Source organism: Salmo salar, chromosome 11, assembly GCF_965601325.2.
Source record: "Salmo salar chromosome 11, fSalSal1, whole genome shotgun sequence".
Lineage (NCBI taxonomy): Eukaryota > Metazoa > Chordata > Actinopteri > Salmoniformes > Salmonidae > Salmo > Salmo salar.
The window spans coordinates 77,121,947-77,194,035 of NC_138301.1; the positions used below are offsets into that span (position 1 = coordinate 77,121,947).

A 72,089-nucleotide genomic window follows, 5' to 3' on the forward strand; every position below is an offset into this window, starting at 1 on the left:
ATTTGTAGGCATCCATGCTTGCACACGCTTTTTCAGTTCTGCCCACAAATGTTCTATAGGATTGAGGTCTGGGCTTTGTGATGGCCACTCCAATACCTTGACTTTGTTGTCCTTAAGCCATGTTGCCACAACTTTGGAAGTACTCTTGGGGTCATTGTCCATTTGGAAGACCCAAGCTTTAACTTCCTGACGGATGTCTTGAGATGTTGCTTCAATATATCCACATAATTTTCATACCTCATGATGCCATCTATTTTGTGAAGTGTACCAGTCCCTCCTGCAGCAAAGCACCCCCACAACATGATGCTGCCACCCCGTGCTTCACAGTTGGGATGGTGTTCTTTAGCTTGCAAGCGTCCCCCTTTTTCCTCCAAACATAACAATGGTCATTATGGCTAAACAGTTCTATTTTTGTTTCATCAGAGGACATTTCTCCAAAAATTATGATCTTTGTCCCCATGTGCAGTTGCAAACCGTAGTCTGGCTTTTTTTATGGTGGTTTTGGAGCAGTGGCTTAGATACTGTTGTACCCGCTTCCTCCAGCATCTTCACAAGGTCATTTGCTGTTGTTATGGGATTGATTTGCACTTTTCGCACCAAACTACGTTAATCTCTAGGAGACAGAATGCGTCACCTTCCTGAGCAGTATGACCGCTGCGTGGTCCCATGGTGTTTATACTTGCGTACTATTGTTTGTACAGATGAACGTGGTACCTTCAGGCATTTGGAAGGTAGGCTTTGAAATACATCCACAGGTACAGCTCCAATTGACTCAAATTATGTCAATTAGCCTATCAGAAGCTTCTAAGGCCATGACATAATTTTCTGGAATTTTCCAAGCTGTTTAAAGGCACAGTCAATTTAGTGTATGTAAACTTCGAACCCACTGGAATTGTAATACAGTGAGTTAGTTATAAGTGAAATAATCTGTCTGTAAACAATTGTTGGAAAAATTACTTGTGTCATGCACAAAGTAGATGTCCTAACCAACTTGCCAAAACTGTAGTTTGTTAACAAGAAATTTGTGGAGTGGTTGAAAAACAAGTTTTAATGATTTCAACCTAAGTGTATGTAAACTTCAGACTTCAACTGTATATCATTCAGTTAATAAAGCTGCATATACACATGGTCTCCATTTTCCTTTTTAATCCTTGTCATATGAAGAGAAATTATAGATTAAACGTATCGGTGCTCATCGGCCATTGGATATAAAGATTACACAACAATTTGGAATTTGCAAATTCAACAATGAGTTGTTTGGAAGGAATCAATGGCTAACTGCAAGAGTTGCAAAGCAACCACTAACGTTAGCCTGCTATTCAATGGAGTGGCTGTGTGTTTTTCGACCCCCCGAGTTCCCACCATAAATCCAGGGAATGCCAGACTTTGATGACAAAGTTTGATGACAAAATTTGCCCTCAAAGGACTGCTGTGCCACCTTTACAAGGTGAGTCCAAAAATGTCTTCTATGCTGCTGCATAAATTATGTAATATGCCAGTGAGATATGTATACTGTAGCTAAGAAAGTAATACTAAGTGTATGTATGTAGTAAGCTGTTAGTAGCCCATGTGCCTCATAATAATTTGGTCTATTTTCACCAACGCGGTATTGTAAACACATGGTTTGTGGCCCAGTGTGTGCTTGTTTGACAACTTTTTTTGTACAGCTCTGACAGTGCTGATTGTAGTGGTGGCGCTTGGCTTGCATGTGCAAATTCAGCACACACAACATTCTATAATAGAATTGTGTTATTTGACGTGTCAAATTAAAACCTTATTTAACACGTGAAATAGTGTTATATGAAGTGTATCTTTTTTGACATGCAAAGACCCAAACGGCCTTCAATAATTTAGCCCAAACAACTACCTCTTCCCCTACTATATTTATTTATTTATTTTGCTCCTTTGCACCCCATTATTTCTATTTCTACTTTGCACTTTCTTCCACTGAAAATCTACCATTCCAGTGTTTTACTTGCTATATTGTATTTACTTTGCCACCATGGCCTTTTTTGCCTTTACCTCCCTTATCTCACCTCATTTGCTCACATTGTATATAGACTTATTTTTCTACTATGTTATTGACTGTATGTTTGTTTTACTCCATGTGTAACTCTGTGTTGTTGTATGTGTCAAACTGCTTGCTTTATCTTGGGCAGGTCGCAATTGTAAATGAGAACTTGTTCTCAACTTGCCTACCTGGTTAAATAAAGGTGAAATAAAAAATAAATAAAAAAATGTGCCTCACCCTAATAATTTGGTCTATTTTCACCTCTTAATTGTGCCTACTGTTTAACTTGGTGGTGTACATGTAGCCTATAACCTGTTTTAGAGAAATGTAATCATCGAATATTGTAAGAGCTTTCATTGTCTGTTTATATGCCCCCTTTATTTATCCTACGGTTCTGACTTGTTGTAGAGGGAGTACACTGTAAGAATGGCCCATGTTCTGAATTTTGTCGCTGTAGATTTCAAAAGTGCTGAACAAATAGTTATATTGACTACGTCCGTCGTCACTCGCTCATTAATGTCTTAATCGAAATGACTGATTGCCTCTTATCCGCTGTCGTCCGCTTATGCCATAGTTTGTACATCTCAATTGTCATTAGAAACCACATTTGTTTTAACAAAGTCAGCCATATCAGCTATGTTTTTTTTTAAAGGCAGTAAATGAGGCTGAATAAACTGTTTCTCTGCCAGTCAAGGCTCCTCTGAAAGCCAGGTGTAGCAGTGGTAAGGTGTTGGGACTCTGCTGTTGGGACAGCTTTATGTAGGCCCTAACAGTTTGTGGGCACTGTTTGTCACCGTTAAAGTGCAATTAATATATTGTTTAGTGTTGTGTTATGTAGTGGCTTTGCTGGCATGCATCCCACATTTTTTATTTTTTTTGCCCCACCAAGATTTCTATGCTAAAATCGCCACTGGTTAGGAAATGTCTAAAATAGCATGGGCTACACATGCAAAGGTCGCAGGTCTGTGGAGATCTTCACAATTGCTATAATAATTTGTGCAGAATCTCAAAACAGCATTGATCATTTGCACTATACTATTAAAGTCATCTCAACTTCAATCTAGGTCATGTGGTTGTGCTATTCGAAAAAGCACAGTGACAAGTCATTTAGTTGATGTATAAGTACAAACAATCAGACATTATATTCCCACTTGAACTTTGTTGTGCTTTTATTTGGTTGAAAGTGCAGTGATAACACATTGGGAATTCAACAAACTTCTGTTATTTTGAATGGGTGAAAATAGGTTGAAATCTCATTGATCAACATCTCAACCACATATTACTCATATTTCCATGTTGAAATGATGTGGTGTGCCCAGTGGGAAGATATTAGATGTTGCTTAGTGATTTCAAGTGGCTGGCCGGTCAGTGTTTATGAAAGAGAGGAGACAAGGAAAGGAAGTTATTTAATGGAAGTATTTGCATGTGGACTTTACATCCATCAAACTACCCTCAATATACTGTACCCTCTCTGTGCTCTTATTTACTGTAGACAGTCATGGTTGTAAGAAACTCAAGCTAGATAGTGCCAAGACATTCCACCTTTGGTCTCCAAGGTTACATGTTCCGACCAATGTCATTCACCAGCCGGTACATGTTTCCCAGGACCCTCCAAGTGCCAAACCGTCGAGGCAACACATGTTCCGAGTAACGACAACAGTGTGTGTGACAGCTGTCTCCCCCCCACCCCCATTTGACAAAAGGATCAGCCTGTATCTTATCCCCATCCCTCCCAATTACTGGGGGTAACTCGTGTAAACAGAGCAGTCCCCCCTTCTCTTCCTCACCCCCCAGGCTCAGCTGTCACGCTCCTTTGATCAGGGCCCCTGGCTCATTAATGCCCTTATCTTTAGCCTTAATTAGCTCCAAGGGTCACTGTGGCCTCTGGAAACTGACCTGGGATCTGCTGCGTGGGGCGGTCACCCATCCGTTAGACAGGGGTTCCCCCAAAATATTTTCTTCGTGACCCACCAATTGAGGTGCCTTTTGTGTCGTGACCCACCATAAGGGTTGAGAGGTGAAAAAACATACACAGACCAAAGAATAAGTTAAAATATCATCCTGCAATTCTATGCATTTTGACATGGCTAATGTTGTGTTATTATGCTCAAACATAAAATCAATTGAGGCCTGATTTTCTAGTTTTTATTTTGTTGATTATACGATTTCAAAGATTATAAGCTATTATTAAAACATATTTAGGTCCATTATCATTTCTATATACTTTCTATTTGGTTTAAGTCGTTTAATTTCACACTGAAAGCATTTTTCCATCCCAAAAATGTTTTTTTTTTTTTTTTTTTCAACAACCCACGTGAGCCCCGACCCACTGTTTGGGAACCACTGCATTAGACTGTTAGACTCTCATCGCAGCAGGAGGGGGCACTGACCTGAGGTCAGCGTGGTAGTGTGTGCTGTGGTAACGGCATCTGCTGTGCCAACACATGCTAGCCCTTCAACGTGGGTGGGTGTCCTTTTGGCAATGATGATGATGATGATGATACGGTGGCTAACTGAGAAACGAGAGTGAGACTTGAACTTTGTTGGACTGGCTGTAAAAGGTCTTGCTTTAAAGGCCCAGTGCAGTCAAAACATTTTTCCCTCTCTGTTTTGTATCATATTTACACTGAAAGTGTTTTCTTTATCAGTGTTATTTCCCAACAGTTGCTGGTTGAAAAGACAATCTACATAGGACCTTCTAATCAGCAGGTTTTGCAAGGGTGGAATTTTTGCTTGCCTGGTGAGAATGTATAAGTTAATAGACCAATAACAAAGTGAATTCCAAACCTCTCTGCCAATAACAGCACATTTTCAGGTTACATATTATTCCCATTACTTCTGTGATTGTTTCTGGGAAGGATGGATGGATGGGATGGACATCCATCAATTTCTTGCACTAGAGGAATAACACTGCCAGACTCAGATCAGGCACTGAAACCCCAGCATGGCTCCAATAGGCAACTGGCTCTGCTGTAATTGCAGGTCAATCCTAACACGTTAGCATCTACGGTGGAAATCTCTTCAGTTTTCTAATTAATCAGTGGTCCTGAAATAAAAGAAACCAGGAAGGAAATGTTTGTTGTTTTAATGTACCTAACCTATTCCTACGACAAGTACGCAGAAGAAAAACATTGCCATATTGACTAGCCTGACACGACCAACAGAGAAATGTCGATACTCAAACCCATTTTTTTCCACGCCTTCTATTTTGCAATGTCACCAGTATACAGAGACCCAAGTGAAGATCCAATTAATTTAATATGCAAATGACTCCCTTGTCAGTCCATGTGATTTTTTTGTTAATTAGTTTCCCAGATCCCCAGATTGAGATGGAAAGGGAGGATAGAGAGCAGAAGGTTGGTTCCCCGGGGGGAGATTAGAGAGAAGAGACAAGTGTCAGAAACGACACGTCAGGTCTAAATGGTGTGAGTATGTCCAAATATTCCACAGTGGCTACCTCTCCTTATCTTTTCTCCTTCATGTGTACCTCATTTGAGGTCACAGGATAGGGAGAGCAATTTGCTGAATGTCTACAAGGAATGATGCTTCCGCCTGTCTCGTTTTCCATACCCATGCAGATGAAGGAAAGGAGACGAGAGGAACCCACTATTGAGATGCACCTGTAGAAAAAAGGTGATAGCATTAGCTAGTGATAAAGAAAGGTCTTTGCTCTCCTAAAACAACGTAGGAATTCCAAGGGGAGGACAGACTGATTCTCAATAGACACATCCGTACCCCCGAACCATTTATCATACTCTCCAGTGAGTGTGCAGTCTTGCATCCTAGCATTTTTAGGATGCATTAGTAACTGCTAAAGCCCTCTGAAAGTGTATCAATAATGATTACATTTCATTAACAGCAAATGTGTTTGGATGGAAAAGTGTATGTGTGTGTGTGCATGTGTGTGTGAGAGAGAGAGAGAGAAAAAGAGTGAAAGCGAGAGAACGAGTGTGTGTGTGTATATGGAGTTATTTGGTAATAGTAAACGGTGTGGGAGGTGGGGTATAAAAATCAAGCGGGGAACCACAATGTTGCTAATTCATTTACAGATTTAATTAGATGGTTGGAACCCTTGCCGTTATTAAAATGGGGGAAAGAATGTTGCCAGCACTACAGCACTTAATTATGACTCCACAGCCCCATGTGCTGATGTCTGGGGAACCAGTTCATTAAAATCGTTATTATTGTACTTTTAATTAGTTCCTCCTCTTTTGTTTCGTTGCGCCATATGGCCATGTTCTGTGGTCAAATCAACTTCATTTAGCTAATGAAGTTGATCAGTTTAATTATTGAAAGCGCTCGGATTGGATGGAATTGCTAACCCATACTCCCTCTAAACCTATCCCAACCACACCCACCCCCTATCCATAAAGTTGACGGTGGAATCTCGGCCGCCGATAGCTGGCACATCTTATTGCCGCAGCGCATTCACATATGGAAATGGACACTTAATAACTTTGGTCATATCTATAGAGTGCAAACAAAGCCCCTTTAGCCAAGAGGTCCCATTATTATATGGAAGTTTTAGCCCACCATCTACAAATCGAAAGGCAGTGGGCCCCATAAGATTTGTCCTTATCACTGACCCAAAACAGTGCTGACATGATACTCTTTATTGATCCTTCGCCGATGTTATTAGCTTAGCGCTACCCTGTCTTGCTGCCTGATGACTGAGGACCCGCTAGGCTAGCTGCATTCGTTAGGGAAAGGGGGATACATAGTCAGTGCAATGCATTCAACTGAAATGTGTCTTCCGCATTTAACACAACCCCTCTGAATCGGAGCGGTGCGGGGGGCTGCCATAATCAACATTAAGCTACAATACAAGATCAGTCTCTCCTCTGGCTAGGCTAATGACTCACGTTAATGAGGGCTGATTCATCCCATTCTGTTGCCAACAACACCTAACAACTGTCCTCTCTCAGACAGTCCTTGTCACTGTTCCACTTTATCGATAGTGAACAAAAATATAAACGCAACATGCAACAATTTCAAAGATTTTACTAAGTTACAGTTCATATAATGAAATCAGTCAATTTAAATAAATTCATTAGGCCGTAATCTATGGATTTCATATGACTGGTTCTACTTCCGGTGCCGACAGAGATGGCCGCCTCGCTTCGCGTTCCTAGGAAACTATGCAGTATTTTGTTTTTTTATGTGTTATTTCTTACATTGTTACCCCAGGTAATCTTAGGTTTTATTACATACAGTCGGGAGGAACTATTGGATATAAGAGCAATGTCAACTCACCAACATTACGACCAGAAATATGACTTTCCCGAAGCGGATCCTCCGTTTCGCCAACCACCCAGGACAATGGATCGGATCCCAGCCGGCGACCCAAAACAACAACACCGTAGAAGAAGGGGCAGACGGAGTGGTCTTCTGGTCAGGCTCCGTAGACGGGCACATCGCGCACCGCTCCCGAGCATACTACTCGCCAATGTCCAGTCTCTTGACAACAAGGTAGATGAAATCCGAGCAAGGGTAGCATTCCAGAGAGACATTCGAGACTGTAACGTTCTTTGTTTCACGGAAACATGGCTCACTCGAGACACGCTATCTGAGTCAGTACAGCCACCTGGTTTCTTCACGCATCGTGCCGACAGAAACAAGCCTCTCTCTGGTAAGAAGAAGGGCAGGGGTGTATGCCTTATGATTAACGAGACATGGTGTGATCATAACATTATACAGGAACTCAAGTCCTTTTGTTCACCTGACTTAGAATTCCTCACTATCAAATGCCGACCGCATTATCTACCAAGAGAATTCTCTTCGATCATAATCACAGTCGTGTATATCCCCCCAAGCAGACACATCGACGGCCCTGAAAGAACTTCATTGGACTCTATGTAAACTGGAAACCACATATCCTGAGGCTGCATTTATTGTAGCCGGGGATTTTAACAAGGCTAATCTGAAAACAAGGCTCCCCAAATTCCATCAGCATATCGATTGTGCTACCAGGGGTAGCAAAACCCTAGACCACTGTTATTCTAACTTCCGTGACGCATATAAAGCCCTCCCCCGCCCTCCCTTCGGAAAAGCTGACCACGACTCCATTTTGTTGCTTCCAGCCTATAGACAGAAACTAAAACGGGAAGCTCCCACCCTCAGGTCTGTTCAACGCTGGTCCGACCAATCGGATTCCACGCTTCAAGATTGCTTCGATCATGTGGACTGGGATATGTTCTGCATTGTGGCGAACAACAACATTGACGAATACGCTGATTCGGTGTGCGAGTTCATTAACAAGTGCATCGGTGATGTTGTACCCACAGCGTCTATTAAAACATGCCCCAACCAGAAACCGTGGATTGATGGCAGCATTCACGCGAAACTGAATACGTGAACCACTGCTTTTAATCAGGGCAAGGTGACCAGAAACATGACAGAATACAAACAGTGTAGCTATTCCGTCCGCAAGGCAATCAAACAAGCTAAGCATCAGTACAGAGACAAAGTGGAGTCACAATTCAACGGCTCAGACACGAGAGGTATGTGGCAGGGTCTACAGTCAATCACGGACTACAAAGAAAAACCAGCCCCGTCACGGATCACGATGCCTTGCTCCCAGACAGACTAAACTACTTTTTTGCTCGCTTTGAGGACAATACAGTGCCACTGACACGGCCCGCTACCAAAACCTGCAGGCTCTCCTTCACTGTAGCCAACGTGAGTAAAACATTAAAACGTGTTAACCCTCGCAAGGCTGCAGGCCCAGACGGCATCCCCGGCCGCGTCCTCAGAGCATGCACAGACCAGCTGGCTGGTGTGTTTACAGACATATTCAATCAATCCTTATCCCAGTCTGCTGTCCCCTCATGCTTCAAGAGGGCCACCATTGTTCCTGTTCCCAAGAAAGCTAAGGTAACTGAGCTAAATGACTACCGCCCTGTAGCACTCACTTCCGTCATCATGAAGTGCTTTGAGAGACTAGTCAAGGACCATATCACCTCCACCCTACCTGACACCCTAGATCCAGTCCAATTTGCTTACCGCCACAATAGGTCCACAGATGACGCAATCGCCATCACACTGCACACTGCCCTAACCCATCTGGACAAGAAGAATACCTATGTAAGAATGCTGTTCATCGATTACAGCTCCGCATTTAACACCATAGTACCCTCCAAACTCGTCATTAAGCTCGAGACCCTGGGTCTCGACCCCGCCCTGTGCAACTGGGTCCTGGACTTCCTGACGGGCCGTCCCCAGGTGGTGAGGGTAGGTAACAACATCTCCACCCCGCTGATCCTCAACACTGGGTCCCCACAAGGGTGCGTTCTCAGCCCTCTACTGTACTCCCTGTTCACCCATGACTGTGTGGCCATGCACGCCTCCAACTCAGTCATCAAGTTGGCAGACGACACTACAGTGGTAGGCTTGATTACCAGCAACGATGAGACGGCCTACAGGGAGGAGGTGAGGGCCCTCGGAGTGTGGTGTCAGGAAAATAACCTCACACTCAATGTCAACAAAACAAAGGAGATGATCGTGGACTTCAGGAAACAGCAGAGGGAGCAGCCCCCTATCTACATTGACGGGACAGTAGTGGAGAGGGTGGAGAGTTTTAAGTTCCTCGGCGTACACATCACGGACAAACTGAAATGGTCCACCCACACAGACAGCGTGGTGAAGAAGGCGCAGAAGCGCCTCTTCAACCTCAGGAGGCTGAAGAAATTTGGCTTGTCACCAAAAACACTCACAAACTTTTACAGATGCACAATCGAGAGCATCCTGTCGGGCTGTATCTCCGCCTGGTACAGCAGCTGCTCCGCTCATAACCGGAAGGCTCTCCAGAGGGTAGTGACGAATAATGGGCTTTTAGAGGACACGACGAGAGGGAAAGTTCCGCTAACAAGTTCAGACTTGTTTACGCTGCTGTGCGTTTTGTTGCCGATCTTACTTTGCTACCTGACGGTTTTTACTTTTTCATTACCGTATATTTTTACTTTTTCTCTCAACTTTTTTCATTCAACTTTTTCACCCCGGAGGTTTTATCTGGACATGGTTCGTCAGGACTTCAAACAGCCGAAGCTAAGTAACATTAACATGATGCCTTCTAATTGCAGTCGTTGATCGTTGTACTTATAATATACAGGAGAACGATCGCCTTACGGCAAGGATAGCTGTGCTGCAAGCCCAGCTTCAGACGCAATCGTTAGGCAAGGGCAATTTCAGTGTAGGAAAGGATGAGACAGCGTCTGTGCCACCAGTAAGTACAGATAGTAACGTTAGTATAAACCCCCTCGCACGGTCCCCGCAGCCGGACAACTTTCTCATGGCTTCTGGAGGGAAACGCTGTAGGAATGCTCAACCGGTGTCGCTTATTCAGCGGACAGAAACTTTCAACCGGTTCTCCCCATTAAGCGAGTCGGAGTCGGAGGCCGAGATTTCTCTGGTCTCTACTCCTCCCGTTGTGGGGTCTGAGACGCCGAAGCCTCCCATCATTAGCTCTGACAAATTGAAAACCCTAGTCATTGGCGACTCCATTACCCGCAGTATTAGACTTAAAACTAATCATCCAGCGATCATACACTGTTTACCAGGGGGCAGGGCTACCGACGTTAAGGCTAATCTAAAGACGGTGCTGGCTAAAGCTAAAACTGGCGAGTGTAGAGAGTATAGAGATATTGTTATCCACGTCGGCACCAACGATGTTAGGATGAAACAGTCAGAGGTCACCAAGCGCAACATAGCTTCAGCGTGTAAATCAGCTAGAAAGATGTGTCGGCATCGAGTAATTGTCTCTGGCCCCCTCCCAGTTAGGGGGAGTGATGAGCTCTACAGCAGAGTCTCACAACTCAATCGCTGGTTGAAAACTGTTTTCTGCCCCTGCCAAAAGATAACATTTGTAGATAATTGGCCCTCTTTCTGGGACTCACCCACAAACAGGACCAAGCCTGGCCTGTTGAGGAGTGACGGACTCCATCCTAGCTGGAGGGGTGCTCTCATCTTATCTACGAACATAGACAGGGCTCTAACTCCTCAAGCTCCACAATGAAATAGGGTGCAGGCCAGGCAGCAGGCTGTTAGCCAGCCTGCCAGCTTAGTGGAGTCTGCCACTAGCACAGTCAGCGTAGTCAGCTCAGCTTTCCCCATTGAGACCGTGTCTGTGCCTCGATCTAGGTTGGGCAAAATTAAAAATGGCGGTGTTCGCTTTAGCAATCTCACTAGTATAAAGACCTCCTCCATTCCTGCCATTATTGAAAGAGATTGTGATACCTCACATTTCAAAATTGGGTTACTTAATGTTAGATCCCTCACTTCCAAGGCAGTTATAGTCAATGAACTAATCACCGATCATAATCTTGATGTGATTGGCCTGACTGAAACATGGCTTAAGCCTGATGAATTTACTGTGTTAAATGAGGCCTCACCCCCTGGTTACACTAGTGACCATACCCCCCGTGCATCCGGCAAAGGCGGAGGTGTTGCTAACATTTACGATAGCAAATTTCAATTTACAAAAAAAAAACAATGATGTTTTCGTCTTTTGAGCTTCTAGTCATGAAATCTATGCAGCCTACTCACTCACTTTTTATAGCTACTGTTTACAGGCCTCCTGGGCCATATGCAGTGTTCCTCACTGAGTTCCCTGAATTCCTATCGGATCTTGTAGTCATAGCAGATAATATTCTAATTTTTGGTGACTTTAACATTCACATGGAAAAGTCCACAGACCCACTCCAAAAGGCTTTTGGAGCCATCATCGACTCAGTGGGTTTGTCCAACATGTCTCTGGACCTACTCACTGCCACAGTCATACTCTGGACCTAGTTTTGTCCCATGGAATAAATGTTGTGGATCTTAATGTTTTCCTCATAATCCTGGATTATCGGACCACCATTTTATTGCGTTTGCAATCGCAACAAATAATCTGCTCAGACCCCAACCAAGGAGCATTAAAAGTCGTGCTATAAATTCTCAGACAACCCAAAGATTCCTTGATGCCCTTCCAGACTCCCTCTGCCTACCCAAGGACGTCAGAGGACAAAAATCAGTTAACCACCTAACCGAGGAACTCAATTTAACCTTGCGCAATACCCTAGATGCAGTTGCACCCCTAAAAATTAAAAACATCTCTCATAAGAAACTAGCTCCCTGGTATACAGAAAATACACGAGCTCTGAAGCAAGCTTCCAGAAAATTGGAACGGAAATGGCGCCACACCAAACTGGAAGTCTTCCGACTAGCTTGGAAAGACAGTACCGTGCAGTATCGAAGAGCCCTCACTGCTGCTCGATCATCCTATTTTTCCAACTTAATTGAGGAAAATAAGAACAATCCGAAATTTCTTTTTGATACTGTCGCAAAGCTAACTAAAAAGCAGCCTTCGCAAATGGAGGATGGCTTTCACTTCAGCAGTAATAAATGTATGAACTTCTTTGAGGAAAAGATCATGATCATTAGAAAGCAAATTACGGACTCCTCTTTAAATCTGGGTATTCCTCCAAAGCTCCATTGTCCTGAGTCTACACAACTCTGCCAGGACCTAGGATCAAGGGAGATACTAAAGTGTTTTAGTACTATATCTCTTGACACAATGATGAAAATAATCATGGCCTCCAAACCCTCAAGCTGCATACTGGACCCTATTCCAACTAAACTACTGAAAGAGCTGCTTCCTGTGCTTGGCCCTCCTATGTTGAACATAATAAACGGCTCTCTATCCACCGGATGTGTACCAAGCTCACTAAAAGTGGCAGTAATAAAGCCTCTCTTGAAAAAGCCGAATCTTGACCCAGAAATTATAAAAAACTATCGGCCTATATCGAATCTTCCATTCCTCTCAAAAATTTTAGAAAAAGCTGTTGCACAGCAACTCACTGCCTTCCTGAAGACAAACAATGTATACGAAACGCTTCAGTCTGGTTTTAGACCCCATCATAGCACTGAGACTGCACTTGTGAAGGTGGTAAATGACCTTTTAATGACGTCAGACCGAGGCTCTGCATCTGTCCTCGTGCTCCTAGATCTTAGTGCCGCTTTTGATACCATCGATCACCACATTCTTTTGGAGAGATTGGAAACCCAAATTGGTCTACATGGACAAATTCTGGCCTGGTTTAGATCTTATCTGTCGGAAAGATATCAGTTTGTCTCTGTGAATGGTTTGTCCTCTGACAAATCAATTGTACATTTCGGTGTTCCTCAAGGTTCCGTTTTAGGACCACTATTGTTTTCACTATATATTTTACCTCTTGGGGATGTCATTCGAAAACATAATGTTAAATTTCACTGCTATGCGGACGACACACAGCTGTACATTTCAATGAAACATGGTGAAGCTCCAAAATTGCCCTCGCTAGAAGCCTGTGTTTCAGACATAAAGAAGTGGATGGCTGCAAACTTTCTACTTTTAAACTCGGACAAAACAGAGATGCTTGTTCTAGGTCCCAAGAAACAAAGGGATCTTCTGCTGAATCTGACAATTAATCTGGATGGTTGTACAGTCGTCTCAAATAAAACTGTGAAGGACCTCGGCGTTACTCTGGACCCTGATCTCTCTTTTGAAGAACATATCAAGACTGTTTCAAGGACAGCTTTTTTCCATCTACGTAACATTGCAAAAATCAGAAACTTTCTGTCCAAATATGACGCAGAAAAATTAATCCATGCTTTTGTTACTTCTAGGCTGGACTACTGCAATGCTCTACTTTCCGGCTACCCGGATAAAGCACTAAACAAACTTCAGTTAGTGCTAAATACGGCTGCTAGAATCCTGACTAGAACCAAAACATTTGATCATATTACTCCAGCGCTAGCCTCCCTACACTGGCTTCCTGTTAATGCAAGGGCTGATTTCAAGGTTTTACTGCTAACCTACAAAGCATTACATGGGCTTGCTCCTACCTATCTTTCCGATTTGGTCCTGCCGTACATACCTACACGTACGCTACAGTCACAAGACGCAGGCCTCCTAATTGTCCCTAGAATTTCTAAGCAAACGGCTGGAGGTAGGGCTTTCTCCTATAGAGCTCCATTTTTATGGAATGGTCTGCCTACCAATGTGAGAGACGCAGACTCAGTCTCAACCTTTAAGTCTCTACTGAAGACTTATCTCTTCAGTAGGTCCTATGATTAAGTATAGTCTGGCCCAGGAGTGTGAAGGTGAACGGAAAGGCTGGAGCAACGAACCGCCCTTGCTGTCTCTGCCTTGCCGGTTCCCCTCTTTCCACTGGGATTCTCTGCCTCTAACCCTATTACAGGGGCTGAGTCACTGGCTTACTGGTGTTCTTCCATGCCATCCATGGGAGGGGTGCGTCACTTGAGTGGGTTGAGTCACTGACGTGGTCCTCCTGTCTGGGTTGGCGCCCCCCCCCCCTTGGGTTGTGCCATGGCGGATATCGTTGTGGGCTATACTCGGCCTTGTCTTAGGACGGTAAGTTGGTGGTTGGAGACGTCCCTCTAGTGGTGTGGGGGCTGTGCTTTGGCAAAGTGGGTGGGGTTATATCCTGCCTGTTTGGCCCTGTCCGGGGGTATCATCGGATGGGGCCACAGTGTCTTCTGATCCCTCCTGTCTCAGCCTCCAGTATTTATGCTGCAGTAGTTTATGTGTCGGGGGGCTAGGGTCAGTCTGTTACATCTGGAGTATTTCTCTTGTCTTATCCGGTGTCCTGTGTGAATTTAAATATGCTCTCTCGAATTCTCTCTATCTTTCTTTCTCTCGGAGGACCTGAGCCCTAGGACCATGCCTCAGGACTACCTGGCATGATGACTCCTTGCTGTCCCCAGTCCACCTGGCCGTGCTGCTGCTCCAGTTTCAACTGTTCTGCCTGCGGCTATGGAACCCTGACCTGTTCACCGGACGTGCTTGTTGCACCCTCGACAACTACTATGATTATTATTATTATTTGACCATGCTGGTCATTTATGAACATTTTAACATCTTGACCATGTTCTGTTATAATATCCACCCTGCACAGCCAGAAGAGGACTGGCCACCCCTCATAGCCTGGTTCCTCTCTAGGTTTCTTCCTAGGTTTTTGGCCTTTCTAGGGAGTTTTTCCTAGGCAGTTTTTCCTAGCCACCGTGCTTCTTTCACACGCATTGCTTGCTGTTTGGGGTTTTAGGCTGGGTTTCTGTACAGCACTTTGAGATATCAGCTGATGTACGAAGGGCTATATAAATAAATTTGATTTGATTTTGATTTAGTGAGGTCTGCACAACGCAGCACCGGGTGCAAACTACCTGCCCTCCAGGACACCTACACCACCCAATGTTACAGGAAGGCCAAAAAGATCATCAAGGACAACAACCACCCGAGCCACTGCCTGTTCACCACGCTATCATCCAGAAGGCGAGGTCAGTACAGGTGCATCAAAGCAGGGACCGAGAGACTGAAAAACAGCTTCTATCTCAAGGCCATCAGACTGTTAAACAGCCATCACTAACATTGAGTGGCTGCTACCAACATACTGACTCAACTCCACCCACTTTAATAATGGAAAAATTGATGTAATCAATTCATCACTAGCCACTTTATATTATATAATGTTTACTTACCCTACTTCTGCGTAATGTTTACTTTACCCTACATTACTCATCTCTTATGTATATACTGTACGCTATACCATCTACTGCATCTTGCCATCTGATGTAATTAAATGTATCACTAGCCACTTTAAACAATGCCACTTTATATAATGTTCTCATACCCTACATTGCTCATCTCATATGTATATACTGTACTCTATACCATCTACTGCATCTTGCCTATGCCGTTCGGCCATCACTCATTTATATATTTTTATGTATATATTCGTATTCATTCCTTTACACTAACCATGTGTATGTGAAAAATACATTTGATTTGAACACATATGCATCTGTTGGTCACATATACCTTAAAAAAATATAGTTTTTCTTTTTTGAGGGTGTGGATCAGAAAACCAGCAGGTATCTGGTGTGACCACCAATTTGCATCATGCAGCATCTCCTTCACATAGAGTTGATCATGTTGTTGTGGCCTGTGGAATGTTGTCCCAGTCCTCTTCAATGGCTGTGCAAAGTTCCTGGATCTTAGGGGGAGAACAGGAACACGCTATCATACACATCAATCCAGAGCATCTCAAACGTGCTCAATGGGTGACATGTCTGGTGAGTATGCAGGCCAAGGAGGAACTGGGACATTTTCAGCTTCCAGGAATTGTGTACAGATCCTTGCGATATGGGGCCGTGCGTTATCATGCTGAAACATGAGGTGATGGCAGAGGATGAATGGCACGACAATGGGCTTCAGGACCTTGTCACGTTCTCCGTGCATTCAAATTGCCATCTATAAAATGCAATTGTGTCCGTAGTTTATGCCTGCCCATACCATAACCCCACCACCACCCTGGGGCACTCTGTTCACAACGTTGACATCAGCAAACCGCTCGCCCACACAACGTCATACACGTGGTCTGTCTGCGGTTGTGAGGCCGGTTGGACATAATGCAAATGATCTAAAATGACGTTGGTAGCGGCTTATGGTAGATAACCAGAGCAGATAATTGAATGTTAACAGCTCTGGTGGACCTTTCTGCAGTCAGCATGCCAACTGCACTCTCTCTCATAACATGAGACATCTGTGGCATTGTGTTGTGTGACAAAACTGCATTTTTTTGTGGCCTTATTGTCCCCAGCACAAGGTGCACCTGTGTAATGATCAGGTTGTTCAATCATTTTCTTGATATGCCACCACACCTGTCAGATGGATGGATTATCTTGGCAAAGGAGAAATGCTCACTAACAGGGATGTAAAGAACTGTGTGCACATTTTAGAGAAATACCCTCTCTTTACCAGGATTGAGTGGGGGGGAGACTGTTACTACTGAACTTGTCCAATAAGAACATAAGATTGTTTTCCATTGTGAAAAGTTTTTTCCCCACAGTGTGCCCTACTGAACATGACCCATGCTTTGTCTCGCATTGGTCCAAACAGAGAGTAAACGTCACGACTCCAGCATCTTGCAAGGGGATATGTCATAAAGTAGGATGAATGATTTAACCATCTAGCTTCCTAAATATTCTGAAATAACTTCATATTTCAGAGTTCATAAAGAGACTTGAAATGGGCATGGTGTAACGCACTCAACACTCCCATGATAATGAGTGGTGCTGCTCTGTGATGCAGTCCTCTGCTAGCCTCAAATCAAGCCATTTCTCCAGAAACCTGGAGAATAGTCAAACTTTTTACAAGTGACCTGGCACTTTTTGGATAGGCACATTGCAAATGTTTTTTTTTGGTACAGATTTCATGAAAGAAAGAGCACTGTTAAGGCCTTGTAAAACTTGTTTCATACTAGGCCGCCTACAACATCCCAATGACTTTGTTTTCACAGTTGATTATCTCTTGAAAAGGTGTGTTTTCTACTGAGACTAGCAAGCGAGTTAACACATTTTTGCTGCCTTAAAAAGCAATTCAGAAGGATAATATTTTTGTCCTACTTATCTACACAACCTGCTTCACATTTTCAAATGTATAAAAAAATATACTTTTTTTCTTAATTAAAAATCTAAAACAAAGATGTCTTGATTTGCGTGGGTCTTCACACCCCAGAGTTTATACATGCAGGAAGCACCTTTGGCAGCCTTTTACAGCTGTGAATAATTTAGAATAAGATTCTATCAACTCTGCACATCTTTTAGGGCAACATACAGGTAAACTGCCAAAATAATTGAAACACTTGAGTAAATGAGAGATACAAAGTATACAGGTGTGGTTCCTGAGTTAATTAAGCTTTTAACATCCCATCATAGTTAGGGTATACAAATGCTGGGCAGGCCATTATTTTGGCTACCATGGTGGCTATGCCGCCATAGGATGACAATTCCCTCATCCACAGGGCACAAGTGGTCACTGAATGGTTTGATGAGCATGAAAACAATTCACAGATGTAATCGCTGCCAAGGGTGCTTACACCAAGTGGGGTGGAAAGACCTGTTCATTTCATTGAAAATGTCAAACAGGTTGTGTAGATAAGTAGGAAAAAAAGGTAATGTAATCCTTTTTAGATTTTTAAGGCTGCAAAATGTTAACTGTGCAAGGGGTGTGTAGACATTCACTAGGCACTGTAGTTACTCCTCGCCTCAATTTTATTTGCAGGATGGGAGAAATGATGGCTTGAAAACTACTGCTACAACTAGTCAGGGAAGTTAACGATGCTAGCTCGCTCTGTGAGTTAGCTAGCATTGCGTCCATGGTTGTTGTGTCTGCTGGAAACAGGATGAGAGAATGTTAAATACATTGTTTTTACCCCATGATATTGTTTAGCTAAGACAATACATAGCCTTGACTGTCTGCGTGTTCAGATAGGAAAGGCATAGACACTGTCAATGAGATTGCATGAGCTCAGTCATGTAGATAAAAGATGCCAGGAGCAGATATTTGGTTATGGCTTGATAAAGAAGTGACTGTGGTCTACCTCTGAATAGCTTTTGATAATTCCAAGGACACTATTCCTAATTAAGAGGACGTTGACATATGGCCTCATTTCCCAGAGTGCCATGTGAAGGCAGGGGCATTTAGTGGAAGTCTTATACTGGTCTTAGAAAACCAATTCCCAGATAAATTCAAGGGATGCCATGTGTATGTACTGTAGGGATTGTGTTACAATCTGCAGATAGGATTTGTTAGGAATGGATGTCAAGCACTTTGGAAGGGTCAGCTTTCTCAGGTATTAGGTCTCGCCTCCTTCTCAAAATACATTGGAGAAGCCACCCCTGGGACCTTATTTTCCAATGTAGTTTAAGAAAGTGACGAGGAGAGTCGACGTGAGGACTCGAGGAAGACAATTGACAACCAGCAACAGTACTCTGTGTCTGATAGTGAGCCTGCAGGCCTCATACGCTGGTGGTGGCATCACCTCTCTCGCCCAGCCCCTGCTGTGAGGGGCAGGTCTACGGCACGTCTGTCTTTCTCTCTCCAGCATCAGGAGAACATTTTTTTCCCTCCTTCACACAACATGAGGTGATGAAACAATGCAATTACACCAATTTGCATGTGTTAATTTGATTAACTAGTGAATTGAGGGGAGAAAAAAAAAGCACATCATGAAACTGTGCACCTGAGAACTTTTCCTGTGCCAGCTCAGTTGAAAAAGCAAAGCCGTGCGGCAGAGAAGCTATTTGAGAGACACGCTAATTGGTTTTTGAATATGTGGCGCTAATTTGTGGTATGCAGATGAGGCTTGATTGGTTTGAATGCAAAGTGTAACTTGCACCACAGAAGGGGTTGGAAGATTCCCTCCCCTCTTTTACTTATCAAGATATGGAGATAATTGCAATTAGGGTCATGTGCATACATTAATGAATTTGTCTGATGTATTTCCAAAAATCACAGACATGGGATAAATAATTGATACCATATCAGCACAAGGGCTGGGAATGTCAAGCTGCCACCCTGCAGAAGGGTGTGGACTGTTGAGCTACAAATAAAACCAGTCTTCACTGAAGATTGCGATTCATTATCTGTGGCAGATATTTTATCTGTGGCAGATATTTTGAGTCAAAGACTTGCAAATCAGTAAACAATGTTTAATTATGGAATTTCCTGTGAATGAGTTACCTATAATAAATAGTTTATTGATCATGTTCAGTGTCTGTCTTATAAACTTGACTGAACAGTTAAAGGGATTGCCTGAGGAGTTTTTCAATATGTTTTGATGAGATGACTATTAGTAAAGCTATTGAATAAAATCGTAATTAGGTATACAAATTGAACATTGCGTGTCACATTGGTTAGGACTGTTTGTGTGGATGTTATCAGTATGCAGTTCTCCTTCAAACATCCACACTGATGTTAAGGACTTGTTAGGTAACTGCAATGCGATAACAGGTGCTAGAAAATATGTAAAATGTTTGCTTCAGTAGGTTTGGTTGAAGAGATATTGCTTTCTCCTGTGTAGTTCTTTCAGATCAGGTTTATTCTGATTGAACCCCACTTGTCTATGGAAGTATGGGAGTCCAATTAGAAAAACTGAGGAATGCCAAAAATATCTTGACCAAAAACTTTTTTGGAAGATTTGAAACTCAGGTTTGGATTATAGGTCTGAAGAACCTGAGGAATGTGTTAATGATGCAGAATGATTTGAAATGATTACAATAGAAATGGTTAGAAATCCAGCCATTAAAAAGCTCATTGTTAGTTTGAGTGTCAACCTAATTGGCTAACCCTAAAAGAGTAACAGCTGAGGCACACCACTTATGGTAAGAGTTTTCTCATGGCATATTATTTTTAAAAGTCACAGCTAGATACTTCATTGATTTTTGTTCTCCATCCTCTTTGTAGGCCTGTTGCAAGTTTGGTTTTCATTTCTCGCCGCAGAAAAGTCACGGAACAACAATAAGTAAAAGAGGATCATGAAAGCCAACTGGCAGAGAACACCTTGTGATTTCTAGGCCAAAGATACCTACAAAAAGATGGAATTTAATTAGCTAATTAAATAAGATCTGAGGAGGGTTTGCGTGCCAAAAAACGATTGCAAAATGCCATTCAGTACTATGAGTATAGGGCCCTCTACTCCAACTACCAAGTTCAGAACTCAGCAAATAAGTGAAAATGTCATTCAGACATTGTAAAGAAAACAGAACAGTTATACAATTATGGAGTTTAGTAGAACGGTGAAGGAAAAGGTTAGCTTATTTTTTCCGTTTGTTGTTGCATTTTTGCAGTGCTGTAAAGTCAACAGCTGGACTGCTCCTCTAAGCACCCACAGGAAAGGGGTCCCTCCCTTTTTAATTAGGCCGGCACACCAGATTAGACTCCGGCCCAGGACTGCAGCAAAAGCCCGGGCCTTTAACGCATACCACTTCGATATCTTCTGTAATGGCTCCGATCAAGCCTTTGAAATCAGCCATGTTTGTCCAAGCCCTGGAGCATTACCGAAGCTACGTTTCGGTGTGAAAGGGATATGTCATACCTCGCTACACACATGCACGCCACTCTCCCTCATCCTGCGGCACGTAAATATTATCGAATCACTCACTCGTTAGACGTGACACAGGTGACTCGCGATAATATGAGTATAGTTATTTTGAAATGTTTTACAGCATTTGAAATGGGCCTCTGCTTGAAATAATGGCCACACAATGACAAAATTCAACCATAGAGCACACAATACAATTTTAGCACTAGAAAAAATATCTACAGTTATTACTTCTCTCCATCCCCATGCCGCTCCCCTATTCCCTCAACCTGGATCGTGTTCATTAGGTACCAAACGGAAGAAAACAGCCTGAACCAGGTAGGGACTACCTGAACTTCTCCAATAAGAAAAACTTATTTTTCTTTTCAAAAACTGCTACAGTGAGCCCTACTCAACATGACCCAGGTTAAATGTGGACCAGTTCAACTTGGACCTTCTCCTCTTCCACCACCACACATATATGAGAATACATTTAGGACATATGGAGCACTGCTGCGAAGTCATGTTGGAATTACAATTGTCACTGGAATAAAAAACATTTTAAAATGACAATTACAAAATGCATAATTTCTATGTTCCCATAAACATTAGTAAATTTCCTAACCCCAGAAGCCATTTTCAACTGAAAACAAAACTAAATATCAAAGAAAATCTACAAAAAGGCAACCACTTGTAGTACAAAAGAATCATGGGACTAAAAGGTATGATTTGATGAATATTCTACAGACTTTCTTAAATTTTGTACACAGAAAGTATTTTTTTTTTATGTAAATGAGACATCCAGGCAGGTGTATTTGATCTTTACTTGTTTGGCCCAACTCACCAGTCGAGTGAACCATAGCTACGGCAGCATAGCACTGCAACCACAGTATTTCCTGTTTCTCGCAACACATGAAAGGGTCTAGAGAGTCTGAGCTCAGAAAGTGGTGCATCTGTGAATTCGTGTGGCCTGTCTTGTTTGAATGTGCTCTTCCTGTTTCAAGAGTCAGTATACTGTAGCTTGGTTGAAGCAGCCCCTGACCAGAACCAGTTCACACGTGTTTCCGTATTAGTCCGTGTCTTCGCTCTCCCTGTAGTGTTATGTGCTGGCTAAGGAAAGTGAATGGTCCATCACTGGAAATGCCATAGTCCTCCACTCAGGGCATTACAAATCAGTCACCATTGGCCTTACCAGAAATGGACACTGGCTTGACAGTATAAATCATCCTGAACAAGTCTTTCCCTCCTCAGCATCTTCCCCTTGAAGGCTGAGAACATGATTCACAGAAGAAATATAATTTTGTTGGGAATGACGTGTTGTTAAGAAAGCCACTGGACACTGGCAGCAGTATCCGGAGTATGGATTTTGGAATATCTGAACGAAGGGATGGGTGGTGTAGGCCAAACTTAAAGATGGAGGAGGAAGAGCAGGAGGTGGGGGAAAAGGCACACGTTGCTTTGTCATCCATCCTTCAGCACACCTGAGATCAGGAGAACGAGGTGATTAATGATAAGCATTGATTACGCAAAGATCGCAAGAACAAAGATAGTAAGACAACCACAGTTCAACACCACCTTCAAAAACTATTACTAAAACAGCAAATTCATTCATTAAACCACATGGATTCTTAACACATAAGGGACAATCAACCACAAGCTGTGTAGTTCTATCAAAATATGGTCCGGAGCACATCCCCATACCTTCTGGTCAGGCATCATGCCGTTCCCCTGCAGTGGGGTCAGGTGACTGCGGAGAAGAGCGCCCCCTGGCCTGTCGTGCTCACAGAAGATGGTGCCGTTAACGTAGTGGAAGCGGTCGCCCGGCACCAGCCGGTTCCTACAGGTGGCACAGGTGAAACACTGCAGAGGGAGGGACAAAGGAAAAACGGAGGAAGGAGTTGTTTAATGAAACAGTTTAAGAATGAGCAACAGAAGCATGGGCCAAATTGCTGTCTAAGGGCCCTTAAATATTTAGCTTTTGCAGATTCTGTTGGCGTCGGGCTTTACTTTCAGGCTGATGTTAGTCTTACCTTGAGGTGGTACACATTGCCCTGTGCCCGCATCACCATCTCACTGGCAGGGATGGACTGGCCACAGGCGCTGCATGCCCCGCTGTGCCCGAACAGCCTGCGGGTCAACCCAAACAAACTGTGTCAGACAACTGCAACCACTTACCCTTCAACAGATTGGGGACATGAGGTGACTTGGTCAATGACAATGATGCTGTGGTTCAGTACCACTCTCGGCCTTCAACAGCTGATTCTGTTCAGCTTACCCTTTCCGGATCCTAACTAGAACCAACTCAAGCAATTAATGAAAAATAGTTCTCAGAGCAGTGGTTGAAGTCATGAATTAAGTAGGAGTCCAGAAGGACTGAATGGGAGGGATGCAGCATGGAATAGTGCTGGTGCTGCGACGTGACTCAGGTCTTGTGGTGCTCAGCCGGCGAATACAGATTCCAGGTGGGGGTAGAGCTGTAGATGAAGTCCATGGCAGGCTACTGGGAGAGCCCAGAAATATGTTTCAGCTGATACTGGTGAAGAACCCGGATTAAGGATTTTTCTTCACGAGTCTGTGAATATCTTTTGTAGGTGCAAGTGATAATGTCTGTTTGGTGTGAAGTGTCAGAAAACAATGTGATCCGCTATAGGACTATTTTAGCTGAACTACATATTGCCTTGCTCCTGTTAACCTGTTGGGGATAGGGGGCAGTATTTGCACGGCCGGATAAAAAAAACGTACCCAATTTAATCTGGTTATTACTACTGCCCAGACACTAGAATATGCATATAATTTGGATAGAAAATGATTTGGATAGAAAACACCCTAAAGTTTCTAAAACTGTTTGAATGGTGTCTGAGTATAACAGAACTCATATGGCAGGCAAAAACCTGATAAGATTCTGTACAGGAAGTGCCCTCTCTGACCATTTCTTGGCCTTCTACACTCTCTTTATTGAAAACAAAGGATCTCTGCTGTAACGTGACACTTTGTAAGGCTCTCAGAAGGCGCCAGAATGTTGAATGATGACTTTGCAGCCCATGGCTGAAAAACAGTAGCGCATTTGGATAGTGGTCGATCTGAGAAGTGGTCGACCCGTGATGGCGAGCCATCTACTCAGAATATTGCGAAATGTGCTTTTGCCGAAAAGCCGAAACGCCATCACGGGCTAGCTATTTTGACACCCACCAAGTTTGGCACTCACCAAACTCAGATTTACTATAACAAAAATTGGATTACCTTTGCTGTTCTTCATCAGAATGCACTCCCAGGACTTCTACTTCATCCACACATGTTGTTTTGGTTCAAAATAATCCATAGTTATGTTCAAATATCCTTTGTTTTGTTCTTGCGTTCAAGACACTATCCAAACGGTGACGCGCGGACGCGTATCGTGACAAAACAATTCTAAATATTCCATTAACGTACTTCGAAGCATGGCAAACGCTGTTTAAAATCAATTTTTATGCGATTTTTATCGTAAAAAAGCGATAATATTCCGACCGGGAAACCCTGTTTTCGTTCAAACACTCAAAGTTGAAAATGGAGTCGTCTCGTGCACGCGGGCCCCCGTCTCATTGTTCTCAGATCGACCACTTACCAAATGCGCTACTGTTTTTCAGCCATGGGCTGCAAAGTCATCATTCAACATTCTGGCGCCTTCTGAGAGCCTTACAAAGTGTCACGTTACAGCAGAGATCCTCAGTTTTCAATAAAGAGAGAGTAGAAGGCCAAGAAAGGGTCAGAGAGGGCACTTCCTGTAAGGAATCTTCTCAGGTTTTTGCCTGCCATATGAGTTTGGTTATACTCACAGACACCATTCAAACAGTTTTAGAAACGTTATGGTGTTTTCTATCCAAATCTACTAATAATATGCATATTCTAGTTTCTGGGCCCGAGTAGTTGGCAGTTTAATTTGGGTACGTTTTTCATCCAGCCGTGAAAATACTGCCCCCTACCCAAGAGAGGTTAAGGAGAAGTGTATCTATAATTCTTTAAATAACTGTTGAACATTTTATCAACGTTTGAGTATTTCTGTGAATTGATGTGCTCATACACCGGAAGTTTTGGGAGGCAAAACATTTGACCATTACACGCCAATGTAAAATGGGGTTTATGTATCTTTAAAATGGGATATAATAGTTGTATGGTTTGAGAAATTTGAATTATGAGATTTTGTTGTTTTGAATTTGCCGCCCTGCTATTTCACTGGCTGTTGAATAGTGTGTCCCACATACCCCAGAGAGGTTTAAAGGTCAGTTATGAAAACTTAGTACACTAAAGAGGCCTTTCTACTGACTCTGAAAAACACCAAAAGAAAGATGCCCAGGGTCCCAGCTCATTTGGGTGAACGTGCCTTAGGCATGCTGCAAGGACGCATGAGGACTGCAGATGTGGCCAGGGCAATAAATTGCCATGACCGTACTGTGAGACGCCTAAGACAGTGCTACAGGGAGACAGGACGGACAACTCATCGTCCTCGCAGTGGCAGAGCACGTGTAACAACACTTGCACAGGATCGGTACATCCGAATATCACACCTGCGGGACAGGCACAGGATAGCAACAACACCTGCCCGAGTTACACCAGGAACGCACAATCCCTCCATCAGTGCTCAGACTGTCCCCAATAGGCTGCGAGAGGCTGGACTGAGGGCTTGTAGGCCTGTTGTAAGGCAGGTCCTCACCAAACATCACTGGCAACAACGTCACCTATGGGCACAAACCCACCGTCGCTGGACCAGACATGACTGACAAAAAGTGCTCTTCACTGACGAGTCGCAGTTTTGTCTCACCAGGGGTGATGGTCGAACTCGCGTTTATCGTCGAAGGAATGAGCGTTACACCGAGGCCTGTACTCTAGAGCGGGATCGATTTGGAGGTGGAGGGTCCGTCATGGTCTGAGGCGGTGTGTCACAGCATCATTGGACTGCGCTTGTCATTGCAGGCAATCTCAACGCTGTGCGTTACAGGGAAGACATCCTCCTCCCTCATGTGGTACCATTCCTGCAGGCTCATCCTGACATGACCCTCCAGCATGACAATGCCACCAGCCATACTGCTCGTTCTGTGCGTGATTTCCTGCAAGACAGGAATGTCAGTGTCCTGCCATGGCCAGCGAAGAGCCCAGATCTCAATCCCATTGAGCATGTCTGGGACCTGTTGGATCGGAGGGTGAGGGCTAGGGCCATTCCCCCCACTAATATCCGGGAACTTGCAGGTGCCCTGGTTGAAGTGGGGTAACATCTCACAGCATGAACTGGCAAATCTGGTGCAGTCCATGAGGAGGAGATGCACTGCAGTACTTAATGCAGCTGGTGGCCACACCAGATACTGACTGTTACTTTTGATTTAAAAAAATAAAATGCAGTTGACAGTGAGAGGACTTTTTTTTTGGCGGAGTTTACATGCAACTTACAAGAAACCTTCACACCATATTTAGTACAGACACCCAAAGCCAATCAGACCATCTCTCAGTGCCCCTAGCATGTAAACAGTTAAACCATTCAGTCTTAATAGGAAGCCTCTTTCCTGCTCTCATTACACCCTCTTCCTTGTGATACTTACCGTACCGGTTTTGGCTGCTATACCTCTCCCTCTATACTCTCTCCCTTGCCCTATTGATCTTAATCCAAACAGTAAATGAATAAGCAAGTGCCCGAGAAGAACCCTGTTCTCCCTAATTAAAGCTCCCTCTCCCTTTATCGGACCTCATTGGCACCGGGTCACTTGGCCCACCAACTGTATTATACATATTTGATATGCTGTGAATTGCATACCGGTATGCGTTACAAATGTCTGTGAGGATGGACCTTGAGCGTGCATGGACACAAGGTCCTGTCCACGAGTGTGCACTACGTTTGACGATCGTTAAGCAACAGTGCAGAAAAACCAGATACTTTTTATATTAAATGGTGTCGATCCATATGGCTAATTAACATAGGTATTTTGGGGGCAAAAACACTTATGCAATTCCCACTCATTCTGTGATGGTTGCAATGAGGAGTTATTGGCACCGGCGTCAAGGTGAAATTGAAGCAATACGTTGTACATTACATTTCGCAACCATACATATTTTGTAGATCACATATACTGAACAAAAATAAATAAAACATGCAACAATTTAACCTCTCTGGGCTAGGCGGGACGAATTCGTCCCACCTACGCAACAGCCAGTCTAATCCAGTGGCGCGATTTTCAAATACCTTAAAAATCCTATTACTTCAATTTCTCAAACATATGACTATTTTACAGCTATTTAAAGACAAGACTCTCGTTAATCTAACCACACTGTCCGATTTCAAAAAGGCTTTACAACGAAAGCAAAACATTAGATAATGTCAGCAGAGTACCAAGCCAGAAATAATCAGACACCCATTTTTCAAGCTAGCATATAATGTCACAAAAACCCAGAAGACAGCTAAATGCAGCACTAACCTTTGATGATCTTCATCAGATGACAACCCTAGGACATTATGTTATACAATACATGCATGTTTTGTTCAATGAAGTTCATATTTATATCAAAAACCAGCTTTTTACATTAGCATGTGACGTTCAGAACTAGCATACCCCCCACAAACTTCCGGCGAATTCACTAACAATTTACTAAATTACTCACGATAAACGTTCACAAAAAGCATAACAATTATTTTAAGAATTATAGATACAGAACTCCTCTATGCACTCGATATGTCCGATTTTAAAATAGCTTTTTGGTGAAAGCACATTTTGCAATATTCTAAGTACATAGCCCAGCCATCACGGGCTAGCTATTTAGACACCCGGCAAGTTTAGCACTCACCAATATCAGATTTACTATTACAAAAGTTTGATTACCTTTTGTTGTCTTCGTCAGAATGCACTCCCAGGACTGCTACTTCAATAACAAATGTTGGTTTGGTCCAAAATAATCCATCGTTATATCCGAATAGCGGCGTTTTGTTCGTGCGTTCCAGACACTATCCGAAATGGTAAATAAGGGTCGTGCGCATGGCGCAATTCGTGACAAAAAAAATCTAAATATTCCATTACCGTACTTCGAAGCATGTCAACCGCTGTTTAAAATCCATTTTTATGCAATTTTTCTCGTAAAAAAGCGATAATATTCCGACCGGGAATATCCTTTTAGGTAAACAGACAAAGGAAGAGAAAGCTTTCGGTCGACGCGGGCACGAGCCTGAGTCTCACAGTACTGTAACCAGCCACTACCCAAACGCGCTACTTTTTTTCAGCCAGAGCCTGCAAAGCCACGATTCAGCGTTTTGCCGCCTTCTGAGAGCCTATGGCAGCCGTAGGAAGTGTCACGTTATAGCTAAGATCCTCACTCTTCAATAAACAGAGACAAGAAGAACGACACCTTGTCAGACAGGCCACTTCCTGCATGAAATCTTCTCAGGTTTTTGCCTGCCATATGAGTTCTGTTATACTCACAGACACCATTCAAACAGTTTTAGAAACTTTAGGGTGTTTTCTATCCAAAGCCAATAATTATATGCATATTCTAGTTACTGGGCAGGAGTAGTAACCAGATTAAATCGGGTACGTTTTTTATCCAGCCGTGTCAATACTGCCCCCTAGCCCTAACAGGTTAACTAAGTTACAGTTCATATAAGGAAATCAGTCAATTTAAATAAGGCCCTAATCTATGGATTTCACATGAATGGGCAGGGGCGCAGCCATGGGTGGCCCTGGATCCACCCACTGCGGCTCCAGGCCCAGCCAATCAGAAAGGCTTTATTACAGACAGAAATACTCCTCAGTTTAATCAGCTGTCCGGGTGGCTGGTCTCAGACGATCCCGCAGGTGAAGAAGCTGGATGTTGAGGTCTTAGGCTGGCGTGGTTACACATGATCTGCGGTTGTGAGGTTGATTGGACGTAGTGCTAAATTCTCTAAAATGACGTTGAGGTGGCTCATGTTAGAGAAATGAACATTCCATTCTTTGGCAACAGCTCTGGTGGAGATTCCTGCAGTCAGTATGCCAATTGCATGCTCCCTCAAAACTTGAGACATCTGTGGCATGTGGCATTATGTTGTGTGACAAAACTGCACATTTTAAAGTTGCCTTCTATTGTCCCCAGCACAAGATGCACCTGTGTAATGATCATGCTGTTTAATCAGCTTCTTGATATGCCACACCTGTCAGGTGGATGGATTATCTTGGCAAAGAAGAAATGCTCACTGATAGGAATGTCAACATATTTGTGCACAAATTACACTTTTGTGCGTATGGAAAATGTCTGGGACATTTTATTTCAGCTCATGAAAAATGGGACCAACACTTTATATGTTGCGTTTATATTTTTGTTCAGTGTAGTAGTGAAGTGTAAGCGCTTTATTAATTCTACTGGGAGTGGCTTTAAATTCTCTGAACTACCTGGACAAATGTACAAAGTGCCCCGTGCACTATCCAGGAGGCCTCCCTCCGTGCGGGCGCTTTTGGGCCGTGGGTTTTCAGACTGCTCCGGATCTCCCCCAATGTTTGCCCTGGAGAGCGCTAGAGCCTGGGCAGTGCCAACGCAGGCACCCACACAATCCCTTCTCTGTGTTAGATCAGCCAGCCTCTCTGCCCCCCCCCCCCCCCCCCCCCCCCCCCCCCACACACACACACACACACACACACACACACACACACACACACACACACACACACCACACACACCACACACACACACACACACACCAGAATTTTGACTTCGATACCAATACCAGGTTTAGTATCATGATACTCAATACCAAAATGATACCACGGCAAAAATAAATTTATTGAAAAGAACTGATTTTTCATTATCAAAATGAAATGGTTTGTATAAAAAAAATATTGGATGTTCTAAGTCCACAACAACAGTTAAACCACATGTGATGGAGTTTGCAAAACAAAATGGCCACTGGATTGATGCAAATTCTGCCAGGTAGGCATAACTACAAAGTAGCCTAACTTTTAATTGAGAAGGCATTTGTGAAAGCCTTCCATCTACAGAAAAAATTAAATAAAAAAAAAAGTATGAAATTGTATGCATTCACTACTGTAAGTCGCTCTGGATAAGAGCGTCTGCTAAATGACTAAAATGTAAATGAAATGTCTAAAGATGCTTAGCCTATCATTAGCATTGCTAACGGCTACACAAGTTGGTAGACATACACGTGCCACGCGCACACAGACGGGCATTTCTGTGCTGTTGCCTCTTCAGAAGGTTTGAGGGAATACGAATCACTGATGCATTCCGTTTATGTCTCATGATAAACTTGGGCAAATTAACTAATTAGGTGTGCACGCAAAGCAATGCCCAACTCTCGCTTTCTTACTTACTCACTCATTATTATTTTATTTCTTTGGTTAGCTCTAGCGCTTAATCAACTAAAGTGACAGTATTAACACTAAACCAACTTAAATATATGCAGACTTCCCCAACTGCTTGAGAAAATATTTGATATTATTTATACTACAAAACAATTTAAAATGAGCTCCCAATCCATTTCAATGGCAATACAAGTCCCATAGACTGGGGAGCATTTGGAAATTTGGGCATGCATCTCCTCCACCATTTAAGCTACAGTATCAACACCAAACCGACGTTGAGACTGACGCAACTTAGATTGCATTCATATTTTACATACATTTTTGATTAGAACCATTTAAACATTTGCCTAACTTAACATGGGTTTCAATTAGTAATTAAATTAATAAGATGGCGCCGGAGCAGAAGGCAGGCGCTTTACGTGCCCCCATCCGATTGTGTTTTTTTGTTCATTTTTCCTGCGTTGTTTGTAACTTATTTTTTACTATTTTTGTACATAATGTTGCCGCTACCGTCTCTTATGACCGAAAATAACTTCTAGACATCAGGACTGCGATTACTCACCATGGACTAGCAGAATCCTTTTTCTTCTTTCACGATATACGGCTCCCTCGGGAACAGGCCCCGACCCCAGTGATCTGCGTGAAGAGGAGGTGGCGAAAGAGAGACCGGAGGGCAGGCTGCCTTCTGAGGAGTAGGAGGCGATCGAATAAACCCCCACTCCCCTCAATTCTGCTCGCAAAAACATGCAATCTTTGGACAATAAAATGGACGAGCTATTGGGAAGATTAAACTAGCAACGGGACATTAAAAACTGTAACATCTTATGCTTCACAAAGTCGTGGCTGAACGACGACAATATCAACATACAGCTGGCTGGTTATAAGATGTACCGGCAGGATAGAACAGCGGCGTCTGCTAAGACAAGGGGCGGCGGTCTATGCATTTTTGTAAACAGCTGGTGCACGATATCTAAGGAAGTCTCGAGCCATTGCTCTCCTGAGGTAGAGTTTCTCATGATAAGCTGTAGACCACACTACCTACAGAGAGTTAATCTATATTCTTTGTAGCTGTTGACATACCACCACAGACTGAGGCTGGCACCAAGATGGCAATGAATGAGCTGTATTCCACCATAACCAAACTAGAAAAACGCTCACCCAGAGGCGGCGCTCCTAGTAGCTGTCGTCACTGGCTTTATCAATAAGTGCGTCGATGACTTCGTCCCCACACTGACCGTACGTACATACCCCATGGAAACCATGGATTACAGGCAGCATCCACACTGAGCTAAAGGCTAGAGCTGCCGCTTTCAAGGAGCAGGACTCTAACACAGAAGCTTATAAGAAATCCCGCTATGCCCTCTGACGAACCATCAAAAAGGAAAACGTTAATACAGGACTAAGATCGAATCGTACTACACCAGCTCTGACACTCGTCGGATGTGGCAGGGCTTGCAAACCATTACAGACTACAAAGGGAAGCATAGCCCGAGAGCTGCCCAATGACACGAGCCTACCAGATGAGCTAAACTACTTCTATGCTCGCTTCAAGGCAAATAACACTGAAACATGCATGAGATCACCAGCTGTACCAGAAGACTGTGTGATCTCGCTCTCCGCAGCCGATGTGAGTAAGACCTTTAGACAGGTCAACATTCAGAAGGCCGCAGGGCCAGATGGATTACCAGGACGTGTACTCAAAGCATGTGCTGACCAACTAGCAAGTGTCTTCACTGACATTTTCAACCGCTCCCTGTCCGAGTCTGTAATACCAACATGTTTTAAGCAGACCACCATAGTGCATGTGCCCAAGAACACTAAGGTAACCTGCCTAAATCACTACCGACCCGTTGCACTCACGTCTGCAGCCATGAAGTGATTTGAAAGGCTGGTCATGGCTCACATCAACACCCTCATCCCAGAAACCCTAGATCCACTCCAATTTGCATACCGCCCCAACAGATCCACAGATGATGCAGTCTTATTAGAGGTCGACCGATTATGATTTTTCAACGCCGATACCGATTATTGGAGGACCAAAAACCGATACCAATTAAATCGGCCGATTGTTATATATATACTGCTCAAAAAAATAAAGGGAACACTTAATCAACACATCCTAGATCTGAATGAAATAAATAATCTTATTAAATACTTTTTTCTTTACATAGTTGAATGTGCTGACAACAAAATCACAAAAATAATCAATGGAAATCCAATTTATCAACCCATGGAGGTCTGGATTTGGAGTCACACTCAAAATTAAAGTGGAAAACCACACTACAGGCTGATCCAACTTTGATGTAATGTCCTTAAAACAAGTCAAAATGAGGCTCAGTAGTGTGTGTGGCCTCCATGTGCCTGTATGACCTTCCTACAACGCCTGGGCATGCTCCTGATGAGGTGGCGGATGGTCACCTGAGGGATCTCCTCCCAGACCTGGACTAAAGCATCCGCCAACTCCTGGACAGTCTGTGGTGTAACGTGGCGTTGGTGGATGGAGCGAGACATGATGTCCCAGATGTGCTCAATTGGATTCAGGTCTGGGGAACGGGCGGGCCAGTCCATAGCATCAATGCCTTCCTCTCGCAGGAAGTGCTGACACACTCCAGCCACATGAGGTCTAGCATTGTCTTGCATTAGGAGGAACCCAGGGCCAACCGCACCAGCATATGGTCTCACAAGGGGTCTGAGGATCTCATCTCGGTACCTAATGGCAGTCAGGCTACCTCTGGCGAGCACATGGAGGGCTGTGCGGCCCCCCAAAGAAATGCCACCCCACACCATGACTGGAGGATGTTGCAGGCAGCAGAACGTTCTCCACGGCGTCTCCAGACTCTGTCACGTCTGTCACGTGCTCAGTGTGAACCTGCTTTCATCTGTGAAGACCACAGGGCGGCAGTGGCGAATTTGCCAATCTTGGTGTTCTCTTGCAAATGCCAAACGTCCTGCACGGTGTTGGGCTGTAAGCACAACCCCCACCTGTGGACGTCGGGCCCTCATACCACCCTCATGGAGTCTGTTTCTGACCGTTTGAGCAGACACATGCACATTTGTGGCCTGCTGGAGGTCATTTTGCATGGCTCTGGCAGTGCTTCTCCTGCTCCTCCTTGCACAAAGGCGGAGGTAGCGGTCCTGCTGCTGGGTTGTTGCCCTCCTACGGCCTCCTCCACGTCTCCTGATGTACTGGCCTGTCTCCTGGTAGCGCCTCCATGCTCTGGACACTACGCTGACAGACACAGCAAACCTTCTTGCCATAGCTCGCATTGATATGCCATCCTGGATGAGCTGCACTACCTGAGCCACTTGTGTGGGTTGTAGACTCCGTCTCATGCTACCACTAGAGTGAAAGCACCGCCAGCATTCAAAAGTGACCAAAACATCATCCAGGAAGCATAGGAACTGAGAAGTGGTTTGTGGTCCCCACCTGCAGAACCACTCCTTTATTGGGGGTGTCTTGCTAATTGCCTATAATTTCCACCTGTTGTCTATTCCATTTCCACAACAGCATGTGAAATTTATTGTCAATCAGTTTTGCTTCCTAAGTGGACAGTTTGATTTCACAGAAGTGTGATTGACTTGGAGTTACATTGTGTTGTTTAAGTGTTCCCTTTATTTTTTGAGCAGTGTACATACATACATACATACATACATACATACATATATACATACATACATAGCTCTGAAGTGACAACGATACTGAAGAGTCTGCTTAGGTGACAAATACTCTCAACTGTTTGAATAATAAAAATAGAGTTTAAGTTACCTGTGATGAATGATGAAAACAAAAACTGTAATTTCTATTTGCAGGAAATCCTATTTTAATAATGGGCATGGTAAGAATTGACTACCAAAGTGCGAGTCATAATTCCCATGACACCCTCTAGCAAAATCTGAAAAGCGGTTCCTTCATTTATTCCATAGGATATTTTTAGATTAACTTAAAATAAGGTCTGTGTTTGGTTTAGGCTTACACCACCTTGCCAATTTTATAACTGTGTAGATATCCATAGGATATCACTCTGATCAATATAAGCGAAGATCATTTTTTTTTGTCGAGTGGATTTATGAAAATATGTTGACAAACGTTACCTAGTGAGATTTACAAGGGTATCAAAACACCGAGGCGGTTTAAGCACAAAACACAGACCTTATTTGAAGTAGATCAAGACATTGTCTATGGAAGACATGAACGGTAAAATAACGAAGGAACCCCTTTCAAGTTCAGCCGCAAGTTATTACAGGAATTATGACGCGTCGACTATTTCTCTCTAAACCATATACCTTTGACTATTACGAGCCTGCTGCTGCCTACCACCGCTCAGTCAGACTGCTCTATCAAATATCAAATCATAGACTTAACTATAATATAATAAACTGACATTATATTATGGTCATTAATATGGTCAAATCCAGAAACTATCATCTCGAAAACATTATTCTTTCAGTGACATACGGAACCGTTCCGTATTTATCTAACGGGTGGCATCCATAAGTCTAAATATTCCTGTTACATCGCACAACCTACAATGTTATTTCATAGTTCCGTAAAATTCTGGCAAATTAGTTCGCAACGAGCCAGGTTCTGTATACCCTGATTCTGCGTGCAACGAACGCAAGAGAACTAACACAATTTCACCTGGTTAATATTGCCTGCTAACCTGGATTTCCTTTAGCTAAATATGCAGGTTTAAAAATATATACTTCTGTGTATTGATTTTAAGAAAGGCATTGATGTTTATGGTTAGGTACAGTCGTGCAACGATTGTGCTTTTTTTTCGCAAATGCGCTTTTGTTAAATCATCCCCATTTGGTGAAGTCTGATGTCTTTGTTAGGAAGAAATACTCTTCACAGTTCGCAACAAGCCAGGCGGCCCAAACTGCTGCATATACCCTGACTCTGTTTGCAAGAGAAGTGACACATTTTCCCTAGTTAAAAGAAATTCATGTTAGCAGGCAATATTAACTAAATATGCAGGTTTAAAAATATATACTTGTGTATTGATTTTAAGAAAGACATTGATGTTTATGGTTAGGTACACGTCAGAGCAAAGACAGTCCTTTTTCGCGAATGCGCACCACATCGATTATATGCAAAGCAGGACAGGCTAGATAAACTAGTAATATCATCAACCATGTGTAGTTAACTAGTGTTTATGATTGATTGATTGTTTTTTTATAAGATAAGTTTAATGCTAGCTAGCAACTTACCTTGGCAACGTAAAGCAGGTGGTTAGAGCGTTGGGCTAGTTAACGTAAGGTTGCATCCCCAAGCTGACAAGGTAAAAATCTGTCGTTCTGCCCCTGAACAAGGCAGTTAACCCACCGTTCCTAGGCCGTCATTGAAAATAGGAATGTGTTCTTTAACTGACTTGCCTAGTTAAATAAAGGTAAAAAAAAAAAAAAAAGGCAAATAGGTGGCCAAAAATACCGATTGTTATGATCCGATTAATCGGCCATTCCGATTAATCGGTCAACCTCAAGTCTCTATTGCACTCCACACTGCCCTTTCCCACCTGGACAAAAGGAACACCTACGTGAGAATGCTATTCATTGACTACAGCTCAGCGTTCAACACCATAGCGCCCTCAAAGCTCATCAATAAGCAAATGACCCTGGGACTAAACACCTCCCTCTGCAACTGGATACTGGACTTCCTGACGGGCCACCCCCAGGTGGTAAGGGTAGGTAACACATCCGCCACGCTGATCCCTGACCCCTCAAGGGTGCGTGCTCAGCCCCCTCCTGTACTCCCTGTTCACTCATGACTGCATGGCCAGGCACGACTCCAACACAATCAATAAATTTGAAGATGACAACAGTGGGAGGCCTGATCACCGACAACAAAGAGACAGCCTATAGGGAGTAGGTCAAAGACCTGGCTCTGTGGTGCCAGGACAACAACCTCTCCCTCAAAGTGATCAAGACAAAGGAGATGATTGTGGACTACAGGAAAGGACCGAGCACGCCCCCATTCTCATCGATAGGGCTGCAGTGGAGAAGGTTGAGAGCTTCAAGTTCCTTGGTGACCACATCACCAACAAACTAACATGGTCCAAGCACACCAAGACAGTCGTGAAGAGGGCACGACAAAACCTATTCCCCCTCAGAAGACTGAAAAGTTTTGGCATGGGTCCTCAGATCCTCAAAAGGTTCTACAGCTGCACCATTGAGAGCATCCTGACTGGTTGCATCACTGCCTGGTATGGCAACTGCTCGGCCTCCGACTGCAAGGCACTACAGAGGGTAATGCGAATGGCCCAGTACATCACTGGGGCCAAGATTCCTGCCATCCAGGACCTCTATACAAGGCGGTGACAGAGGAAGGCCCTGAAAATTGTCAAAGACTCCAGCCACCCTAGTCAGACTGTTCTCTCAGCTACCACACGGCAAGCGGTACCAGAGCACCAAGTCTAGGTCCAAGAGACTTCTAAACAGCTTCTACCCCCAAGCCATAAGACTCCTGAACATCCAGTCAAATGGCTACCCAGATTATTCACATTGCCCCTCCCTTCACCACTGCCACTCTCTATTGTCATCTATGCATAGTCACTTTAATTCACCCGACCTACATGTACGTACCACCTCAACTAACTGGTGCCCCCGCACATTGACTCTGTATCGGCACCCCCTGTATATATTGTTATTTTTTACTGCTCCCCTTTAATTACTTGTTACTTTAAATGTCTTATTCTTATCCGTATTTTTTTAAACTGCACTGTCGGTTAGGGGCTCGTAAGTAAGCATTTCACTGTAAGGTGAAATGTTGTACCTGTTGTATTCTGCACATGTGACTAATACAATTGGAATTGATTTGAATTAGAACCACAGTAATATAATGGTAGCTATTTAAAATAATCCTTGGCCAATTAAGCCTATATAAATTTGCATCAAAACAACTTTCACATGTTCAGGCTATCCTATCAATCAATGGATCCTTCACAAGCTAGCATGCACACCACATTTTCTTCAGGAAATGTACTATTCTAATTAGTTCAATAGATTTAGCTGATTTCCAAACGTGAGACACATTTGATAGAAGTACAAACCGTCTCATGTAGTATTGAAAAAGTACATACGTTTCAGTGTACCAGGCAACACACACACACACACACACGATTTGGCAAGAAATTAAGTCAAATCGAGTAGGAGCAATGCAGTGGTGATGGAATTGGCTAATGTCTATTCCCGGTTTCCTCTCACCTTACGCAACTCCTTAAGGTTTTGTCATCAAACGTCTAAAAAGTAGTGAGACAGTTGGTTATGTCTTGAAAGGTTAGAGAGTTGCTGTTAAAAATACATTGCTCCCCCGGCCCCACACACAACCCTGGTGTGTGCCTATACCCCTTCCGTAACACCCTCCTGTCGCTCTTATCCTGCCATACCAGTTTGCATTCACACACGAACACCTGGTGCCTTTATGTGTGCGCAGACAAATTACTCCATTCTTCCACCTGTTTCAGAGCTGTCTGTGCTTGTTTGGACAAACATTAAGACTCATCACACGTGATCAGTTGTGGAAAGTGGATTTCTGTGGAACTTTCACTATTAACTTTTAATTTCCATTTTCATTGTCCATGTCAAAAATGGTTGATGTTAGCTAAAACATCTGAGACCGTCAACCTACAAACTAAAGTCATTGCAGACTGCTGTATAACATAGTCAAATAATTTCCCCCACGTAATTCCGCTTTCCCCATATCTATGTCACCAAGGTAGGGTTGATTGTAATCAAATCTCTTTCCTTTAACTGCATGACCAAAATGGAGGCAGACACTACACCTGGCCTACCAGAGGTGAAGCTATTACCGTGTTGCATCCAATCCCCACCCCAGTCCTTTCTGATTTGAATGCTGCATCCCCTGATGCTCACCTGATGTAGTCGTTCTTGCAGAGGATCATGCCCCCTTTGCTGTAGCAGGTGGTGCCGATCTCACCCAGCTGGGCGTGGCAGCAGGAGCACTTGAGGCAGCGTGTGTGCCAGTAGCGCTCCATGGAGAAGAGCAGGAAGCGGTCGGCGATGCGCCTGCCGCAGCCCGCGCAGGACCTGCCTGACGAGCCGCCGCATGTCACTGCCACGGCTGATGTCTCCACCCGGCTGTTCACCATGGCTGGCCTGGAGAGAAGGGAGGGGGCGATATAAGATTGGTAAAAACAAGGGTGGGTGAATGGAGAAGTGTCTATTCTGCACCACAATTGAGCTTAATATGGACAGACGTTTAAGGACCCGCGAAATAAAGCCTACAACACACCTGTCATTAATAGTCAAGGCAATAATACGACCACTAACATAAACCCATCGTGAATCTTTACTTCAACTATGAGTATTTGGTTGATGCTTCTACCATGTGAAGGAGACTCTATTCCATAAACCACCAGAACATTCAAAAAATGTAGCTTCCTTGGGAGCGTTCACAAGAGCTGCTTCTCAATCATCCCTGTTATCAGGGTCTTCCTAAATAAATCCTTGCCATACATTACACACACCTGGAACGTGTGTGGCTAGGAGAGAGAAGCCTCAAAGACAGGAGAGGCCTCTGATTCCCAAATGTGAGTCTTGGCACCGTAACCAATCGGTTGGCTCAGGGTCTCCCTGGCAAAGAGCTTAGCCCTATTTATTTAAGGAATATGGGGGGGGGGGGGGGGGGGCAGTTCCCTGAAAAAACATGCGCCTTTGAATTGACTGGCATCCTAGAAAGCAGTTGTCCCACGACAACCTCCACACAAACCTCTTCATTGACACTTCAAAATAAGTCCCAGAGGAGAAGTCTTTGATGTTGCAGAGTGCTGATTACTGAATGTTGTTGGGTGTTTGTTGGGTTGCATTGCAGAGTGGAGCTGTGTAGACTACAGTCGACAAAGGGGTTGGTTTTTCAAAAAGGTTTTCACTAGGGTTACAATGTAGAAAATAGTAAAAATTCCTCTGTCCAGTGTCTGTGTTCTTTTGCCCATCTTAATATTACATTTTTATTGGCCAGTCTGAGATATGGCTATTTCTTGGCAACTCTGCGTAGAAGGCCAGCATCCCGGTGTCGCCTGTTCACTGTTGACGTTGAGACTGGTGTTTTGCAGGTACTATGTTATGAAGCTACCAGTTGAGAACTTGAGGCGTCTGTTCCTCAAACTAGACACTAATGCACTTCTAGACACCTCCCACTCCTCTTTCTGTTCTGGTCAGAGACAGTTTGCGCTGTTCTGTGAAGGGAGTAGTACGCAGCGTTGTACGAGATCTTCAGTTTCTTGGCAATTTCTCGCATGGAATAGGCATCATGTCTCAGAAAAAGAATAGACTGACGAGTTTCAGAAGAAAGTAATTTACAACATTAACAATGTCTACCCTGTATTTCTGATCAATTTTATTTTAAAATGGACAAATAATGTGCTTTTCTTTAAAAAACAAGAACATTTAACTGACCCCAAACTTTTGAACAGTAGTGTATAGAGTTGAAGTCGGCAGTTTACATACACCTTAGCCAAATACATTTAAACTCAGTTTTTCACAATTCCTGACATTTAATCCTAGTAAGAATTCCCTGTCTTAGGTCAGGTAGGATCACCACTATTTTAAGAATGTGAAATGTCAGAATAATAGTAGAGAATTATTTATTTCAACTTTTATTTTCCATCACATTCCCAGTGGGTCAGAAGTTTACATACACTCAATTAGTCTTTGGTAGCATTGCCTTTAAATTGTTTAACTTGGGTCAAACGTTTCAAGTAGCCTTCCACAAGCTCCCCACAATAAGTTGGGTGAATTTTGGCCCATTCCTCCTGACAGAGCTGGTGTAACTGAGTCAGGTTTGTAGGCCTCCATGCTCGCACACGCTTTTTCAGTTCTGCCCACAAATGTTCTATAGGACTGAGCTCAGGGCATTGTGATGGCCACTCCAACACCTTGACTTTGTTGTCCTTAAGCAATTTTGACACAACTTTGGAAGTATGCTTGGGGTCATTGTCCATTTGAAAGAACCATTTGCGACCAAGCTTTAGCTTCCTGACTGATGTCTTGAGATGTTGCTTCAATATATCCACATAATTTTACTACCTCATGATGCCATCTATTTTGTGAAGTGCACCAGTCTCTCCTGCAGCAAAGCACCCCCACAACATAATGCTGCCACCCCCGAGCTTCGCGGTTGAGATGGTGTTCTTCGGCTTGCAAGCCTCCCCCTTTTTCCTCCAAATATAACGATGGTCAATATCGCCAAACAGTTCTATTTTTGTTTCATCAGACCAGAGGACATTTCTCCAAAAAGTACAATCTTTGTCCCCATGTGCAGTTGCAAACCGTAGTCTGGCTTTTTTATGGCGGTTTTGGAGCATTGGCTTCTTCCTTGCTGAGCGGCCTTTCAGGTTATGTCGATATAGGTCTCGTTTTACTGTGGATATAGATACTTGGAACCCATTTCCTCCAGCATCTTCACAAGGTCCTTTGATGTTGTTCTGGGATTGATTTGCATTTTTCGCACCAAAGTACGTTCATCTCTAGGAGACAGAACACGTCTCCTTCCTAAGCGGTATGACGGCTGTGTGGTCCCATGGTGTTTATACTTGCGTACTATTTTTTCTACAGATGAACGTGGTACCTTCAGGCATTTGGAAATTGCTCCCAAGGATGAACCAGACTTGTGGAGGTCTACATTTTTTTTAATTTTCCCATGATGTCAAGCAAAGGGGCACTGAGTTTGAAGGTAGGCCTTGAAATACATCCACAGGTACACCTCCAACTGACTCAAATTATGTCAATTAGCCTATGAGAAGCTTTTAAAGCCATGACATCATTTTCTGGAATTTTCCAAGCTGTTGAAAGGCACAGTCAACTTAGTGTATGTAAACTTCTGACCCACCGGAATTGTGATACAGTGAGTTAAGTGAAATAAAATATCTAAACAATTGTTGGAAAAATTACTTGTGTCATGCACAAAGTAGACATCCTAACAGACTTGCCAAAACTATAGTTTTAAAGACGCCAACCTAAGTGTACGTAAACTTCTAACTTCAACTGTATATAACGTAGGTACTTGACGTAATGATGCAACACAGCATTCCTAACCTAGCCCACCATGTCTGCTGTGTGGTTCGAGCAGTCATTTGAAAGAGCAAGAACATTTCAGAGAGACAACTGAAATGGTGAAACCCATTAAAAACGCCAAGATAATGGGATTCATTGTCCTTGACAATCAACCATTTTCTGACGTGGGTGATGTTGGCTTTCGCCGACTGGTCGAGCACCGGTACACGTTGCCCTATCGGAGTTACACAATAATAGCGTCACAACATACTATGGAACGCTGTTTGGGTCTTTGCGTGTCAAAGAAAATGTAGGTCAAATACCACTATTTGACGAGTCCAATTACACCATTTTACACGTTAAATAAGCTTTTAATTTGACATGTAAAATAAGTTATATTATAGAACCGTGTGTGTTCTGAATTTGCACGTGCAAGCTAAGCGCCACCACTATCAGTAGCACTGTCAAAGCTGTACAAAATAAGTCTGCAAACACCGGCCACGAACTATGCGTTTACACTACCATGTTGAACAAATGCTTTATTACCGACCGCAACTTCTGTTGTACCTAGCTAGCACCAATACAACCAGACTGAAAACAATAACCAGTAGAAACTGCATTTTCGTTATTCTTAGCAATGATTTAGGAATCCTTGTGAGTAAGTTTTAGCTAGGTAGCCACTTGTTGTTCACCTATTGAAATTGAACTTCAGTTCATGAAAATAAATAGCTAGCCACCTACTTAACCCTGTTGCCCAAAGCTAACGTTATAAGCAGACAGCTAGTGAGGCTCGACCGGACCGGGTTGTGTGTGAAGCCAGCCACAATAGTAGAATTTGCGGTTTGCCTTCAAAATAAAAGTACCTATTTGAAAGTGATGCAGAAGGTTACAATTGGTGGAATCATGCCGTATTTCGACTAGATCATGTTAAACAAGGTTGGAATGTGAATCAATAAAATGGGGTTTCAGTCTACGGTGACACCCACAGAACACAACTGTGAAGAGCTTATTGTGTGTATTGACATTCATATTGCACTGTACAGCTTTACCTAAGGATTGAGGATCAATGAAATGGGCTATCAGTCTACTCAATACCCAATACATTTTTTCCCCAACGTCCTCCTCAGTTATCAGACTCGTAAACATCCATACAGTATTGTTTTTCCTCGAGAATAGTGTTCAATACACATAGGTTGACAATCAATGTGACTCAATTCACAGTTGTTTCAGAGTCCCGCAATAAGAGCTACGATGCTAATGTTCTCTGGGTGTCACTGAGTAGACTGATACCCCATGTCATTGATCCACAATCAATAGGTAAGGCTGTACAGTGAAATAAGTATGCCCTCAATGCAATTGATGGTGCGAGCTGTCCAAGCCTCCTGGCCACCTCCAATCAAAACATCACATATTTTTAGGCGGATAAAACCATGATTTGGTCAAACAGTAAAGTGCATTATTCCTGTAATGATAGTGTCCTCTCTTCCGCAGTTTCATAGTGTATTGACATATCAATAAGGTTTTGCGAGTGCACTAGGCCTCATTGGGTCATATTGAACTAGGTAGGAAGTCAATTAAATGTATTGAAATCAATAGAAAATTAATTAAATTTGCCCAAGTTTATAATGAAGACATGAACAGAATACATCAAGTAAAATTGTGTCACAGGCGCCGAAAACAAAAGGTTACCTTACCGTGAAATGCTTACTTATAAGCCCTTAACCAACAATGCAGTTCAAGAAATATTTAAGAAAATATTTAAGAAGAAAAAAATAACGGTGCTATATACAGGGGGTACCGGTACCAAGTCAATGTGCGGGGGTATAGGTAAGTCGAGGTAATTTCTACATGTAGGTAGGGGTAAAGTAACTATACATAGATAATAAACAGCGAGTAGCAGCAGTGTAAAAAAAAAAGGGTGGGGGGTGTAAATAGTCTGGGTGGCCATTTCATTAATTGTTCAGCAGTCTTATGGCTTGTGGGTAGAAGCTGTTAAGGAGCCATTTAGACCTAGACTTGGCACTCTGGTACCGTTTGCAGTGCGGTAGCAGAGAGAACAGTCTATGACTTGGGTGACTGGAGTCTTTGACAATTTTTTGAGCCTTCCTCTGACACCGCCTAGTATATAGGTCCTGGATGGCAGGAAGCTTGGCCCCAGTGACGTACTGGGGCCATATGCACTACCCTCTGTTAGAGGTCGACCGATTATGATTTTTCAACGCCTATACCGATTATCGGGGACCAAAAAAAGCCGATACCGATTAAAGCGGCCAATTTTTATTTATTTATAATAATGACAATTACAACAATACTGAATTAACACTTATTTTAACTTAATATAATACATCAATACAATCAATTTAGCCTCAAATAAATAATGAAACATGTTCAATTTGGTTTAAATAATGCAAAAACAAAGTGTTGGAGAAGAAAGTAAAAGTGCAATATGTGCCATGTAAGAAAGCTAACGTTTAAGTGCCTTGCTCAGAACATGGGAACATATGAAAGCTGGTGGTTCCTTTTAACATGAGTCTTCAATATTCCCAGGTAAGATGTTTTAGGTTGTAGTTATTATAGGAATTATAGGGCTATTTCTCTCTATACGATTTGTATTTCATATGCCTTTGACGATTGGATGTTCTTATAGGCACTTTAGTATTGCCAGTGTAACAGTATAGCTTCCGTCCCTCTCCTCGCTCCTACCTGGGCTCAAACCAGGAACACATCGACAACAGCCACCCTCAAAGCAGCATTACCCACGCAGAGCAAGGGGAACAACTACTCCAAGTCTCAGAGCGAGTGACGTTTGAAACGCTATTAGCGCGCACCCGCTAACTAGCTAGCCATTTCACATCGGTTACACCAGCCTAATTTTGGGAGTTGATAGGCTTGAAGTCATAAACAGCGCAATGAAGAGCTGCTGGCAAAACGCACGAAAGTTCTGTTTGAATGAATGCTTACGAGCCTGCTGGTGCCTACCACCGCTCAATCAAATCATAGACTTATTTCTGTGTGTTTATTATAATTACGAGCCTTAGGTCATTAATATTGTCGAATCCGGAAACTATCATCTCAAAAACAAAACGTTTTTTTCTTTCAGTGAAATACGGAACCGTTCCGTGTTTTATCTAACGGGTGGCATCCCTAAGTCTAAATATTACTGTTACATTGCACAACCTTCAATGTTATGTCATAATTATGTAAAATTCTGGCAAATTAGTTCGCACGAGCCAGGCGGCCCAAACTGTTGCATATACCCTGACACTGCGTGCAATGAACGCTTGAGATGTGACACAATTTCATGTCAGCAGGCAATATTAACTAAATATGCAGGTTTAAAAATATATACTTGTGTATTGCTTTTAAAGAAAGGCATTGATGTTTATGTACAATGGTGCAACGACAGTGCTTTTTTCGCAAATGCGCTTGTTAACCTGTTATGGCTAGGGGGCAGTATTTTCACGGCTGGATAAAAAAAACATACCCGATTTAATCTGGTTACTACTCCTGCCCAGTAACTGGAATATGCATATAATTATTGGCTTTGGATAGAAAACACCCTAAAGTTTCTAAAACTGTTTGAATGGTGTCTGTGAGTATAACAGAACTCATATGGCAGGCAGAAACCTGAGAAGATTTCATGCAGGAAGTGGCCTGTCTGACAAGGTGTCGTTCTTCTTGTCTCTGTTTATTGAAGAGTGAGGATCTTAGCTGTCCCGTGACACTTCCTACGGCTGCCATAGGCTCTCAGAAGGCGGCAAACCGCTGAATCATGGCTTTGCAGGCTCTGGCTGAAACAAAGTAGCGCGTTTGGGTAGTGGCTGGTTACAGTACTGTGAGACTCAGGCGCGTGCCCGCGTCGACCGAAAGCTTTGTTTTCTTTCCTCTGTTTAGCTAAATGGACATTCCCGGTCGGAATATTATCGCTTTTTTACGAGAAAAATGGCATAAAAATTGATTTTAAACAGCGGTTGACATGCTTCGAAGTACGGTAATGGAATATTTAGATTTTTTTTGTCACGAATTGCGCCATGCGCGCGACCCTGATTTACCATTTCGGATAGTGTCTGGGACGCACGAACAAAACGCCGCTATTCGGATATAACGATGGATTATTTTGGACCAAACCAACATTTGTTATTGAAGTAGCAGTCCTGGGAGTGCATTCTGACGAAGACAACAAAAGGTAATCAAACTTTTGTAATAGTAAATCTGATATTGGTGAGTGCTAAACTTGCCGGGTGTCTAAATAGCTAGTCCGTGATGGCTGGGCTATGTACTTAGAATATTGCAAAATGTGCTTTCACCAAAAAGCTATTTTAAAATCGGACATCGAGTGCATAGAGGAGTTCTGTATCTATAATTCTTAAAATAATTGTTATGCTTTTTGTGAACGTTTATCGTGAGTAATTTAGTAAATTGTTAGCAAATTCCCCGGAAGTTTGTGGGGGGTATGCTAGTTCTGAACATCACATGCTAATGTAAAAAGCTGTTTTTTGATATAAATATGAACTTGATTGAACAAAACATGCATGTATTGTATAACATAATGTCCTAGGTGTGTCATCTGATGAAGATCATCAAAGGTTAGTGCTGCATTTAGCTGTCTTCTGGGTTAACCTCTTGCATCTAGATGTTCCGCTAGCGGAACGCCTCGCCAATATCCAATGATAGGGCGTGGCGCGAATTACAAATTCCTCAAAAATACAACAACTTCAATTTTTCAAACATATGACTATTTTACACCATTTTAAAAGACAAGACTCTCCATTATCTAACCACATTGTCCGATTTCAAAAAGGCTTTACAACGAAAGCAAAACATTAGATTATGTCAGTAGAGTACTCAGCCAGAAATAATCCCACACCCATTTTTCAAGCTAGCATATAATGTCACAAAAACCAAAACCACAGCTAAATGCAGCACTAACCTTTGATGATCTTCATCAGATGAGACTCCTAGGACATTATGTTATACAATACATGCATGTTTTGTTCAATCAAGTTCATATTTATATCAAAAACCAGCTTTTTACATTAGCATGTGACGTTCAGAACTAGCATACCCACCGAAAACTTCCGGTGAATTTACTAAATTACTCACAATAAACGTTCACAAAAAACATAAATTAATTTAAGAATTATAGATACAGAACTCCTTTATGCAATCGCGGTGTCCGATTTTAAAATAGCTTTTCGGTGAAAGCTATTTTAGCCGGCCATCACAGGCTAGCTATTTTGACACCCACCAAGTTTGGCACTCACTCAAAATATTCCATTACTGTAATTCTAAGCATGTCAAACGCTGTTTAAAATTAATTTTTATGCGATTTTTCTCGTAAAATAGCGATAATATTCTGACCGGGAGACGTTGTTTTCGTTCAAAGACTGAAAGAAGAAAATGGTGTCTTCATGTGCACGCGCGCCCAGTCTCATTGTTCTCAGATCGACCACTATCCAAATCCCCTACTGTTTTTCACCCAGGGACTGCAGAGTCATCATTCCTCGTTCTGGCGCCTTCTGAGAGCCTATGGGAGCCTTAGAAAATGTCACGTTACAGCAGAGATCCTCTGTTTTCGATAAAGAGGCTGTAGAAGGCCAAGAAATGGTCAGAGAGGGCACTTCCTGTATAGAATCTTCTCAGGTTTTGGCCTGCCATATGAGTTCTGTTATACTCACAGACACCATTCAAACAGTTTTAGAAACTTTAGGGTGTTATCTATCCAAATCAAACAATTATATGCATATTCTAGTTTCTGGGCAGGAGTAATAACCAGATTAAATCGGGTACGTTTTTTATCCGGCCGTAAATATACTGCCCCCTATCGTAAACAGGTTAACCTCTCGTGTAGGTGGGACACTACCGTCCCACCCACAGTTCACACTATTCAACAGCCAGTGAAAAATCAGAGCGCCAAATTCAAAACAACAAAATGTCATAATTCAAAGTTCTCAAACATTCGACTATTTTACACCATTTTAAAAAGGTACACTTTTCCCTAATGTAACCACATTGTCCGATTTCAAAAAGGCTTTACGGCGAAAGCATAAAGTTAGATTGTGTTAGGACAGGTACAACACAAGAAAAACCACATAGCCATTTTCCAAGCAGGAGAGGGGTCACAAATACCAGAACTTCAGCTAAAATTAAGCACTAACCTTTGACGATCTTCATCAGATGACACTCCTAAGACTCAATGTTAGACAATACATGTATGTTTTGTTCGATAAAGTTCATATTTATATCCAAAAACAGCATTTTACATTGGCACGTGATGTTCAGAAAATATTTTGCCTCCAATACTGCAGGTGAACCAGCACAACAATTTACAAAAATTCTCATCATAAACGTTGATAAAATATTAAACTGTTATTCAAAGAATTATAGATAACCATCTCCTTTATGCAACCGCTGTGACAGATTTCAAAAAAGCTTCACGGGGAAAGCACACTTTGCAATAATCTGAGTACGGCGCTCAGAAACATACACCAGGCAATACAGATACCCGCCATTTTGGAGTCATCTAAAATCATAAATAGCATTATAAATATTCACTTACCTTTGATGATCTTCATCAGAAGGCACTTCCAGGAATCCCAGGTCCACAATAAATGTTGTTTTGTTCGATAAAGTCCATAATTTATGTCCAAATACCTCCTTGTTGTTTGCGCGTTCAGTAAGCTACTCCAAATATAGGAAGTGCGCCCAAAATTTCACAATGAAAAGTCAAATAAAAGTTCTATTTACGTTTGTTGAAACATGTCAAATGTTGTATAGCATCAATCTTTAGGTCCTTTTTAACATAAAACTTCAATAATATTCCAACCGGACGATTCCAATGTCTTGAAAAATGTTTTGGAACACAGCTACCTCATCACGTGAATGCGCACCACAAAACTCATGTCATTTTCTGAGTCACCAACTTCCCGGCCTTCTTGTTCGCTCTCTGTTCACTGCAAAATCCTGAAACTAGGTTCTAAAGACTGTTGACATCTAGTGGAAGCCTAAGGAAGTGCAAAATGAACCCTAAGTCACTGTGTGTTAGATAGACAATGACTTGAAAAGACTACAAGCTCCAGATTTCCCACTTCCTGGTTGGATTTTTCTCAGGTTTTTGCCTGCTATATGACATAATATGACATCATTCAAACAGTTTTAGAAACTTCAGTGTGTTTTCTATCCAAATCTACTAATAATGTGCATATTCAAGTTCCTGAGTTGACTGTGCCTTTGGCCAATAGAACAGATGGTAAAGGCGGGTTACCCACTCGCTGACAAATTCTCACAAGGCACCCCGATCTCAGCCCCCTATATTTCTGTCTTTTCTTCATGCGAATGACTGGGATTTGTGCCTGGTCTCGGAATAGTAGTATATCCTTCGCGTCAGACTCATTAAAGAAAAAATATCTTTGTCCAGTTCGAGCTGATTAATCGCTATTCTGATATCCAGAATCTCTTTTCGGTCATAAGAGACGATAGCAGCAACATTATGTACAAAATAAGTAACAAACAATTTGAAAAAAAACACAATAGCACAGTTGGTTAGGAGACCGTAAAACAGCGGCCATCCCCTCCGGCGCCATTATCACAGATCAGTGATTCGTATTTCCTGCAACTTTCAGAAGAAGCAGCGACACGGGACAGCCCGTCTCATCGGTGTGTGTGCGATGCACTCATGTCTACCACTGTAGCCGTTCGCGATGCAAATGAGAACTGTCTTCTGATAGATGGACAATGTCTTTCGTAAAAACCATCTCATTAACTAGAAAATAGCTTGAGAGCAAACACCTGAAAAGGGGCTGGTGCCATCAAATGAAAAAGGTTAGTACAGGAAAACGTTAGTCTGCAGCACTGCAAATAAAAACATTTTAGCATTCCTTGCCGTACCTGCAACAAGTTGCGACAGCACAGCGAATGTATTTGAACAGCAAACGCAATCACACAAACTGAGACACACACCTGCAGAAATGTCCACCGTACACTAAGAGCCAAAATAACCTCGCAAAAAAGAAAACTAATCTCTTGAATGCAAATAAACATTTAATCATCTTTTGCAGCACAAGGCAAAATCTGAGACTGAGCCTGAGGGATGTTATCATCTTCAGAGGTGGAGATATTTCAATGCAGAGCAAGCCCCAACAATTACAGTTCAAGTCGCAAGTTTACATACACTTAGGTTGGAGTCATTAAACTCGTTTTTCAACCACTCCACAAATCTCTTGTTAACAAACTATAGTTTTGGAAAGTCAGTTAGGACATCTACTTTGCATGACAAGTAATTTTTACAACAATTGTTTACAGACTGATTATTTCACTGTATCACAATTCCAGTGGGTCAGAAGTTTACATTCACTGAGTTGACTGTGCCTTTAAACAGCTTTCCAGAAAATGATGTCATAGCTTTAGAAGCTTCTGATAGGCTAATTCACATCATTTGAGTCAATTGGATGTGTACCTGTGGATGTATTGCAAGGCCTACCTTCAAACTCAGTGCCTCTTTATAAGACCTCAGAAAAATAATTGTTGACCTCCACAAGTCTGGTTCATCCTTAGGAGCAATTTCCAAAAGCTTGAAGGTACCACGTTCATCTGTACAAACAATGGTATGCAAGTATAAACACCATGGGACCACGCAGTCATCAAACCGCTCAGGAAGGAGACGCGTTCTGTCTCCTAGAGATGAACGTACTTTGGATCGAAAGGTGCAAATCAATCTCAGAACAGCAGCAAAGGACCTTGTGAAGATCCTGGAGGAAACCGGTACAAAAGTATCTATATCCACAGTAAAACAAGTCCTATATCGACATAACCTGAAAGGCCGCTCAGTTAGGAAGACTATGGTTTACAACTGCACATGGGGACAAAGATTGTAACTTTTGGAGAAATGTCCTCTGGTCTGATGAAACAAAAATATAACTCACCATCCATTATGTAAAAATAGAACTGTTTGGCCATAATGACCATTGTTCTGTTTGAAGGAAAAAGGGGGAGGCTTGCAAGCCAAAGAACACCATCCCAACCGTGAAGCACGAGGGTGGCAGCATCATGTTGTGGGCGTGCTTTGCTGCAGGAGGGACTGGAGCACTTCACAAAATAGATGGCTTCATAAGGGAGGATAATTATGTGGATATATTGAAGCAACATCTCAAGACATCAGTCAGGAAGTTAAAGCTTGGTCGCAAATGGGTCTTCCAAATGGACAATTACCCCAAGCATACTTCCAAAGTTGTGGCAAAATGGCTTAAGGACAACAAAGTCAAGGTATTGGAATGGCCATCACAAAGCCCTGACCTCAATCCTGTAGAAAATTTGTGGGCAGAACTGAAAAAGCGTGTGCGAGCAAGGAGGCCTACCTCCTGACTCAGTTACACCAGCTCTGTCAGGTGGAATGGGCCAAAATTCACCCTACTTATTGTGGGAAGCTTGTGGAAGGCTACCCGAAACGTTTGACCCAAGATAAACAATTTAAAGGCAATGCTACCAAATACTAATTCAGTGTATGTAAACTTGAAAGAAATAGAAGCTGAAATACATGAAATCATTCTCTCTACTATTATTCTGACATTTCACATTATTAAAATAGAGTGGTGATCCTAACTGACCTAATACCAGGAATTTTGACTAGGATTAAATGTCAGGAATTGTGAAAAAACTGAGTTTTAATGTAATTGGCTAAGGTGAATGTAAACTTCCGACTTCAACTGTACATTAGCCTAAACAGGACTTAGACAAGCTCATCTCCCCACTGAACACACTAGACACCCACCTAGTTTGGAGGGCACAAGGACTTAGTGTTCCTTCTTATCACCTCCCAGCAGAACTTTGCAGAACTTCGTAATGCCAATCTGTAACCAGAGCCTATCGCTAAAAACAAGGTAGGGCATTTCTCCAGGTAAAGGAGCATCTTGGATTTCTAAATACAAAAAAGAGAAAATGGGTTTAGGAAAGTCTACGCAAGCGTACCAGACAGAGGAAAGAGTGGCACACACTAAAGGACAAAGTTTAGGGGGGGGGGGGGGGGGGGGGGGTGACAGAGTTATATTTGTTAAGATTAAAGTTTGAGTCTGCCTGGCACTCTGTCCTTGACTAGGCTACTTACACTCTTTCCTCTGATAAACTGGAGTCATTATCGAGAAATAAGCGTCTGTGGGCTCTGATTTGTAATAACCTTGGTCTCCGTTGCAGTGTTTCATGATAAATTAATTATCAAGCAAAACAAAAGGTTAGTGAGGAGAAGAGACAGCGCTGTTCCGCTCTAGTAATAGACTGATTAAAAACAGAGGCTAATGAGGAGGAACACAATACCGTGGCTGTCTGAGTACAGACTGAAGGATTGCATCTGGTTTCAGGTTGACAGAGCAAATAATAGTTCACTTGCCGATACACAATTGCATTTGGCTCTTCTTCATTGAATTATTCACTTGGGGAGAAATATACTGAACAAAAATATAAATGCAACATGTAAAGTGTAAAGTGTTGGTCCCATGTTTCATGAGCTGAAATAAAAGATCCCAGCAATGTTCCATATGCACAAAAAGCTTATTTCTCTAAATGTTGTGAACAAATATGTTTACATCCCTGTTAATGAGAATTTCTCCTTTGCTAAGAAAACCCATCCACCTGACATGTGTGTCATATCAAGAAGCTGATTAAACAGCATGATCATGACACAGGTGCACCTTGTACAATAAAAGGTCACTAAAATGTACAGTTTTGTCACAACACAATGATGTCTTAAGTTGAGGGAGCATGCAATTGGCATACTGACTGCAGGAACATCCACCAGAGCTATTGCCAGATAATTTAATGTTAATTTCTCTACCATAAAACACCTCCAATATAATTTTAGAGAAATTGGCAGTGCATCCAGTACATACCACGCCAGCCCAGGACCTCAACATCCAGCTTCTTCACCTGCGGGATTGTCTGAGACCAGCCACCAGGACAGCTGATGAAACTGAGGAGTATTTCTGTCTGTAATAAAGCCATTCTGATTGGCTGGGGCATGGCTGCGCCCCTGCCCATGTAACAGTGTAGATTCCGTCCCTCTCTTCGCCCCAACCTGGGCTCGAACCAGGGACCCTTGCACACAATAACTGACACCCCTTTTGTGGCGCGTTACCCATCGCGCCACAAAAGCCACGGCCCTTGCAACGCAAGGGGAAACCCTACTTCAGGTCTCAGAGCGAGTGACGTCACCGATTGAAACGCTATTAGCGCGCACCACCGCTAACTAACTAGCCATTTCACATCGGTTACACCCAGTCATGTGAAATCCATAGATTAGGGCCTAATTTATTTAAATTGACTGATTTCCTTATGAACTGTAACTCAGCAAAATCGTTGCATTTATATTTTTGTTCAGTATATATTGACGGGTTTCCTTAGAAGTGGGGAGCTGTCATGTTATCCATGTTCAATTTGATGCTCATCTCCCAAACATTGAATCTTCTTATATTGCAAAGCGTCTTTGGAGAAGCACCTACCTAGGTAGTATAGGCCTATATAACCTTATTTTCTCAACATATGGTGAGTACTAACTGTTTTATAAGACCACCAGGCATTTTGTAGGCTAAGGCATATTTGCCTTATCTTGTTTAAATTCAATTCATGTGCATCAACAAGTCCCATATATCAGTGGCTGAGTTCAAATTTCACATTTGACCAGTCACTTTGTAGAGACGTATTGCTCCCTCTGCCTTAGGTGCACCTACACTAATGAAAACCTGTCAAAACCCAACCCTTCAACTTAAATGAACAAATAATCCGCTCACACAAGCGAGGGGAAGTCGTTTGTAATTAAAAGCATGACTGTACCATTAACAGCCACTATAAATAGTACCAATAGCAGGCCTACAGTGAGCAGTGGTCAGGCCCGCTTGCCACCAAGGCAGATTAGCAATATAGCCTTCTCGTTTAATAATGCGCTCAAGGGCCATAACTACACCCATCCCTGCTTCATTAAAAAGGATCTCCTTTTTAATTATCATTACGGAGCACAACTTCACATTGTACAAGTGCTCTCTTGCAGCTGTGATGCAGTAATGACACCCACCCACCCAAGAACAGCATGGACGAACCGTTATGAGATGTGTGTTATGATGAGTGGTAAAAGTGAGTCATGTTCTCCACTTTCACCACCGGAAAGAGGGAAATGTAGAATCATGGACGAATAACTTACGCTCAAGAATCTGTCCGAACATGTCAGACAGGCTAGAAAAGGGGACCAACATGTTCTAATTATAGCCTTAAATGCATTACTATGTACATGTCTAACAGTCGTCTGAACCACAGGCTGCAACTTTGAACGATATTGGACTATGGTGTAAAAAAAAAAAAAAGTGGATAAATGTCATCCGGTGCTCACCTTTCCGTCGTGGTAGTTTATGTGAAGTCAAGGCGAAGAAATGATCACGATGGTGGCGCGTGTCACAACACGAGGCGTAAGCGAATTCAACCAATTCGTGGACTGCTGCAATGATCGGCTGTTGCCGTTCTCAACATGTAACAACTTCAAACAGTTGTTTAGTATTCCGTTTGGAGATCATGCAGACTAGTCCAGAAGTAGGCTAGGCTAAATCTGTTTCCTTACTTTATACTGTGTTGGCCGACTTCATGGATTTCAAATAGGCATGTGAACCATTAGGCTAAATATGTTGAATGAAGTATTTCTCATGTCAGACAGTCGAGCTCTGTTAATAGAATGTGATTCTTGTTCATGGCTATACACTGCTTTGTGATATGAAGGCGGAGCTACTCCTTAGTTCAAAGCCAACAGGGAACACAAATTGAAATCACTCCTCCTATGACGCGTTCGAGGTTCAGCCCCAGCAGCCATTGTACATCAAGGGGGTGTGTGGCGTTTGACAGAATGCTTCGAACACACCGACAGTGTCTTTACATTTTGGTACATCAGAATTACATTCATTTCCAATTAAACTCTGCGTTTGCCTTGCAGCATTGCTTTGCAGAGGCAGTTGCAGTGCATTCGGTGTGGTGCATACATTGGATTTATCGAACATATGCAAACTGTATGTGTAGACGGCTTGACAGAAATGGTAGCAGAAGGTGAATGTTGAACTGTTGTTGCATACATATCCAGATGATGCTGTACACTATTTTGCACAACTACACTGTCGGTGTGTTCATTGCATTTTGGTACACCAGAATTACATTCATTTCCAATGAAACGTTGTGTTTGCCTTGCAGCATTGCTTTGCAGAGGCAGTTGCTGTGTATTCGGTGTGGTGAATCAATTGGATTTATCAAATGTATGTGTAAATGTCTTGACAGAAATGTTAGCAGAAGGTGAATGTTGAACATTTGTTGCATACATATCCAGATAATGCGGCTTACTAATGACGCTGTCGGTGTAATCAAAGAGTTAGATGTCTGTTTAAGGAACTTTGGCTTATTTGTGGCTGTTTTAAATTGTCCACAATCACCACCACTGAGCAATGTTGAAAAAGCAATTAATTAATCCTTAAAGGGGAATTTCGCCCTAGGGTAATCTGGTCTTGTTTTCATCATGTCCATGGCATTTCTAGGTCAGTGAGATCTTTCACACATAATTGCCCAGGAGGTCTGGGATTCGCATGCCAAATGATACACCCTATGATAGTACCATGGTATTTTTTTTCATTTTACTGCCATGGTACATTTTTGTAAGGGGATGCATTGAATTCAGCAGGCGCTATCGACAGATCAGTTGGACAAAGTTGTGATGGGATACATTCTGCACATGCCACGGTCAGTGTGAACCGGAAAGACTTGACACAATGCTGGCCTAACAAGATGTACTGTAGCTACAAACAAAACTAACTGAAATGGTTCCAGTCTGCCGTGAAGCATTCATCCATGTACATGGGTAAGAGTCTAGCCACAGTTTCAGATATTACATGTTTCTAATTTTGTCAAAGTCATTTTCATTGCAAGTTAAAGCGTACTGATAGCTAGCTAGCGAGCGTCAGCTTGCTGGCTAACTGACTAACTTTACGTGTATGATCTATGTATAAATATTATTCGAATCAGAATCCATTTGCGTTGCTAGTTATAGCCTAATGTTACCTAGATAACATTGAACCTAGTTTTGTTAGCTTTATCTACCTGCAGCTTCATACTACAGCTATGACAATGTTTGTATTGGTATTAGTATGAGTTGGGATTATGCCAGTTCATTGTTTAGATAGCTAGCTAGCTACATGTCTAATCAAAAGACTCCACTTCACCAGATGATTACATGACCCATCAAGTTAACCAGGGGTGATTACGGCCATCTATTGTATTTCATGAAGATGTGTACATGTCTAGACAATAGTGATCCATCCACTTAGCTACATGTGGCTGGGGGGTGGTTATAAAATGTATTTCACATGACCCGTCAATTTATACAAGTGTATCTGGGAAAACTTTTGCTACTATGCAAGTAACCATTTCACTGTACCGTTTACACCTTCTGTGTCCTGTGCATGTGAAAAATAAACATAGATTTTATATAGTGTGTGTTTACCAGAAATGGTAATGTGATCAACATGACCTGTACCAAAATCAGATTAGGATATAGTGCAAGGACTCGATAAAGTGTATTTTTACCTGGAGTTTTTTCCTTATTGTAGGCTACTACTTATCCCACATTTAGTCTTGAAATCTTTGGTTATTTAGCACATGGCATGTGAATCCTTAAACTGATGGGTAGGGCTAAGGCTTATGAGGGTGTGAATGATGCTGAATAGGTGTAGACAAAGAAGAGTTCTCCAGTAGGTGTACCAAAACATTCAAGGGCCAGTTTCTCAAGTGTGGTTACGTTTATCAACTTAAAAAGCAGATTTACTTTCCCGTTGTTCCTCAACTGCAGTGTATGATAGACCATTTTCTAGCTCTGTCTTGACTTTTGTCCAATGTAAAAAACAGCATTTCAACCTTTTCTTCATATTACCGAATCCAGCTGTTGGGGGTCACATATTGTGTATTGCTGGCTAACATACTACTGTGTTACAGTGGGTGGGAAATCAAATACATTTTATGTTTGCTAACTAAGACAGCTAGGTAGGTTGCTAGTTACTGGTTGCCATGTCTATGACAAAAATAGAAGAGATTTTACAATCGGAGATCTATTGTATCACGATTGTAAACCTTTTCACTTTTTAGTTGTAGATATGGTTACTATACAAATTATAAAAAAGTTTGCATATGACTAGCATTGGCTAGCTAGTTAGCCAGGCGCCTGCTAACTTGTTACTATGAGCTGGACCTCCCATTTGTAACTTTTTAGCAAACATGTGCAATAATAGCAACTGTAAATAGTTTTACTAGCTAGCTATATAACATAATTGACGAGGGTTGACAATAGTTATGATTATGACTGTGGATGCGTTTCAAAATCACAAAATATAAGCAAGACAAGATAGGATTCCAAACAGATGTAAATAACAATGATTGGCTATCCAGCAAGCTAGCTAGTTAAGTTTACTAGCTAGCAGTGAGGAGAAACAATAATTCAACACTTTAACCTGTCTGGGCTAGGGGGCAGTATTTTCACTTTTGGATGAAAAGCATGCCTAGAGTAAACAGCCTAATACTTTGGATAGAAAACACTCTGAAGTTTCCAAAACTGTTTGAATGATGTCTGTGAGTATAACAGAACTCATATGGCAGGCAAAAACCTGAGAAAAATACAACCAGGAAATGAAAATCTGGTTCCTGTAGTTTGTTCAAGTCCTTGCCTTTCTGACACACAGTGAGTTAGGGTTCATTAGGGACACTAGATGTCAACAGTCTTTAGAAAGTTGTTTGAGGCTTTTTCGGTAAACACAGACCGAACTAGAAGGCTGGGAAGTAGGTGACTCAGAAAATCACATCCGTTCATTGCGCGCGTTCATGTGAGAAGGGACCTGTGTTCCAAAACGTTTTTCAAGACATAGCAATGGTCCAGTTGGAATATTATTGAAGTTTGAAGTTAAAATGGCCCTAAAGATTGATGCTATACAACGTTTGACATGTTTGAACGAACGTAAATAGAACTTCTTTTTGACTTTTTGTCGTGACATTTTCCTCGCGCGTCCTACATTTTGAGTAGCTTACTGAACGCGCAAACAACATGGAGTTATTTGGACATAAATTATGAACTTTATCGAACAAAACAACATTTATTGTGTACCTGGGATTCCTGGAAGTGCCTTCTGATGAAGATTATTAACTTGTTATGGATAGGGGGCAGTATTTTCACGGCCGGATAAAAAACATACCCGACTTAATCTGGTTATTACTCCTGCCCAGAAACTAGAATATGCATATAATTAGTAGCTTTGGATAGAAAACACTCCAAAGTTTCTAAAACTGTTTAAATGGTGTCTGTGAGTATAACAGAACTCAAATGGCAGGTCAAAACCTGAGAAGATTCTGTACAGGAAGTACCCTGTCTGACCATTTCTTGGCCTTCTTTGTCATCTCTATCCAAAACAAAGGATCTCTGCTGTAACGTGACACTTTCTAAGGCTCCCATAGGCTCTCAGAAGGCGCCAGAACGTTGAATGATGACTCTGCAGTTACTGGCTGAAAAACAGTAATGCATTTGGATAGTGGTCGATCTGAGAACAATGAGACGGGTGCGCGCATGCACGTGAAGAGTCCATTTTAGATTTTGATTCTTTGAACAGAAAGGACGTCTCCAGGTCTGAATATTATCGCTATTTTACGAGAAAAATCCCATAAAAATTGACTTTAAACAGCGTTTGACATGCTTCGAAGTACGGTAATGGAATATTTTGAATTTCATTTGTCACGAAACGCGCCGGGCGCATCACCCTTCTTTACCCTTCGGATAGTGTCTTGAACACACGAACAAAACAGAGCTATTTGGATATAACTATGGATTATTTGGAACCAAAACAACATTGGGTGTTGAAGTAGAAGTCCTGGGAGTGCATTCTGACGAAGAACAGCAAAGGTAATGACATTTTTCTTATAGTAAATCTGAGTTTGGTGAGTGCCAAACTTGGTGGGTGTCAAAATAGCTAGCCGTGGTGGCCGGGCTATTTACTCAGAATATTGCAAAATGTGCTTTCACCGAAAAGCTATTTTAAAATCGGACACCGCGATTGCATAACGGAGTTCTGTATCTATAATTCTTAAAATAACTTATGTTTTTTGTGAACGTTTATCGTGAGTAATTTAGTAAATTCACCAGAAGTTTCGGTGGGTATGCTAGTTCTGAACGTCACATGCTAATGTAAAAAGCTGGTTTTTGATATAAATATGAACTTGATTGAACAAAACATGCTTGTATTGTATAACATAATGTCCTAGGAGTGTCATCTGATGAAGATCATCAAAGGTTAGTGCTGCATTTAGCTGTGGTTTTGGTTTTTGTGACATTCATGCTAGCTTGAAAAATCGGTGTGTGATTATTTCTGGCTGGGTACTCTCCTGACATAATCTAATGTTTTGCTTTCGTTGTAAAGCCTTTTTGAAATCGGACAATGTGGTTAGATAAAGGATAGTCTTGTCTTTAAAATTGTGTAAAATAGTCATATGTTTAAAAAATTGAAGTTTTTGCACTTTTGAGGTATTTGTGATTCGCGCCACTCTATACCATTGGATATTGGTGAGCGTTCCGCTAGCGGAACTTCTGTCCCTAACAGGTTAAACATCCTTTGGATATATCTGCATGACTGTTTGATGCTACAGAGCCCTATACCGCTTATATAAATATTTTCTGTCAATCCATAAAGGCAGACACATTTGCCAGCTGGATAAGATTGCCTGAAGTGGTGTAGACCTTAACCATCAACTGTTTGGACCTCTTGCAGAATATTTGCTGGTAATGCACATCTCCTGGAAAGACATGGTTGTGGTGTTACCATTTTACAGTTTTTGGGGTAGATGTAGGGCAACACGCCTTTGTGTGTAAAGATGTCCACCGATTGGGACCTAAAAGTTTAGAGACAAACTAGTGTATTGTTTAGGGACAATGAGGGACATTATGAGCTGCTTTTGAGAGGAAAGATCTATCACATTTTAGGGAAGACCCAGATGCAGACAGTGTCAAAGTAACAAAAGGAGACAAAGGGCTTTGAGACATCGGTTGGATTTTAGACACATGAAAAGTGAGATGTATATGGAGGGTACGGGGCAACAGAAGACGAACAGCATAGGGGCTAATGACACTGGCGATGGGGAAAGAGCCGATAAACCAGAGGGAAAGTTTGCGGGACTCTACCCGGAAGGGCAGCTATCGGGTGGACAGCCATACCTTCTACCCGAGACGATGCCGGGGTCCGGGGGAGGTCCGCTTGTCATCAATACTTGGAGGTGGTCTTGAGAAGGGCTGACCGGGTTCTCTTCCAGGTACGACGACAGCGGCGGACAAACATCTGGGCCGAAGGTATGTCGACCTCTTGCTCAGGGAAGAGCAGGGGCTGATACCCCAGGGAATTCTCAAAGGGCGAGAGACCCGTGGCAGAGCAAGGAAGGGTGTTGCGGGCATATTCAACCCACACTTGTTGCTGGTTCCAGGTGGTGGGGTTGTAGGAGACCAGGCAGCGAAGAGTTATTTCCAGGTCTTAGTTTGCTTGCTCTGACTGGCCATTGGATTGGGGGTGGAACCCGGAGGACAGGCTGGCCGACGTCCCAATGAGCGTGCAGAATGCCTCCCAGAGCCGGTCTGAGACCATGTCCACCGGCAGTCCATGGATCCGGAAGATGTGCTGCACCATGAGCTGGGCCATCTCTTTGGTAGAGGGTAGCTTGGGGAGAGGAAAGAAGTGGGCGAATTTGGAAAACCGGTCCACTACTGTCAGGATTGCGGTGTTGCCATCAGAAAGGGGAAGACCCGTGACAAAGTCCAGGGATATCTGAGACCAGGGACGCTGAGGGACAGGCAGTGGTTGAAGAAGACCAGCCGGAGCTTGCTGAGGAGTCTTGTTCTGTGCACAGAACGGTGACAGAGGCGGAGACGTCTAGGACCATGGCCATGGTAGGCCACCAAAAACGTTGTTGCAAAAAGGTCAGGGTCCGATGGGAGCCTGGGTGGATGGGAGCCTGGAGGAATGTTCCCACTCCAGGACCGAGGAGCAGACATCGTCAGGCACAAACATCCGGTTATCTGCCCCCCCCCCCCCCCCGGGTTTCGACTGGGAATGCTACAGCTCACGGGGGTCTCCAGGATTCTTCGGAGGCGAGGTGGGAATCGAGGGTTAACGAGGGCGATGGGGCACAGATTCTCTCTCTCTCTCCTACGTTCTCGATGCCGCCCATCAATCCGGATGGTCAAGGCTATGAGGGAGTCAAGGTCCATAGGCAGCTCCCGGGCTGCAAGCTCATTTTTCACCACCTCCGATAATCCGTGAAGGAACACATCGAACAATACTTCTGGGTTCCAGGCACTCTCAGCCGCCAACGTGCGAAAATCCACCGTGTAGTCTGCCACACTACGGGAGTCTTGACGTAGCTGGAGCAGCTTACGAGCAGCCTTGCTCCCGGACAATGGAGAATCAAACACCTTCTGAACTTCTGCCACAAACTCCTCTAGGCTGAGGCAGACTGTTGCTCCCACACCGCCATAGCCCAGACGAGTGCCCTCCCGGACATCAGCGTTATGATGTACACTATACTCAAGCGGTTCGAGGGGAACGAAGAAGGCTGCAGCTCGAAAATGAGGGAGCACTAGGAGAGAAAAGCCTAGCAAGTTCCGTAATCTCCAGCGTAGCACTCCAGAGGAGGTAGGCGGGGTTCTCAGGACACTGGGGTAGGCTGGGAGATTATGGTTGTGACCCGCTGCCCAGTAGGGAATCTGCGGTATTGCTCCAGCAAAGTCTCGAAGGCCTGGTCATGTCATTCTGCCAGGGTATAGAGTCCCTCCATAAGACATTGCAGTAACTCCTTGTGTTGTCCACTGGTAGCTCCTTGCAGGGACCCAGCATTGTGGAGCTGGTCTGAGTGCTGGGTCAGTCAGGGCCAGTTCGTACTATCACATTTTAGGTTGAAGTAACAAAAGTTTATTACTAGAACAGGGGAAGGCAAAACAACAGGTTCATGGCAGGCAGAGGTCAGTAATCCAGATCAGAGTCCAAAAGGTACAGAACAGCAGGCAGTCTCAGGGTCAGGTCAGGCAGAGGTCAATAATCCAGTGTGGTGGGACAAAGTACAGGACAGCAGGCAGAATGGTCAAAACCGGGAAAACTAGAAAACAGGAACTGTAGAAAAGACAGGAGCAAAGGGAAAAACACTGGTAGGCTTGACAAACAAAACAAACTGGCAACAGACACAGAGAACACAGGTATAAATACACGTGATAATGAGGGGAGATACCTGGTGGTGGGTGGAGCCAAACTAAGACAGGTGAAACAGATTAGGGTGTGACAAGATCAGTCAACAAAGTGAATGGACTGGAGGGCTACAGAAGGTGTGAAAAGGGCAGTTCTTATACAGTAGGTATTGTTGTGTATGGGAGCTGAGGAGAAATGGCACCTTTTCAATGATCGTTCTCATACACAGCAATACATTTTCTGTCTCTGAGCACAACCAAAACCCCCTACCTCATCTCAAGCCCCTATCTATAAACCTCCCCCAGCCCATTGACTTTGGCAGATCATTCTTGTTAATTGTAGCAAGGGAGTTTGTAGATGTCTCTTTGTATTGTGTTTTGAGAATCTGCAGAGAGAAGAATGAGGTGGTTGTGTCATTACTGTTGTAGTCTTGATTTTATACCTTTCAGTGGCCCTTGCTCATTTTGTCCCACAAACTTGTTGTGTTCCATAACCGTAAGGTTTGTCTCCTCCCTCATGCTCGTGTTCCCAAAATCCCGCCGCTTTGGACTCAAGATAGCCTGAGTTTTACAAAGAGAAAAGGGGTAGACTAAATTGATTACATGGTCTGGAAGGTACTCTGTGGTCCTCAGTCTACATCTAACCAACTGTAATCTCATAACACAAACAGAGATCCATACAATCACTATCCAATACATGTTGATGCCATGCTTACTGTAAGTTGTGCTATCTTAGCCATCAACTTGTAAATAGTTTTGCCAAAGATAGGAGTTGGAAATACATGCTGGTGGAATCATGTACCACCTACAACAAAAACAAAAACACACAACAATACACAGTTTAACCATCCCACTAATTGTATTGAACTCTAGACTGACTAGTTTAGCACACCTAGCATGGACATTTCATATTGCCTGCTTGCTGTTAGCTAGTTAGCGTAATTAAATTGGCAGCAAGATTGCTAGCCAGCTGAGAACCAACTAACCAACCATAGACAATTTATACATATTCATCATTATTATACCAACACACCGAGAGTGAGTTATCTATATCGACGATTCGATTTTTAGTAACAGAGTGTTTTCCAGACAAAGGTGGAATAGATGGCTACCAGATTGAGTTGCTCTTATTTGCTAACATTAGCTGGCTTACGTGAGCTGACCTTAGTCGAAGATAGAACAAATAAACATGTTTACTCTGCTGAAAGTAGCAACCAGTCTAGCAGTGACTACCATGGCATAGGTGAAATTGATTGACAGTGTGTATCCAAAAGATAGCTAGCTATATGATTTCGCTGATGGCTTTCAGAGTTCAATACAGGACTGAAACGTTAGCTAGCTAATTTACCTAGTCCAGCTAATGTTACATTACCTCAAATCAAGAATCTTCTGTTTTGTTGTGAAGGGAGAAAACTATAGTATCGCATCACTTCTCAGCTGTCATCTAAATGGATTCATTCAGCCTGAAAATCCCTCTGATAATCTTTGTTCACCGTAAGCATACTTGTTGATTGCCGCAAACCACTGGCAGCATCGGGGTAAGTCTCTGGTAGGTAGAACTGGGGAAAGATTACACATGTTTGCGCTTGTTTGTAATCAGCACTGCCAGACAAAACAAACATTAGTGAAACAACAAACATTTAACCAAAAAATGTACCTAGTGAAGTTCTGAGATTACTGTCCGTTGGTTCTTTGAAGTAAACAATGCCATCAACCAAATTTGTGGGCACGCCCCATCTACCTAGCAGTGCGGTATCTGCATTCACTATGAATGCTGGACTTTGTGGTTCACTATGAGCAGACAAGTATACAGGAAGTCAAAACTTCCCAATTCTACCAGTGACATGAATATACGCTCGGTCTACTGTAGCTTGTGGTTTGGATAATGTTGATGTTTATGACAGACGTAATGTTGTTATATACTAATGACAATGTACCGTGGCAGAGGAGAAATCCCTCTTTAACCCATAACAGTCAAAGCTCTGTCTAAGCCGGGGAGGTTCTAGTAAGCTATATGGAATTGTTATAAGAAGATCATACCAAGGACTATTTAGCTATTTGATTTCGAATTTTAGAAAGACCCCTTGAGGTATCCCCAAAAATATGAAAAAAATTATTTGATGAACAATTATTTTTGGCCTTACCGCTATTAGCCCATACAAAGGCATTGAAGAACAGATTAGCTACATGGAACAACAGAGAGTCCTCCCCCAAATATCTAACAGAAGTTTTTTTTATTTATTTCACCTTTATTTAACCAGGTAGGCCAGTTGAGAACAAGTTCTCATTTACAACTGCGACCTGGCCAAGATAAAGCAAAGCAAAGCAAAGCAGTGCAACACAAACAGCACAGAGTTACACATGGAATAAACAAACGTACAGTCAATAACACAATAGAAAGGTCTATATACAGTGTGTGCAAATGAAGTAAGATTAGGGAGGTAAGGCAATAAATAGGCCATAGTGGCGAAATAATTACAATTTAGTATTTAAACACTGGCCTGATATACAGTTGAAGTCGGAAGTTTACATACACCTTAGCCAAATGCATTAAAACTCAGTTTTTCACAATTCCTGACATATAATCCTAGTAAAAATTCCCTGTCTTAGGTCAGTTAGGATCACCACTCTATTTTAAGAATGTGAAATGTTAGAATAATAGTAGAGAATGATTTATTTCAGCTTTTATTTCTTTCATCACATTCTCAGTGGGTCAGAAGTTTACATACACTCAATTAGTATTTGGTAGCATTGCCTTTAAATAGTTGGGTCAAACGTTTCGGGTAGCCTTCCACAAGCTTGCCACAATAATTTGGGTGAGTTTTGGCCCATTCCTCCTGACAGAGCTGGTGTAACTGAGTCAGGTTTGTAGGCCTCCTTGCTCGCACATGCGTTTTCAGTTCTTCCCACAAATGTTCTATAGGATTGAGGTCAGGGCTTTGTGATGGCCACTCCAATACCTTGACTTTGTTATCCTTAAGCCATTTTGCCACAACTTTGGAAGTATGCTTGCGGTCATTGTCCATTTGGAAGACCCATTTGCGACCAAGCTTTAACTTCCTGCCTGATGTCTTGAGATGTTGCTTCAATATATCCACAACATTTTCCTCCCTCATGATGCCATCTATTTTGTGAAGTGCATCAGTCCCTCCTGTAGCAAAGCACCCCCACAACATGATGCTGCCACTCCCGTGTTTCACGGTTGGGATGGTGTTCTTCGGCTTGCAAGCCTCCCCCTTTTTCCCCCGAACATAATGGATGGTGAGTTATATTTTTGTTTCATCAGACCAGAGGACATTTCTCCAAAAAGTATGATCTTTGTCCCCATGTGCAGTTGTAAACCGTAGTCTGCCTTTTTTATGGCGATTTTGGAGCAGTGGCTTCTTCCTTGCTGAGCAGCCTTTGAGGTTATGTCGATATAGGACTCGTTTTTACTGTGGATATAGATACTTTTGTACCTGTTTCCCCCAGCATCTTCACAAGGTCCTTTGCTGTTGTTCTGGGATTCATTTGCACTTTTTGCACCAAAGTACGTTCGTCTCTAGGAGACAGAACGCGTCTCCTTCCTGAGCGGTATGACGGCTGCGTGGTCCCATGGTGTTTATACTTGCATACTATTGTTTGTACAGATGAACGTGGTACCTTCAGGTGTTTGGAAATTGCTCCTAAGGATGAACCAGACTTGTGGAGGTCTACATTTGTTTTTCTGAGGTCTTGGCTGATTTCTTTTGATTTCCCCATGATGTCATGCAAAGAGGCACTGAGTTTGAAGGTAGTCCTTGAAATACATCCACAGGTACACCTCCAATTGACTCAAATGATGTCCTCTATTCATTTGAATGTGTTGACAGGCTAAGAATTCGAAAAGTATTAAAGCCAATGGTCCATTATTCTAGAACACTGCTGTGCATATGTGTACACGTTTTAGACTATGATAGAAGCTTAAGGCCAATTTGTTTTATGACTGCTCTGACTCAGGCATTAGGCCTACTGGACGGAAAACCTTTCAGTAGCCTAGCCCTAGCCGACATGCATGTTACAGTTATTACATTCACATTTTAGTTATTAGCAAACAGTCTTATCCAAAAGCAATGTTTTTCTTATGGGATGTTTATTTGAGGTACTTATAGCAATGAATAGGCTATAATGTCACATTTTGTATGTTATTATATCTATATTATTAATTTACCGGTGCAAAAAAACTGAGTTTGTTGTTTCACATGCCAACAGAGAACTGCTTCAATAGAAGTGAGTGAGATGGTGATGAAGAAAATTTAATTGGGAGGCCAACAGTGAGGTTGCTGTTCTCTTTCTTGTGAGTGGTGTTATGCACAGTGTGGCTCACTCAACATCAGGAACAACATCTGGAAAGAGACAATTACCTGCGTGTGGTAAACTCTAGTTTCACTCAACAATCAAAACAGCGATATCAGCATCATTTAACAATGAAAACATAGAATCTATGGCAAGGTAGGCAGGTAGGTATGGGAAGGGACCTCACTATAACGGGTTAAAGGCCTACCTTTTAGCACCATGTGGTGTTCAGCTGGAATGAATAGCAGGTCCGATGTGTAACCCTGTCGTGCGTTTATACGCCAACACCAGTAGAAATCCAGTTTTTAGAGCTGCAAGACGATGGCCAGAGCTTACCCATGATGTTTTACAATGATTTAAGTCAATATATCCTTGTTTTAGTATGATATATTTGGAGTGTGCAAATCTGTGTGAATGAGGTGTCTTTTACTATGATTTGACATACTAATCATTTTCAGTCTACATTTAATTTCAGGTCTGGGTTTTATTTTTATGTTACCACCCACCAGCATGGCATTGTTTACAAATCAGAAACAACTGTGAAGTTAAACAGCCTTGTGTCCACTTGGCTACCTGAGCCATTGAGAAAATGAAAATAGGGGGTGCAAGCTTACGTTTTTGCACCTCCACTTTAGTTTTTTTCTACCAGAAAATTTTCATAATCCATTTGATAATTTGTCAATTTTCATTTATTTTTTAGGTTGTCTGTATTTTGGTCAGAGATATAGGACTCAACCCTCAACAAACTCAACAACAAACTCAACCCTTTTACAGTCTCACACCCCTGTCATGATCATACCATGTAACGGGGTTGTGTGAGACCGGGTTGAGTTATACCATTTTATATTTGGTATAATTGCATGATATGATAGCATTTTGCAAACCTGCTTCCCCCGTCTTCCCATTTGTCTTCAACCCTGTTATAGACAACATAGAATTTGTCTGAATATGATTATAAAATATACTTGTAATAAAATCAACATTTCCCTATTAATCTAATGGCCCTCAAACTAATTCAATAATTGCAAATATAACATTTATATAAAGTCTCACACTTTTGCTATATTAAAGCCTGAAATTGGCACTGTGTGTCACGTCCTGGCCAGTATAAAGGTTAATTAGTATTGTAGTTTGGTCAGGACGTGGCAGAGGGTATTCGTTTTATGTGGTTCGGGGTGGTGTGTTTGTTGAAGGGGCATTTGATTTAGTATTCCGGGGTTTTTGGGCACTGTTTGGTTTCCATGTATTCTATGTTTAGTCTAGTATGTCTGTTTCTATGTTTGGTTAATTGGGGTTGGGACTCTCAGTTGAAGGCAGGTGTTCTCTATCTGCCTTTGATTGAGAGTCCCATATATTAGGGTGTGTTTGTTATTTGTGGGTGATTATTCTGTGTTTAGCCTTGTGCCTTACCAGACTGTTTTTTGTCGATCGTTCGTTCTTTGTTATTTTGGTGTTCATTTTGTATTTATTAAAAAGCAAGATGAGCATACACATACCTGCTGCGTTTTGGTCCTTCATTTCCAACGACAAGCGTGACACTGTGTCTCAGCAGCCTCATTGTTTTTGTTAAAAAGTATGGTTTCACTTCAGAATTTCAACAAATCAATATTCTCATGATTGCTCTAAATATTTCAGACTGAGTTCAGCAAACATAAAATTCATATTTCATAAAATGTACAACATTTTATCACAAAAATTGCCATGTAACATGGTTGAGACTAGGATAACGGGGAAGAAGATGGTAACGCTGTTGAAGGGACAAATACGGCTTCCTTATAAATTGTTTTTTGTTTATTCTCATTCACTCCAAGATGTTCTATAAACATTGTATTTCATAGATATAACCATGTAATGAGGACAATTTATATACATTTGAATTAAACTGAGTTGTATTAACCCAACTACAGTAAAAAATGTAACAAACAAAAACTTAGCAGACAATAACATTGAACAGGTCATCAGAATCATAATACCCCCTGAACTTTTTCAGGGGTATGTAAGCTCCCAGAATCACTGTTACTACAGAACTGTCATTGCGACCATCCTCTACACTCCTCACAGCTGGATGTATGGAAAGACTTGGCCCTTGGCCAGAGACCTGGCCCTGCCTGTTGAAAAATAACAGGTTGGGTTCCCGCTAGATACACTTCCTATTGGCAGGCTGAGGCTTTGGGGTGTGTTTGTTTGTGTGTGTGGACACAAAAAATGCTTTTATTTTTTTCTTATTTGTTTTTTTTATTCCTGATTTTTCAGGGGTTGCTACAGCACCCTTAGCACCCCTACCTCCCACGGCTATGTTGGAGTCAACATGGGACAGCATCCCTGTGGAACACTTTTGACACCTTGTAGAGTCCATGCCCTGATGAATTGAGGCTGTTTTGAGGGCAAAAAGGGGTGCAACTAATGTAATCTAAGAGAGGTTTTCCAAAAGTTTTATACACTCCACGTAGGTCTTCATTGTATCTGAGCCTATACCACTGCCCAAGCAGCCCTGGACTTCACCAATGGATTTCCTTATATTTACATTGTTTAGCAGAAGCTCTTATCCAGAGTGACTTACAGGAGCAATTGGGGTTAAGTGCCTTGCTCAAGGCCACATCGACAGATTTTTCACCTAATCGGCTTGGGTATTTGAACCAGCGGCCTTTCGATTACTGGCCCAACACTCTTAATTAACCACAGGGCTACCATCCGCCCCACTGGCTGGCTATGGGTGCAACAGTTGGCACCTTCTTGTTGAAACTGAAATGCTCTGAGTTGAAGCACTTGCAGTTGAGTTACTTCTGTGTTGAGCACATGCAACTGACATCACCATATATCAGATGGCATATCCACATATATAAAGATTTTCAGGGCAATTTAATTTAGATCTAAGCAGAAATTTGATTGACAAGAATAGAATGCTCTCTTCAGTGACTTCACTCTAATAGGCCTATACACATGGCCTATAGACTACTGTATAAATTCTTAAAGGTCGACTTTGAGCACAAAAAAACGGTCCAACTCCACCTCTTTCTCAATTTTCAAACCCGAAATGGGGTGTGCCTTTGGTGGTTCATCGATGTGTCATTCTGATCATGCGTGCCGTGTCCAACATAGCTAGTTCATTAGCTAAGCTGGCAACTGTAGCTAGCCAGTAACTCCTCCAGTATGTGTTGATGTCATTTCACTGGATTTGGTTTTGGACGGAAGCTGTAGAGATCAGTAAGAAATGGCACTTCTGTAGCTAAGTATCTTATTCATCCATTTTTTTTCATTAAATTACCTGGTATGATGGTGCATTGATCAGTTATACAGTTTAAAGCTGTTATTTTTGCTTTTTTGCCTAAAGCCGATCTTTAACATGGACAACATTACAGTCAACTTATGCATGTGGTTATAAGAATGAAGACAAACAATATCCAATATATTCAAATTAATTATTAACTTCACAAACAAAGTGACAAACTCAACCCTTTTACAGTCTCACACCCCTGTCATGATCATACCATGTAACGGGGTTGTGTGAGACCGGGTTGAGTTATTTGGCTGAAAATGGCCACTGCTGCATGAAATTAAGAAATTGCATATATCTTTGCAATAGGAAAGAAAGTAATAGTTTTCTATCTTTATTTCATGTAACAGAGTTGAGTTGTTAAGCTCGACGAAGCCAACCTAAAAATAAAAATCTATGAAATATAGATATAAAAGAATGTGATAACTTCCTTGTCTTTGCACCATATAGTTCAGAAGACTTGTATGATGTCACTTTCCAGTTGATGATGTCACATAAGGATAAGTTCACTATTTTTATGGGGGGGAGATTGGTTGGCACAATGTGGTTGAGGGTAGACTGAGGTACGCAACTAAATATTATGATTTTAATCAATAATCATGTATTTATTTGCAAAAAATACATTCTGAACAAAAGAGCACAAATACATGTTTACATCAATGGCAAAATCAATCGATTATCAGCTAATTTTATTAGTCATATCCTAAATACAAATTCAGTGAAGGCCACAGATGACATGACAAAATGCTTTGTGTCAGATAAAATATATTTTCTGATATTAAAGATGAAATTAATGTAATGATTCTTACACTTTATTACAGAGGACATTTCAATATATATAAAACCGTTTTTAAAATTAGATTTAGGTGACCCAATACTTAAAATATACTTAAAAAGGTAAGAGGGACTCTCAAATCGTACCGGTATCATGGAAAGACCCACATCAGCCATCTTTCAGTTATCCATATTACCAGAGCTTCATCTTATTCTTTTTAAGCATTTCTATGGCGGATTCGTGGCCGCAATTTCTGGAGGATGCCAAAACTTTGGAGATAACAATAGATGGCGAAGTCAAACATAGGCCAGTGGTTTCCATCGGTTGCGAAGCCTTCCCTGAATCAATACTTCAGCTCCAGAATCAGCCATAGAGCCAGCTGGCTGATATTTTGAATAGGGTCTAATAAAAAAACAAAAAAACGACAACAGATAAGATTAGCTAGCTAGATAAGGTTAGCAAGATAGCTAGCTGGCTAGATAAGGTTAGCGTGCTAGCTACTCTGACCATATTTGTTGATGTTTATCAGCTCCACGTGGAAATTCCCACTCCCAATTCATGAATATGTATAATTAGCCTTAGTCATTCTTCAGAGGTGGAATTTAAATGTGCATTTCCTAACTAGGACAGGAGATTACATTAACATTTTGGGGTGTTAATTTAAAACGTGGTTGTTTATATAGATGCTCCTTCTTGTGGCCCAACTAAAGCCAGTGCCAAGGCCGTACATCACAACACCTGCCGAGGCGTGTAATAACTACAGAACATTTTGACTGTCTGCGAGAGTGCTGCTTAATGACCACCAGTCTCAGTGGTTGTTTGGTTATGCATTATTTTTAAAGGCTTATTAACCAAAAATAAACTAGCACATATGATTCTTAATCTGCCTTTTGTCGAATTCAAACATAAGAGAGCTGAACAACAGTGCATAATTAGAACTACTTTAAATTGCCATGCATCAAACAACTGCTGTGTTGGCTGTCCCTAGATCAAATAGGCTGTACATGACGATTGTGACATAGGCCAACACTCAGTAGTGTAAAGTATTTAAGTAAAAATACTTGAATGTACTACTTAAGTGGTCCTGTGTGGCTCAGTTGGTAGAGCATGGTGTTTGCAACGCCAGGGTTGTGGGTTCAATTCCCACGGGGGACCAGTTCGGAATAAAAAAAAATAATAATAGAAATAAAATAAATGTATGAAATGAATTCACTGGCTTGTGGCGGCCAAGCGTTCATAGCGATGTCGCTTATTGATCCTTCGATGTCGGCTCTTCCTATCATTGTGAAGCAGAATTCACCAAGCGTTGGATGGTTCACCCACTAATAGGGAACGTGAGCTGGGTTTAGACCGTCGTGAGACAGGTTAGTTTTACCCTACTTATCTCTGGATAAGAGCGTCTGCTAAATTACTAAAATGTAAATGTAAGTAGTTTTTTTGGGTATCTGTACTTTACTTGACTATTTATATTTTTAGCAACTTTTACTTTTACTTCACTACATTCCTAAAGAAAATGATGTACTTTTTACTTCATACATTTTCCCTGACATCCAAAAGTACTTGTTACATTTTGAATGCTTATCAGGACAGGAAAATTGTCTAATTCACACACTTATCAAAAGAACAACCCTGGTCGTCCCTACAGCCTCTGATCTGGTGGACTCAATAAGCACATGCTTCGTTTGTAAATTATGTTTGAGTGTTGGGGCATGCCCCTGGCTATCGTTAAATAAAATGATTTGCTGTCTGGTTTGCTTTATATAAGGAATAAAACTTGTATAGTTTTCCTTTTGATACTTAAGTATATTTTAGCAATTACATGTGCTTTTCACACTTAAGTATATTTAAAACCAAATACTTTTAGGCTTTTACTCAAGTAGTATTTTACTGGGCGACTTTCACTTTTACTTGAGTCATTTTGGTGTATTTACCTTTAAGTATGAAAATTGGTTACTTTTTCCACCACTGCCTATACTCACTTGGTTACGGGTGAGTACCCTTTATTTTCTTATTCTCGTGTTTAAATTATTTTCCCTCAATTTAACCTTTGTTTTATTGTGCCAATAAAAATAAAGACATTTCATTCCATAGCTTAATCCAAACATTTATGCAGACCAATTACTAGTTCATAAACTAACTCAGGTTTAGCTCTATGAAGAGTCAATCATTTGTATTGGGCGACACCTTGTGGATTTATCTCACAAGTGCTCCTCCTAATACAGTAATCCAATGACATGTCAA

At 42.2% G+C, this 72,089-nt stretch overlaps 1 protein-coding gene across 2 annotated transcripts; it reads right to left on the reverse strand.

Moving 5' to 3' along the window:
* Positions 1-19,523: 19,523 nt before the first annotated feature.
* LOC106562882 (LIM domain transcription factor LMO4.1) lies at positions 19,524-53,967 on the reverse strand. 2 transcript variants are annotated; one of them, XM_014127954.3, is made up of 6 exons: positions 53,590-53,967; positions 50,989-51,135; positions 38,085-38,327; positions 22,941-23,037; positions 22,612-22,770; positions 19,524-22,391 (listed from the first exon to the last, which is right to left on the reverse strand). In XM_014127954.3, the coding sequence occupies exons 3-6, from the start codon at positions 38,318-38,320 to the stop codon at positions 22,383-22,385; spliced, it is 501 nt and encodes a 166-aa protein (XP_013983429.1). In that variant the 5' UTR covers positions 38,321-38,327; positions 50,989-51,135; positions 53,590-53,967; the 3' UTR covers positions 19,524-22,382. The 2 variants fall into 2 exon arrangements, with proteins under 2 accessions (XP_013983429.1, XP_013983428.1); XM_014127953.3 differs by lacking the exon at positions 50,989-51,135 and having other exon boundaries at positions 21,015-22,391; positions 53,590-53,965.
* Between the last annotated feature and the right edge of the window lie 18,122 nt (positions 53,968-72,089).

What these genes read in the sequence shown, in the direction of transcription:
- LOC106562882 (XM_014127954.3), bottom strand. Translation starts at nt 38,320, where the DNA reads ATGGTGAACAGCCGGGTGGAGACATCAGCCGTGGCAGTGACATGCGGC. An exon ending in TGCAAGAACGACTACATCAG is followed by an intron (nt 23,038 to 38,084) that starts GTGAGCATCAGG and finishes GTTGACCCGCAG; the next exon opens with GCTGTTCGGGCACAGCGGGG. An exon ending in GCAATGTGTACCACCTCAAG is followed by an intron (nt 22,771 to 22,940) that starts GTAAGACTAACA and finishes CTCCCTCTGCAG; the next exon opens with TGTTTCACCTGTGCCACCTG.